Here is a 61,501-nt window from a genome sequence, read left to right on the forward strand (position 1 = left end):
ACTCTCATATTATCAACTCAAATGGATAAAAGACAATACATATCAGAGAAGAGAATAAATTATTCCAAGCGAATGACCGAAAAAAAAGATAAATTATTCAAATTGCAACAAATTAAAGACATGAATAACAATATAACATGCCCATAACAATCTCTAACGAAAATTTATATTCTACTTTCGTAAACGCAGAAATATCATTCAAAAGTGTGAACCAAGTCTTTCAAGATATTGACATGTTCTCTGTTCTCTATAATTATGCTTTTGAGGCAAAGTGAGCTTGACAATGGGCGATTGGTTTTCCATTTTTAAAAATTGTTTTTTTAAATAAAAAAAATTAAAAACTTGATTAAACAAGTGTTGTGGAAGTTATTTTCATTTTATTTTTTTCAAAATAAACTACATTTGATTATTGAAAATAACAATTAATTTGACTAATTTTTATCATAAATTATCATGATTAACTGCCTGCAATAATCACTGCCAGCCCATTTTTTAATTCTACAACTCTTTTTAAATTAAAAAAATCAAATAATTTTTTATTTTATTTTGTTTTAAAAAACAATTTTAAAAAAATATTACAAACCAGTTTTTTAAAAATATAAAATAAAAACACGCCTTGTATCTTTCAAAATACCTAAAATTCAGCAGTTTCAAAATTTACCACTTCAGCCACTTAGGCACTTAGCCCACACAAATAAAAATCAGTGACTGCTCAATAATGAAATAGCTGCATGATGATTTGCAGCCACTGAAGGTTGAGAGACCTGGTCAAAAAGGGGTATTAGTGTTAGCCTTGTGAAATCTTGAGATTTTTTTTTTTGTTAATGAAAAGGAAAATTGTATTGAGATTAGATATGAAGGTAATTACAAAGGAAAATAATAATAATAATCACCCAGGACATTTTTCATCATTCACCACCTGACAATGATAGGATGATCAAAAGTCCAAAAAAACTAGTTCGGAAATCGGAATCATCAGAACCACTGGCTAATAAATTGGCTCATTCATTTGCCTCCCTATAAAAAATACTTAAAAAGATCATGAGAATTTGATCATCACAAAATGATCAGCTTTAATTATTTCTTAAAATACACTTTAATTTGATGATAGCAAAATATATAAGGAACTTGAAATTTTAATCTCAAAATATGCTTTAACTATTACATATGACAGAATTTGATAATAAACTTCAGAAGATAGGGGTTTAATTTGACCGTTGCGTTGACTCAGAAACAAAGGAGTGGTAAGGGTTCATATTAACAATCCATAATTAATCTCAAGTAATTATGATCCGTCTCAGAAACTCTTTCGAGTTAGTATTAATGCATTTTCCAGCATTTATTAAAAAAAAAAAAGGATATTAAACACATATGAACCTAACTTCTTACAAGCTTGCATTGCTGTGTTGGGGGCAAAATATAGCAGAAGCAAAATCAAATAGATAGTGATGATGGTTGCTAAACGAGATTTAGAAAGCGTCACTGAAATTAGTGCAATACAAGGCATACTTCCCGAGGCCACAGTCCACAGCTATATGAGAAGAGAGCTTGAAATATCATTTGACATCATATGATTGAGTTTTCATGCACACAACATTTATTCTAATACAAGCCAGTTTTATGTTTATAACAGAAAATACAGCACAGTAATCTAATCCCACATTATAATCATGAACAAGTCATATAACAAACACAACATCGTAACTTGCACACGTAGAGAGTAGTCTAAACTTGTACTCGGGCTGTCGGGTGATCGTTACTTCCAGTTCCTTTCCAGATATTGTTTACATATGAACCAATCTTCTTGCAAGTTTGTGTCAGTGGTTTGCGGTAAAAATACATGAGGAGCAACATCAGACAGATAATGATGATCAGTGGAAGAAGATATTCAGGAACCAACAATGATATTAGTGCAGCACAAGCGAAACTTCCTGAGATCACAGCTGTGTAGGAAGAGAGTTTGAAATAAGGGGCCTCATTGGAGGTGGAGATGTGAGACTCGCAGTATGCGGATGAAAAGCCGAAGAGCAACAAGCACGGTATGGAAATCCCCACGTTTACAGCGTGTTTGTCCATAGGAGATGAGTTGTGAAAATTCATCGCAACAATGGACACTATTGCTCCAATCAGAAACTTAAAGTTATCATACCGGGCATTTGAACTGCCAAAAACCAGAAAACTCATTAGTAGAAAGTTTCTCCGTTACTGTATCATCAAGTTAAAGTAATTGTCCTAATAAAGATTCCAGTATGCATGGATACTGCAAACAAACAATACTTCATCAACTGTTAATGTTTATCCTAATCTCTTTGTTTACTTTTCCTGACTGTTAAAACACCACTGCCCACACCTCTGCTCTGAGTGAAAAACAGAGTGATCTTGTTGAAGAGCTATATTATGAATTGGGAGAAGCGGAAGAAAGCAAGTGATTCTTCTTATAAGCATTGGAGTATATGAATAAGCAATACATGCAAATAACATTTCGTCAACTATTGATGACGTTGTACATCCTAATGTCTTTGTTTATATCTGCTCAAAACACAACATTCTATTAAACCTCCCTGCCCAGACTTGTGCTTTGTGTCAAACACAGTGTTCTTGGTGAAGAGTTTTATTACCAAATATAGAGACAGAAAGTGGAATCAAGCGAGTCAGCTGGAGAGAGTGGAGATGAAACGGACCAACCAGCAATATATGATATTATTCCAATCTCTCTAGTCACTTTTCCCTCTCAATCACTGTTCTGCCTTGAATCTCGGAAACGGAGAACATGTGGCGATGAGTAAAACGATTGAGTTATTGAAAAAGAATGAGGATGAAGAAATGATCAGTTTGAATTGAAGTGATTGCAGAAGCTTGAGATGCAACCATGGCTAACAAATGAAATTATTTTATGAAAATACTGGTTCAAGGGTGGAGACATTTATTTTATATTTTGAAATTTATTGGGACTTTACTTGAACGCAGTGATTCGTTGCGTCTTAGATGTGATTCCTTCTCGAGGCTTTTGTATTCCAAAGGACTAAATCACGTAAAGAACCTAACATTTATTATATTTTATATTATGATTGATTTATTATATTTATTAATAATATATCATTATACCCCCTTCGTTAAAAAATATAACATATGTTTTAAAGAGTTAAATATTAAAAAATGTAAGGTATTTTGAGTTTTTTAAGATGTAATCATTATCTTTATTTCAAAAGTACCTCTATTGAATAGATTTTTTTTTGGGTAAAACACTTTATTAAATAGAGATAAATATAAAAAGATATGGTTAGTTTAAAAATAAATAACTACTTTATTAGGGGTGAGATTCGGTTAAAAAATGCCTTACATTTTTTAACGGAGGGAGTGTATCAATGATAAATCCCCTATAAATTTTCAAATTTCCAATAATAAATTCCTTATATATTAATGATAAATACCTTATATATCAATGTGAATTAGCCATGCTTTTAAATTTTTAAAAATTTGGCCTATATTTTTTGGGTATAAAATTTGTTTGGCAAGTGAGCCAATTTACCCTTCCTTCTTTAATATTTTTATTAAATGATTATATAACTTTGAAATTAATTACATAATTGACTTTCCCGTTTAATGGAAGTATCTTTTAAACAAAAAATAATGATTACATAATTTTCATACTTTGAAATTAATTTCCACAAAAATAAATATGTTTGAAAATGGATTTTTTATTTTTAAAGTCTGTAATGATATCTTTTTAAAAAAAAATATACTATGATGAAAAACTAAAACAATGAATATTCTTATTTTTTAATTACTCTCTCTATTTTTATTTATAAGAGAAACTATTACTTTTAGTTTGTTTTTTTATATAAGTAAAATCACATTTTTCAATGGGTATTTATTGCAAACTTTCTAAACTACTCATAACTATTTTATCATTCATAATCATAAGAAATAATTAATAAAGGCTTAATTAACACAATTAATAAAGGGTATTGTAATCCAATTCTTTTATTCTCAGGCACAATTAATATAGTTAAATAATTTTTTAAAATTGTGTGATATAATTTTTTTTCCTACAAATAGAAACGGAGGGGGTATGCTGGAGGACACAATAAGATAAAGTATTATTATTTTTTAACAATAGATCTAACATATTAAATCACAAGAACTTCATTGAAAAAAAAAATTGCAGAAACTTAACGACCTGTGAAGTATTATTACTTTTCTGTAAAATTAAACTATACATGATTATGCATTTTTATTGTAAGTATAAGCTTAATTTACGTAAAGGTATAAAGTTATTTTAACTGTATCCATATGGCGGGGACAAACAGTTTGCGTAAGAAACAGTGTTGTTACAGACGAGCTACGTTAGCTAATACAGAGACACAGAGTGGAAGAAAGCAAGTGATCACGTAGAGAGAATGAAGATGAAGATGAAATGGATCAACATATCAATACAGGATATAATCCGAATCTGTTTGATCGACGTACTCAAATGGAGATCATGTGGAGATCTGTTAGATTTACTTCAACGGAAGCAGCCATAATGAAACAGTATATGGAAAATCAAAATGCTTATAGTACGTAATTTAGAGAGGAAGAAAGCATAAGAACCTGTCTGCCGCCGCCTCAGCCATGTTGGTGCAACCGAGTCCCAGTGAAAGAAAGGCAGACTTCACTTGCCTTCCTTTCAAGTTTATAAAGAGAAGCTGCTTTGGGAATTCCAGCGACAGTGTTTAAGGAGTTTGTAGGATAGATGGAATCAGGTGAAATCAAACATGATCTACGTTAGCGACACTTTTAAGATCTAACTTAGGGCCAGGCCTGCGCTAATGAGATAGTTCGGAATCTGGTTGGAAAGTTGAAAGTAAACATTAGATACACTATGTCATTAAAAGTGTTGTTTCACATTTGAAAGTTCAGAAATATCTTTCCTTTTCCTGGGGTGGCAAGGGTTATGCCCTCTTGAGTTTTTTTCGAATGGCTAAATTGCCCTTCCATCATTTGTGGGATTATAATGCAGGACTTTCTTTATGGAGACAAGACAATCTGCTGCTGATGACTCCCACAATCTGACCTCGTGGCATCTTATATTGAAGACATGATTTGGAACTTAGCTAATAGTTTACTTTTGTGTTAGCGTGTTTTGTTCCAGCTTTTTCTTTTCTTTCAAGCTTTGTACGTGCCATTTTATTATTAAAAATAAAAAGACTATTTTCTTATAGTCCATTATCGCATGGATCAGTCATGCTTAAAAAATGGATATCATTGATAACAATTTATAACTATACCTTTGAACTACAAATCAAAAAAATGATATACTAATCAATACTATTATATATAGAATAAAATACAGCGACAACCCTTCCGTTTTGTTAAAATTACGGAGAACTCCTTAACACCGTAAAAAATTCTAAAATACTTAATTTTTTATTTGTAATTATTTTACAAATTTTAAAATTATTAATTTATCCTTCTGATTAAATTATTCAAACATAATTATATGGTTTGACAAGATAGGTTGACATGGCTGCATTCTTCATCGATTGAATTCTGCCAGCCTGCACAACATGCAGCGGGTTGGTGGATTAGCAGGCCAACCTGCAATTAAAAAAAGTATTTTTATAATTTTTTTAAATTTTAAAAACTATAAATTTATCTCTTTTTATTTTTTTTCATGGTGAAAAAATTATGTATTCTCCCTAAAAATTAATTATCCAAATAATAATAAAAATCTTTCTAATTAAGACATGCATATATCATCACTTAAATATAAACTAATTTAATTTTGTGATACTTTCATTTTCTAATTTTTTACATGACTGATCAGTATTATACATATATGAATTAATAAAAATACTCTGTCTATCCCTTTTTTTATCCTGTTTTGGCATTTTGCTTCAAAATTGATGCCCAATTTAAAATACCAAGTTTTTTTAAGAAAATAATGATGATTTAAACTATAACTATTAGAATACTATTCATAATGCATTCAGTTCATACCATCTAAACATTCTAATATCTTTGTATTTGTTTTTTTTTTATGTTCAAATTAAGATGATAATATAATTTTTAAAAATGGAAAACCAATCGCCCATAGTCTAGCTCACTTTGTCTCAAAAGCATAAACATAAAGAACAAAGAACATGTCAATATCTTGAAAGACTTGGTTCACGCTTTTGAATTCTCACTTTGTCTCAAAAGCATAAATATGGAGAACGAAGAACATGTCAACATCTTAAAAGACTTGGTTCACACTTTTGAATCATATTTCTGCGTTTACGAAAGTAAAATATAAATTTTTGTTAGAGATTGTTATGGGCATGTTATATTGTTATTTATGTCTTTAATTTGTTGCAATTTGAATAATTTATCTTTTTTTTTTTGTCCTTCGTTTGGAATAATTTATTCTCTTCTCTTATATGTATTGTGTTTTATCCATTTGAGTTGATAATATGAGAGTGACGGTTAATGAATACACATGTGTGTGTATTAATGAATATTGAAGTTAATTACCTCCAGGCTCCAAGGAAGTTTCTCAAGTCTTAACCATGGTAGTTTCTTTCTTTAATATAAGGTTACGGATAACCTTGTATGGAAAAAAGTTCATGTTATGTAAGAAATTATACAATTTCTACATCTAGAGAATGGCCCGTCAAAAATTGTATTATCAAAATTATTATTAAAACTTTAAAAACTTGATGAGTAAGTTAGTCTATGCATTAATTTGTTTCTCTGTATCCATACATGTTTGAAGGTGACTATCTAATCCTTCATAATAAAATCTTTATTATTATTGACTTTATTGGTGAGAGGATGATTCATAGTAAAATTGCTCTAAATGAGCATGAAAGTTTTAAAAGAGTCCAAGTAAATATTGACTTTGAAAAAAAGCACATCTCCAACATAGATTGATGCTATTAAGAATATCCAAAAGTTCAGCAATGAGAACATTTAATATAGTTAGAGAAACCCTTAAGCTAATTTCCTTAGTTGTCACCAATAAGGCCTTTTAAAATAGCAATTCTATTGAAATTGATTGAGCTATTAATATCAAATCTAATGCATTTAGGTTAGGGTGAATTCATACAAGAGTGCTAATGCTTCTTTCATTTTAGTAAATCTCAAATGGAGAGTTCTATCTTATTATTCCATTATTTTTAATTAATTTGATTCCATTAATCTGAATGGCCCACCATGCCGCATTATTCAACCAATTGAGTATTTCATATCTAAATGCTTTGACACACTCCCACTATCACACATAGGAGTATTCAAGATTCAATCAGTCGATCTCTCGCATTCCCTAGTCACAGCCAAAAATGTAAATATTAAGTATACATTAGTATAAGGCTTTTGAATTCTGTTTTCATCAAGAAATAACAGTCGCAATGATTGGTTGATCTTTTTTTCTGTAATTGTTTTTTTTTAATTGTAAGACTACTTTTTATACTTTTTAGTTAACATATTCATTTGATCTTTTGATATATTCATTTGATCTTCTTTGAAAGGGAAAAAAAGTATGCAGTGGTATAAAATATTAGTATAGTAAAAATATTTGTGTAGAAAAACAAAAAATAGAAAAATTATGCAGACCTGATGTGAGGAGCCAGGACTTAAAGTCAAGTAATGCAAGACAACTCAATTTAAAAAAATATTACATTAAGCAAAAAATGTAATAACATAAATAAAATTATGTATATTTTTATTTGAAAAAAAAATATACTGAGAATTTATTTGGGTAAAAATGTGTTGAGAAATTTGATATAGAGTTTATTTAAAAAAAAAGAAAAAAAAAAGGAAACAATTACCAAAAGGATGACTTAATTTGTTGTGCTTGGATTCTATTACAAAATAAACAACTCTTAATCCAATTTTTTAATGATATGTATAATGAGTAAAAAAAATTTGGTTTAAATTTTTGGATTATGAGTTAAAATATTATTTATTTAAAAAATTTTGAACCCAAGTGTTTTTTTTATCAAATTTAGAGAGTTTAAAATTCTAAAACTAGGGTTGCAAGATTGTAATTATTACATTTATGTGTAATTTTCTTTAGGTGAAGGGGCCTCCCATATACATAGCTCCATCATTGGATGTGATTATTGAAATAAGCTTTTTAATGGAGTAACCATAACTTATTTTACATGTAAAAGAAACCTGTCAGTTGAAGTAGTTAATTAATTAGCCAACTTCCGACTTGACTAAATTAAAAATAATTATTTGGAGTATAAGATAACGTTAGGGTATTTACGTTGCCAGTTTGATTCGTTTATTCCATATGTGTCATCTTCGTCCCCGTTTTGCCAACATAAAGTGCGGCATCAATCACATTTTGACGGAATCGAAAAGTTTGAAGGATCATCATAAAAATTTAATTAATTAGGTGAGGAGATCCCTCGATTTTGCTGTCTTAGTTTCTTTAGAATCATGCATGTCAATTTTGAATGGCCCTCCAAGCGTAGAGATATAACATAACCCCTCCTGTTCAAAATATTACCAACTTTTAATAATAACAACAATAATCCACATAACAGTAAAATATGTATTCTAGTCTCATAAAAAACATATATTGGTTTTTTTATTTATACTTCTAATTTATAACGAGTAAGAAAAAGATTATAAATTTGTGAATGCAATAATTTAGGTTGGGCAAAAATAAAAAAGAAATTAAAAATATTAAATTGTTATATGTTGGACTAATATTAACTAAAAAAAATGTTTATATTTTAAAATGAGAGTGTAATATTACTTGTGGTTATTATTTATTATGAAAAATTAACTGGGTTCTTCGTGGAACCACATGCCATGGATTTTCTCATTTTTCACCATTCGCTTATCTAATCAGGCTTAGCCACAACAGTTTTCTAAAGGCCGATAAAGTCATCATATGACCATCTTGGTTATAATTATTGAATTTCATTAATATTTTAAAATTATCAAGATACATTGTAAAAAAAATAAAAAAATCATAATAATCAAAGCACTCTCACATATGTTATTTACTCCAAATATTTAATATTTGGTATTTTTACAGTATTATATGACAAAATTTTTCAGTTATTTGATTAAATTGAACAAGTAAAGCATTAATTAAGTGAATAAATTTATATCACTCACTGAATCTAAATCTAAATCTTAAAGAGAGACTGCGATATTATCATATATTTATTATTCCAAGTTAAAAACAAGTTGCATTAAAATCCAATATCTATTACATAAATATATCTTGGATCCTACGTCACAATGTAGTAAAATAGTAATAAATATATATATATATATATATATATATATATAAACAAGTAGAAGTGCGTATAAACTCCAACTTCATTTCTTTATAATTTATATCTATTTCTTGATTCTTTTTCTTTACTATATTTATATTACAAGGCCGTAATTATTTATCACCAACAATCCACACTCACATAAATGGCGTGTATAGAGTTCACTTTTCTTCTGTAACTCTATCGTATGTTTCCTCCCTATTTTTTTCCGTTACACTACAAGCAATAACTTATCTAGTACAGAGAACTCTCACTCATATAAAATACCAGGTAGTCTTCAATTAATTCATCGGCTGAAGCTAATGCATTGAGGGGAGGCTCCATGAAGAAGAGGAAGGAGCTCAGAACAATGATGAAGATGGTGAACACAAAAGCTGATCTGCAAGAATCTCCGTACTGTCTCACAAGTTTGAGCCCTTCTTCTTGACCACCTCTTCCTGAAGAAGATGATGACGCATCTTTCAACTCAACGCTTGGGCTTGTGAAAAACCCATAAGCCATTCCTGTTATGGCTGCTCCAAAGTGTGACCTACACAATAAATAAAAGTTATGAGTCTCCAAGTGTGAGAACTTGAAGCTAGGTTTCTTCCATAACTGTTGACTTTCATGTACAGACTAGTTTATGTGAGCAGTGTTAGAGACATACCAGTCATCAATTGGACAAAAGTGGCTTAATATGAAACTAGCGGCTGTAAATACGATTGCTTTATGGAACATGGCCTCTGTAGTTTCCTTATCATCAACATCCCTGTTCTGGATTTGATATGTGAGCCAAGCTCCAATTATGGCAAATACAGGTCCCTGCGTGTAAGTTCCAAATATAAAAATGAGGTTAATGCCATGTGAGATATCAGTATCAGTTCATTGTGATAACAAATTCACCTCTTAAAAGGTAACATGTTGGTGTTGCACATAGGTTGGTGGTATGCTGGTTGAATTTAACACAAGTTTTTGTTGTATGAAGTGCTACTTATTTTTTAGTATTTCATGTTTCACAGAGCAGTCTTTTGAAAAGAAAAAAAAAATTACATATCACATCTGCTTTATTACTTTGACTTAACAGAGTTCATCACTTGGATAATTTTTTCAAGATTTGAGAACACGCAAAGCCTTTCTAATCATGTAGTAAGCCGATATTTGAAAGAAAATTAGGGATAACACAGTTTTGTTAGGGTTTGGGAGAGCATTGGACACAAAGAACAGCCACTGAATCTGAATTTGAGAATATGTATACATACAAGTGAACATTACTTAATCCAAAATTTTAGGACACGTTCAAGGGTCTTTTCAACTTGTATATCTCTTCTTTAATTTAATCATATCCATTGTGAATTTTTTCCCCACATTCTTTACTTTCACTTGATCCGAACAAGCTTCACCCAGGCGAAGAAGTCCACATTGATATCTGATTTACTGTGATTTAAGAATTGAAGATGAAACTCTTGAACTTGAAGCATCAACAAGAAACAAAAGTATAGAAGTCAAGAGCTTACCGTCCCACCAACAGTAGGATCTGGTGTATGCAGAAAGCTTGTCAAGTTGCCAGAAACTCCTCCCAGTATGTAGATCAAGAGAAAGGTGAATGAACCATAGCCTCTGCAGACATGAGGGCCAAATGATACGAGTGCCCAACAACTGAGCGCCATGTGAAAAATGCCAGAGTGCTGCACACGTCAAAGATATCGAGGACATATTATAAGTTCAGTTTCAATGAGATTGTTTAGCAATCAGTATAGCATGTCTCTTAAGCTACTCTAAAATACAGTACTTCTCATAATAGATTTACCATCAGGTTTTTTCACATAATGGACTACATCATCTTTTACTCTCCTTGATTTTTCATGAGAATTTAGAGTGATCACTTGATTCTTTCCATATATTAACTTCAGAAACCTTCACTGTATATGTGGCCGAGTTTATAAGTTGCATGCCGCTGTGGACTAAAAATTGAAATGACATAAATCACCAAAGCTAAATGCAGTATAGAATGAGAACAAGTAAGGTACATGAAAAAAAAATTGAAAGCAGACCAATTAGTTGATTATGTTCTAGGCCAGCTTGGTACATGTTTGTTGGACCTCAAAGGTTAATAATCCAATTATTTGAGCTTAAATTAATCCCGTTGCTCATTAGGCACTAATATTAGGTCTAAGATCAGGTTATTTGTACAGTTCTCACAGATAATAATGAGCTCTATAACTGTAGAATGGAAACACGAACCCAATTGTCAATCTTGTACCAGAAACATTGGTGTCACCAGCCTCCACCATTCTCCAACGATGATCAAATGATTTATCTTTGCGCCATATAGCAGTGGAATAGAAAACAGCTCCAAGTCAGCGTTCCTTATTGGACTGGCTATTTCAAAGAGGAACACAGCAATGTCGATCGAAGCCAATGTACCACTGCACCAAATATGACACCACAAAAAAACATGAGAGGCTATTAATGCAAATACTAGTCTTTGAACAAGTGGAAACACCGATTAGCACTGAAGACTTACATTAAGTACAGATTGGAGGCTTCATCTTGCAGTATTGTATTTCTAGATAACTTTCCATCACGTTTGCCTTTTGTTCTTTGTATATTCACAAAAGTCGTCTGCTTTCTATAGTAGTCTATTTCAGTCTCTTTCCTGACGTTTTCTTCATTTCGAAGCTCAGTGTAAATAGATGGAACAGAAGACTCTTGGCTTGCACCTGCACAACAGAAAAACATTAACTAATAAACACACGAGGACAGAATTCTAGCCAAATCATCCTGCTTGGATGATAAGTTCACAACTTGACATGTTGACTCATTATATACTGGCCCAAATTGTAAAAAATACTTAAATAGCATAATTTATACTTCTTGCGTAGGTATCTGTTTAGTTCAGTATAATGGACTGCTCGTGATTCTTCAAACCCTTTACACAATTTTCTTGGTGCTGTATCACAGAATTATAGTGTTTGATGGTTAGAACAGAAGGGTAACAAATGATAAACTGAATATTTTACCATTATTTAGTTTGCCGAGATAAGCATTTAGAGACACTAAGCCATCGGTTGCTTTGGACTGGCCTTTCTCATTATACTCCTCAATAACCTGATCAGGTGAATCCAAAGGAGATAACAGTGTTGCATTATCTTGGAGTTTTCCAAAATAAGAACCAAGGGATTTCAGTTGCTTTTCATTATTGCCTGACTCCACTGAACACCTCACCAAGGAAAATTGATCCTTCTTTGAATAACATCCCTGAATGAAATTTATATGTCTATGTGGACCACAAAGTCTTTGTAAGCAAGTTACACGTGTCTTCATTTTATGCAGAGAACCTCCTCTGGCTTGACCTACACATTGAGGTACAATCCCTTCCTGCAAATTTGATTTGGGAAAGTGATCACTGACTGCATATGAGGCATGGGTTCTCCTGCAAATATGATCATGATTTGAAGAGAAGGACTTTTGCATATTGATAGGGTCATCTATGAGTCTCTTGTCATTTTGTCTTGAAGTGCTTTGAATCGGTATGTTTAGGTCCCTGTGGACTGCTTTGTAACTTAACAGAAATGCAGCCATATACCTGAGGGAAAACATAAGGCAAAAGACCTTGAAACAGTTAGCTGTAAGTAGTCATGTCTATGCAAAGCAACAAAAGCTTGTGCTCTTAAGATCTTTATACCATTAATAGAATAGAACTCAGGTTTACTATATCGGGCAATCTTTTCAGCTTAAGCTCAGTGGCTTTTACTTCCAATTTTGGATCGTTGGAACTAGACAGGAACAGAGTGAAATGAAGTATTGCGCATGAATAAAACAACTTTTAAGGGTGTACACTGGAGAGTGGAGACATATATTCTAGTTCAACCCCTAACTGTTTTAAATTAGATCATCTCCATTGATACCAGGGCGTGTGAAGATATTTTAAGGCCTCAGGCAAAATTATTTATAAAGCTTGGCATGTGTAATTGTCCCTTAAAAAAAAAATCCACTCATCATTTTTTATAAAATTATATATTAAAATTTTATAATATAGTGATTGTAATAAAATACTAAATTAATTCAATAGCTAAATGAAAATTAGTATTAACAAAGTGCTCCTACCCCATCTTATGTATTGAGATAGAATATTAACACTAATATGGAATGGCAATACATTTTAACAAAAAAAGATATAATTAAGAACTAATATGAGATGGCAATACATTTTAACAAAAAAAGATATAATTAAGACTAATAATATCAATTATTAGTGTGAAAAACTAATAATAATTACATAAATTATAAACAAGATTTTAATAAGGCTTAAAAGTTTCGTGTTGATGGTCTAAAACTATACAAGATCTTAATAATAATATTTGCCAATGTTTTAGGCTTTGGAAGAAGAAAAGGAGAAAATGAAAAGTGAGACTATAAGAGAAATTTAAAGCAAGCTAATGTGGCGCAAATTAGTGTATTATGAATCTCACTATTCTTTTGTTAAGTAGATAATGAACTCAACTCAATGATTAATGTTATATTGAGAATGGTTGGAACTTTTTAACAAAAAAAAACAATTAATACTTTCTATTCTTTTTCACCTATAATTAAATATATAATGATACAAATATCAATTACACACATATATATAATAGATGTATTAATATATTTTTTTGGAGGCCTAAGCCAATTGCCTCACTTGCCTTGTGGCTTCCACGGCCCTGATTGATACATTAATATCATCAAAGAAAGCAACAAAATAGAAAATGATTGTGTATGGAACCCACATATCATTTATTACACTCATTCATCACTCCCCCCCCCCAATCATTTATTACACTCATTCATCACTCCCCCCCCCCCCTCTTCAAATGCACCCTCTATGTTCGCAAAACACTAATTTCATGATTTTCACTCTCGCTCTGTTATTCTCTGACCTGATCCTGAACTAGAAAATCTGTTCGACCTGATAGATTTGGGTTGGAAAAAAAAAAAAAGGAAGCACATGAAAAAGAGTATGATATAAAATAGGTGTATTTGAAAAACCTGAATTTTACCTTTTTGGAATCAAAAGAACAATCAACGCCCCAAAAGACAGATTACATAGTCATCCTAGAGGTTAGTTTTCTGAAGTTTGGTTTGAGTCCAACCTCAACCTATTTGAATTTGTTGTTATATAAATATATTTTTTTAGAAAAAATATACATCAAATTGATCCAAGAGTCTCATATCTCCTATTTCAAACTTCCATAAACAAACTTTCTAAGAGCCTGAGCAGTATTTTTCATCAAGCACTTCCCCTAATCAGATCTCTTATGGGACCTTTTCTTCTAGTTTGAATTAATTAACTTCATTTCGCCATACAAGAACTAAATTTTCTATTCTTCAAACAAAGATAATTGCTTTTTTCCTTTAGTATCATAGAATGATATGTAGTTTTACAATTCAGGACAAATGAAGAACAGAAAACACAAGTAGGTGTGTTCATTACAGATTCCTCGATATCTCATTTTCTCTATAGTATTGAAAAACTGGGTTAACCTGGCCAGTTCAACCAGTAAAACATTAAACAGTGCCTCTTAACTTGTTCAATGAGATATTTTATTTATTGACTACAATTCTGACCATTAACCATTTCTCAGTACCTTGATTTTCTCAAGACCTTGTTTTTGTTGACAGTAACAGGAGGAAAAAACAGAGCAAATTGAACCAGAAGCAATCATAACAAGTGTTTTTCTCCACTTAAAGAAAAATCATTTTCCGAGACACCAGACATGGAAACGGTAATTCTGAGAAAATGCAGAACTTGAAGGAGCGAAACAAAAGCTAGAAACTGTAATAATAAGAGGGGGAATGAATAGGCACCTGACTGCGAGGTCCGGCAGGTTCTGCAAATGTGGCAGTGGGTTTTGAGGAAGATAATTTCTGGAACCTTAAAGAGATTGTTTTATGAAGAAAGAGATACTCATCACGCATGTTGTTTCTTTCTTAGTACTTGCCTTAATGAGCTGTGTTGGTGGTGGAATTGATAGAACAGAAGACGACAAGTAATGTCTTAGTCTGCGTATTTGAACCTTATCCCTGTTGAACCAGTCATGTCTTGCCACAATTGATTTGCGAAATCTAAGCCTTTAACCAACCAATCAATGTGCAGATTAGGATTCGGATGTGCCCACTTCATATACTTAAACAGCATCTCCGCATAATGAAGTATGTGGCCTCAAACAAGCATGTTATTTATTTCTGGCCCCACTTGTTGTTTGAAAAAGAAAAACAATAAGGGAATCCAGGATAAACCAGATGAATTTGTGGGGGAAAAAAATTTATTCACATATACACGGGGTTGGTTACCAGGTTTAAACAAATTCCTATATTAATTATAGGGCATAGGGCTAATTTAACAAATTTTTACTGTTACTAAAGAATGATAATTAATATTATTAAACTTATAAAAAATATTTGATTCTTTAATTTTTCCCTTCAGTAAAATTAATCACCACAATAAAATGTGTTCAAAAATTACAATTTTGTGCAAAAAAAAAAATTTAGAAGTTAACTACTATATCTTTATCTTTTATTTAAAATCATAAATCACACACATACATATAGCACATACGTACTCCTTCAGCACTTGATATAATTTCAATTAAGACAAGGAGTATACTTTCTAACGGCCAAAACTAACACACAAACACACCCACACCACACTTATATATATATATATATATATATATATATATATATATAGTAAATACGTACTCGTCCAGTACATGATATAATTTCATTTTATCTATCTACTTAAAAATTAAGAAAGATAATTAAACAGAAGTTGGCTTACTAGAGATGTAAAAACTAATATCTTTCTAAACTAGCCTCATTAAAAAATCAAATATCAAAGACTACATTAATTGCGCATGATATGTAATTCTACAAAAGTACACAAGTGCAATACAGAAAGGCAAAAAATTAAATGATCTTGATAATAAAAAAAAAAAACTGGCTTATATTTTTAACCCAGAAAATTAAAAAATACATACCCGAATTATAAGCGGGAGAAGTATACTTCCAAATTTCAATAGGGTTAACCACTCCTAGTTTCGAAGAAGGAAACTTGCAAATAATAATAATAATAATGACAGCGGATTTTTCACTCGATTACATTCTTGGGTACCCAAAAACAAAAAATAAAATAATTACATTTTTAATATTCTAAAAACAATAATAAATTAACATTATTAAATATCTAAATTATAGGAAACATAAACAAAATACCAATATATTCTGTATAAAAATTATCAAAATATTCATTAAAAACTTCCAGCAACAAATTCAAGCTAATTAATTTTTTTAAAAAAAACAACAGGTGTCTGGCTAGACATCAAGCTGCAAAACATGATCACCTTAGATGGATAAAAAGTTGACTGACGTGAGAACTCGGGAATCTTTTAAAACAATATCGTTGGGTTAATAGTGTTAAGGAATTACTAATTAATGAAAAAAATTTATATACTTAATTTTATATTCTTAAAATGCTTGTTTTCAGTTAAATTAAGATATGTATATATATATTATAAATTACTTATTCTATAATAAATTTTTATTATTAATATTATTAACTATTATTCATATGAGATTCAATAAAATTTTATGTTGACGATTGAAAGCCTAACACAACCCTCTTCCTTCATCCAAACCTAAGACCAACTGCATAACATAAACTGACCTCACTTAACAAAATAAAACTTGTTATTGTTATTTATTAATATTATTAACATATTAAAAGTCATGTCTTAATTTAATTGAATAAAAATATATTAAGCACATAAAAGTAAGTTTATAAGTCCATTGTCTTTGTTAAAAAGAATCATATTAACGACAATCAAAAATACATGAAAATCTAGCACCTTTCATTAAAAAGTCAACCCTCTTGGTATATTATCTAGCTTATTTTTATTAAAACAAGCTAAAAAGTACTAAATTTCGCCCAGCTGAAAAAATAATTCTGCACTTGGTCCATGCAGAGCAGTACTTGACAAAAATTGCATCAGCTTAAACGAAAATCCGGTATCATTCAACAAAGCTCAATGTTACATAGAACCCTACCAAGGAAAACGTACACCTCAAAATGGTCCAAGACCACATCAAGACTTTCTATAATGATGTCCACATCAGCGCAAAATTGAGAATATCAAACAATACAAGTTCTGTAAGAGGGAAAAAAAAATGGGCTTCATACTATTCTACTGATCGCCAGGCATTGTCTTAATAATGTCAGAATCGCCTGAAAATAGAAAAATACCAAACAATTAGGAAAATAAAAACATAAAACTTCATTTCTAACAAACCAAGTTAATAACAATAGATACCGGGATCAATGATGCTGAGACAGCACACTCTGAAATATTTGCCGCAAGCAGTGCCCAAATCAACATTGTCTGCATCAAGAACCCCTTCGTCAAATGATGATGCATGGGGGAAAATGAAGGGAAAAAAAAAATCACTCAATCACGTCCATTGAATTTTATATAACACACCATTTGATATCAAGGGAAGTATATAATGAAATGGCGAGTCAAAGTACAAAACAATAAAACATGCAGATGCAGGTATAAATCAAAGTCAAACAACTAATACCGTGCAAAATCACCCATATCAACAAAAATATAAAGACCATCATAAGCCACACTGTTGACAAGCCATGAACAATACAAAATCATCCTGGGTTTCATGCAATGGCACAAATCCCATTATTGTTTACAATATAAATAACACTACCAATAAGACAACTGAACCCAAAGGAAAGAAGAAAAGAAGATTAAAATTCATGCATCACCGAAAGTGCCTGCTTAGAAGTGAAACTTCACAGTACTACCATCATGAAACATCCCATTATTGTTTCAATTGATATAAACTTCTATGGGCCCGGAATTTAACAAGAGCGCATATTAAATGATACCAATTACAGAGCCTGCAATCAATTCAAACTCAACAAGAGGATAAAAGGATTTGGGCTTCCAAAATAAAAGGACGAAGTAAATCGAGAACTATTGACCAGGAAAAACAAAATCCAGGGCAGCTAGTCCTGGTTTCTATAGAACCCAATATTAACTAAATAATATTACTTAAACAACATAAACAACTATTGAATTGAAATCATTGTTGATTTGCTATTTTCATTAGAAAAACCCATCCAGACCCCTCAGAAAAAAAACATATGAGCTTGTTTAATTCAAATCAATTTCTTTAAAACTATTATGCAAGTGAGAAAGCTCAATCATGGCCTCTTGAAACGGAAGATTTCTTTCAACTTCATGTCTAACACATCAGTAGACAACATAAGGAAGATATTACAAATTATACTTATGCAAGATGCAAATTCAATCAAGAAAGACCTCACCATCATAACCATACCATAGTCTTACCTATGAATGTTCACGTTGAAATCTTCTAATTTTAATAGAAAACGAATCAGCAAGCTGAAACGCATAAATGAACCATTCATCGACTAACAGTCATGCGAATATTGAGATAGTGATTCCGCAGGCCCAAAAACACTCAACAAAGTGAAAACAAGATGAAATGCTAAATGACAGATGAAGCAAACGAAAACTACAATCCCTATCATTCTAGAAAGATAAGGCAGCATAAGAAACTCACTCCCATTGTAATGATGAACTCCAACCTTCGCCAACATAGCATAGTATTCTATTTCTGATTTCCTCAAAGGCGGGCAGTTGTTGGCAATAATAATCAGTTTCCCTGTAGGGAAGTAAATAGTATTTGAAACAATTTCTAAATCATTTGTAAATTACTTATTACTCAATAAAGTAACGCTCTTTCGCAAAGAATTGATGCAATTTATATGCCCTACCTACATTAAAAAAGTGAATATACAATCTATAATTAGTTTAAGTGTAATCCGTATTCTTCTATTTATCCCAGGTATCAAGAGAAAAGAACTGCCACAGCTACATTGAACAAATTAGTTCAAAAAAAGCTCATAAAACTAGGAGAATGCAATCCAAGAGAGCAACTCGGCATAAACCAGTACCTTTAGAGTTCCTAAGGGACTTCAGAACCGTTTTATAACCCAGGGTATATTTTCCGCTCTTCATCACAAGAGCGAGCCTGTTATTGATACTCTCATGGGTCTTCTTCTGAAAGAGTCAGAGCAAAGAAACCATTAACTTGCCGTTTGAATGAAAAGAAAATCGAAGAAATCTGATCAGAAAGCATAACATTAAAGCTCCAAAGGATCAAATCAAAAGCTTTCAGTGTGATCGCGAATAAGATATGTAGGGCTTACAGTTTTCTTGGCGGCAACCATGGTGGAGGGAGTCTTTGGTGTTGATCCTTGTCGTTTCAGTTCGCCAAAAGAAACCCTAGCCACCTGCGGGCGAGGGTTCAATATATAGGTCAAATGATCTTTTTAGTGGGCCGTTTAGATTTTTAGAAGGCTGACAAAGTGGCTCGAAAACCCTGTAAACCCGGTACTCGGCCCAGCATGAATATGATGTTACGTGAAAATAATTGATAATTGTGAAGTGTATGTAAGGCTCGTTCATTTAAAAGTAAAAAATAAATTATGTTTGAATAATTTAAAAATTTTATTAAAAAAATTATTTGTAGAGATTTTATAAAAACTATTACATGCTGATTTGTTTAAAATTAAAAATAAATAAATTTTAAATAATTTAGATATTTTATAAAAAAATTATCTTGTAGAAATTTTAAAAATTTATTATTATTTATTTATTTTTAGTTTTTATGATATGGATATCTATAATTATTATTTAGTTATTTTAAAATTTTATAATTTATTTGTGTATGTTTGCATTTTGGAAAAATAAAATATTTGGTCCTTACAGTTTTATAAGGTTTTGCTTTTAATTCCTGTAATTGTTTTCAGTGTTTTCAATCCTTATAATTTTAAAAAGATTGGATGACTTTTGTTTTTTAAATCTTTATACTTTTAATTTTTTAGTTTTTTGAGTTCCTATAAAAACTAAAAACACTAAAAAAAATTATAGAGATTAAAAGTAAAATTCAATAAAACTATAGAGATCAAATATTATATTTTTCCTTACATTTTTATGATACTATCTCTTTGCATCATATCATATTTAGAAGCCACTCAAAATAAATTATCATAATAATTAAAAATTTGATATTTTTAAAAATTATTATTATATTCAAAATTTAGACAAACATTATAAAATTTCTCAAAATAGATTTTTTAAAAAATAAGTAAGTTTTTTCATAAAAAACTTTAAAAAATTATCCCATAATTTTAAAAATAACTGCTTTTAATGTTAATATTATTTTTCATAAAGAATGTATTTTAAATGAAAGTAGTTATATTTTTCAAAAAAATGAAAGTAGTTATATTTTTAGAAAATATTTCAAGTCGGGCAAAAATATAAGGCTTTGGAAATATGGATTTTATGATTTTCTTGAAAGGACTAAACCCAAGAAAATAGTAAATAAAGCCCTAGTCTCGCTGTCAAATTAGAAAAGATAAGATGAAAAAATAATTATATATAAAGTGGCCATTGTTGTTTCACTTGAAAGATGCTTAAACGATCTATGACACTGTTAAATAATAAAGATAATGAAAAGATTATAAATAATATCCATTTTATTTTTTGGTTTTAATTTTTAAACATCAACCAGAAAGCTTGTTTGCCGTTAAACATTTGGCAGTGTTCTTTTTCATATATGATTGGAGTAGATTTAGACATTATCAGATCTACTTAAAAATAATTTTTTCAAATGTGTCATCTGCATTCACACTGTGTAATTAGACCTAGAATTAGTCTTGTTGTGCAAGCATTAAGTCAGTTCATGAATGCACCAAGAGAGTCCCATATGGAGGCAACAATAAGAGTACGTTATATATGGTAAACAAGTAGGTGACATTAGTTTTGGAAATCATTGATGCAATTCATTTTATGCATGAGCATTTTACATATTTTTTAACAATATTTATGCTATAGTTTATTGTTGTGTGTGTGTGTGTGTGTGAATAATGCGTATATGTATATATAATAGAAGAGTAACAAGTTTATATCTCTCAATGACACGTATCTTTTTTTTAATACTGTAATTTCATGAAGGCGTGAAGGATTTGATTTACAAAATTAATTCAAATCCATAAATATAAATATAAATTAATCTTAATTCATAGAGTTAGCATTATATTAAAGGATGCTTAAGTTTTATTTAACCCAAGGATTACACTAAGTTGATAATTGTCCAATAAAAAGTTTGTAGGGCTGAATATTACAATTTTTGGTATCAAATTCCAATTTCGATCAATGAGAATATTTTAAAGAAGACATGTTTTTTTTTCAAAATTATTTTTTTTAATATAAGCCAAGGGAAACCCGTGTAAAAATTGAACAAAATTAGATCTTGACAGATTTTATAAGAGATTTGCATCCTGAGAGCAAATAATTGTAAATAATAAGATAAAGATTATTTTGAGAGGCTTGGTGAGCGAGCATATCCGCACATCTATTTGCTTCATTAAACATGTGTTTAAAAGTAAAGATTCAATCTTTCATGACCAATGTTTTGACTTTGTTGATAATTTCAGAAAGAGGATAGTTATCAGGAAAATTATGTTGGATAAACGAGAGTGCTTTCATAAAATCAAAGTACATATTGATTTTGTCAAAATGGGCATTCCAACAAAGCTGTAGTCTTTCTAAAATGCCTAATAATTCTACTGTTGTACTTGGATGATAACCGAGATATTTGAAAAATTTCTTAATTCAATTGCCTTTATCATCTCGTATGATTCCACCACAAGTAGTAGCTCTAATAGAGTTGACAGCCCCATCAATGTCAAGGCAAATCCAACCTGTTTCTGGAGGTATCCAACATGCTTCTAATCTATTGCAATCGCGACTATTTCCAAAATTTTTTCAAGGCATGCAAAACCTTTAACATAAAGCCTGCATATATTTTTAATGATTTTATTCTTAGAACAAGTGCATTTTTATCTCTTCTCCTTCTACTGTACAAGCGATAAATATTTATAATGCCTGTTTGGATTTGCCCTTTTAATCAATTATTGCAAAGAAAACTATGGTGGGGGGTAAAAAATACCCAAACACTCTATTTTGCCCATAATTGATTATTTGGGTATTAACCACATTTTGAAATAAGCTCATTTCTCTTGCTTCTACAAATCGATTATGTATGCTAGATAATTAATTGTGAGCCGAAATTTGAACCTTCCAAATTCATCCTTACATTGTGCAACTCAATGATTTCTCAACACATTCTCAATTTAATCTCGAGCTACTGTAACTAAACACCAATGAAATTATTAACATGAGAGTTAAATTGTATGAGAGAGAGGAGGACAATCATTAATGGCGCATGCGTTAAAAAATTGATGGTTTCAACGTTAGTTTAAGTTTTTGTTCTCTTAATTTAATCTAACTTTCTTAAATAATGTGAGTTGACTAAAATTTACTTACATCTAAAAAAGAGAGAATATCTTTTATTTTTTTAATAAAATTTAACATATTTAATAATATTATATAAAGCTTTATCAATATTTCATTAAGAGATAATGCCTTTTTTGATAATTTATGCATTTAAAATTAATTCTAACTAAATTATTTAAATATCTTTAATTTTATCAAAATTAATTTCAGAAAAATAATATCCAAACATGATCACATTATAACATAATCAATTATAATTAAAATTAATTATATTAATTAATTTTTTATAATTAATTATACCCAATTAAAATCAAAAAAAAAAAAAAGCAAACGTCCTACATACCATGTTTTTACTGTAGATTCATGGTTTTATATAAGAATTTCTCCGTTGACCTCCAAATTTTACATCACTGAAAAAAAAAATTGTCTCGGCTGCGATTAATTTTACATTCTTGCCAAAAAAAAAAAAGTGCTCCTTGACGCAGAATTCCAGCGAGTTCGTGCGTTTTCTACTTTGCACAGCTTTAACAATGGGGTTCTGCTACAGCTTCAGCATCCATGGCGGACACATGACGTTACCTCAGGGCTTTCAATGTCCCCAAATCCTGATTAAACGCATCTTGGAGCTTCTCCTGCTACATTTGGATTGCCTCCTCAAAGTGCTGAATCGCCCACAACTGTAGCGGAGGTGTACATACCGATGGAGTATTCTGACAGTGAAGAATTGGAGTAATCACCATACCTTCAAAGTTCAAATTCATTTTAATCACGGAATTTCAATTGCCTCCATTGATCAGTTTAGTCAAAGGTTAAGGCGGACGAAAACAGAGTGGTGAAGGATAAGTGAGAGAAAGAGACAGAGCTGGAGAGAGAAGTGGGACAGAGCAAAGAGTATGAATGGAAGGTGCTCAGATTACCATCATTTATAGGTTCCGGTGAATGAATCTTGGTCGTCACGTATATCAATGGTACTTTCGGCGAATAAAGTGCCTTTGTTTATGTTCATGAACGCGTCTGTTGGTGAGGCCATTTTGAATTATCGAATAGAAGGGGTAGACAAATCATGGGTCGAGTGGTTTATCAACTCTGGTGCCGTTCTCAATCTCACAAGGTCATCTTTTGTCTGCATGTTCTTTCTTGATTCTGTTGGCAGTACTGGCAGTATAGACGTAAACCACAGGCTGTTTGAGTTGTGCCCAGAAGAATACTGTTATTAAAAATTATTCCAACATACCAGGATGACAAACTGACAGTTTTTTAAAATTAAACAAGCACTTACTGCTGAAGTAAGGAACCAGAATAACAATACTAATAAGAAAACTTAAACATATGTAAACGCAAAAGAGGAGGAGAAGAATGCCCCAAAATCTCAAGACCTGGCACTGATCCTGTTTGCACCTGTAGCGATATATAGGCCGAAGGTAAGCGTTGGGCTCATAATTCCTAATTAAACCTATTAAGCTTCAGTTACATAATTGTAAAACACACTTAAACGTTTGTCTGAAAATGTTGGGGCATTTAAGTGTCTATCTAAAAACATTGGGGGACAAAATGTTTAGGAATTTTAATTATTTATTTAAAGAATTCGATTAAAGGCCAAAATGCTTAATGGTTTGAATTCAAACTGCAAATAGTCAAAAAAAGAGGTTTTCCAATGAGCCCATAATTATTTATTTTTATAAAAATAATTCAGTAAAAAAAACTCAATATCTCTTCAAATTCAATTTCATCAACCACATGCAGTACGTTGTTGCTGTATGGACTGTTGATACACGATTGGTGTTATTGTGGGAAGGTGATGAAGGGTAAAGCTTGAATTGGGTTAATCTTTTATCTTGTACGCGTTGCTTATGTTAGTGAACATGTGTTTTTTCTCCCTCCTTATTTTCATGAGTAACCAACAGAAATTGAATTTTTTTTCCCCAGTTTTGTTGGCTTCTTGCCGCTAACTATCATGTGCTAAACACATGCTACGCTTTCACATGGGACTGAAAAACAGGAAGTTGGGTTTGTTTTATCAGAGTGAAACTTACGGTTTTTGGAAAGTTGAAGTTAATCCATTATCAGGGTGCTAAGCAATCATTTATGGTCGCAATCTATCATGTGCCATGTTTGGTTGCAGGAATCTTTCCGATTGAAGAAGGAATGGAAATGGGAATGGGAATCATGAAGATGGTGCGCTTGGCTGGGTCTTTGGTAATTACCACTCCTGAAGCTCATTCCAAGATCTACAAGAACGCCCATTCCAACAAAGAGAGAAACGAATGGGGCCCATTCCTGAAACAAGCTACGCAATTACTGAATTGCCCTTGTATTTTTATCTAGGCTATATTTAGATACAAGAGGAATTAAATTTGAATTTACTTCAAATCTCTCGTTTAAATACATAAAAATTTAAGAATTTGATTTAAATCAATATTTTATTATAACTTTTTTATAATTTTAAATTTTCTTTAAATTTTAATTATTTAAAATTTCAACTTCCTTAATCCTTTTATTTTCTTTACATTTTCACTGTTAATACCTGTTACTCATATCTTTTCTCTCATCTTTCATCCGGCTTCACTCATTGAAAAATTAAAGTAAACTTATCTCTCACAACCTTTCAATTTTGCTTTGAATATTATCTCTTTTAATTTTTATGCTTTTAAAAATTTTTACACTTTTAAATCTAAAATTTAAATTCAATTTCATCAATCTAAGCACTACTTTAATAAAATATTATTTTATCAACTATTTAAAAATGGTTTACAACTTAAATAATATGTTTATATATTTTAATAGGCCAACATTTCAATAATTTTTTATGAAAAATATTATATTCATTCAATTAAAGCATTACTCCAATCTTATATATAAATCAATTCCAATACTTTTACTAAAATTAAGAAAAATTTTAAACTTATTAGCACAATCTAAATATTAAAAAAGTTTCTCATTTTGTCCAAATTAGATACATCTTTTAAAAAAAGTTCTTTACTTTCCTACATCAATACTGAAAAGGGATAAATGTATTTTTATACAAGGGTATTACTGTCCAGCCAAACTCAAAAGGTATTCACCTACATGACATTCCAAACACACTTATCTCATTCCATCAAATCCCATGTCCATCTTCATTCTTATTTTTGTTCCTATTCCAATTTCATTTCCCATAAAAATATTTCAATAATCAAACGAGGCCTTAAACTCCGAAGGAAGAGTAAGCCTAAATCAAATGTTCATTTCATTTCGTCCCCTTCACCTACGTTTTCCTCAATCCAGAAGCATACCAAGAAAAGAACATTATTCCACGAAGAAGCAATGCTTTGCAATCAAGACCAACCCCGAGCAAAAAAGGATCTCACAAACAAATACTATGCACTCATTCGAAGTTCTAACTACAATATTAAGATAGTAAATCATTCAATCACCAAGCCATAATCATCAAAGCAATAATAAATACAATCATGAACAACTAAAACCTTGTAAATCCCAAATGCAGTCCGCATTGGAAAGTCATGAAATTCATAAATGAAATCCTACTAGCAACTCACATGGCATCTATATATATATATATAAGGGTCCAGAGTTTAAAGTACAGAGTACACATCCTAAAGATTCCCACGCTACTACTGCCCCTCGCCCGACGGTTGCTTTGATGCTTCCTTGATCTCATCTCCAGCATCATCCTGAAATCACAACTAAGCTACCTAAGGAGCAATTCAAAATAAAAGCTTCAAAGAAAAAGGGGGAATTTTTGTATATTAAAAAAAAATCCCTGACAGGGGCATTGTTTAACTTTAACCACCAATACTATCCAAAGTAAACAAAGATTGCACCAAGCAGTCCTTGAAAACATATCTATTAAAGCCATCAGTAGTATTAGACAGCATATGACTTCATGCTGTCAGAGGAGTAAGAATGTCCAAAAATCATTCGTTTCATAGTTTCAGATTTAAGTAGAATTACGGGCAAATTTCAGTTATCCCTAAGAAGAAAGCCCAAAGTCAAAATCCATGACTACTACAAGGCAGCGACCAAACCTCTGAGTATAAGGATACTCAAACCACAAGAGTGGTGAGAGCACTACATAAATGACCACACAAGCAAATTTACATTGTTTTAATTTAGCGAGCAAGTTTAAATCGTGGATGGATTAAACCTTTCTAACTTATATTTAGTTCCATAGAAACTGTTTATGACTTATTCCTCAAGAATTTAATTTTGCTAGCAATCATAGGTTGCAATTTATTGCATGATTGCTCAATATTTAAGGATCACACAACAACAGAGAAAAAGAGAGAGGGAGAGACCGTGATGTCAGATGTCCACAAAGTCAAATTATCTCGGAGAAGTTGCATGATCAATGTACTGTCTTTGTATGACTCTTCACCCAAAGTGTCAAGTTCAGAAATTGCCTCATCAAAGGCCTGCCAGACGAGAGAAATGATCACAAACAGTAAAAATCAAGAGGAAGGAATAACGAGTTTCAAAAATTTAATCAACAATAAATTCTCTACAACATGGATTGAAAGATAAACTACATGATAAATCAACCTTCTCACATTATGAAGAGAAGAAACTTGTAGCAAGGAATAAAATCTTTGAAATCAGGAGTCAGTTGATAAGAAATTACTTCATTTCTTTCAACACAAATTACTACAATTATATGATTACAAAATAAATCTTATTTGTGGACTTGGTCAATAGTCATCACGTTGTTCTGTTCAGACATGAACTAATCAATGTAATATACAATCATTTATATTACATAATGAAGGTGATATTAGCCCTGCAATTTGTCATTCGATACAAAATAAATTATACCAACAGTGAAGTGGAGGTCTAACAAATAAATATAATTCCATTCGTCAATGACATACTGAGAAAGGGAAGGTATACAACAACCCATTTATCAAATAATTTCAGAATGTCAACTTCAACCACGTTTGACTTAAATTAACCAAATTCAATTCCATGTGAACCCGCTAAAATAGTCCTGCAAGCAGTACAATTTGACCACAAATTGAATGTTTTTTAACCTTATTAACTAAACACACGACTTAAGTGAGCAATGGTCCAATACCACAGGAAATAATAATTTTACAGTAGAAAACACTGTTAAGATATAGTGCAAGTAATATCTAGGACCCATCAACATTAGTAATAGTACCTGCTTAGCAAGATTACAAGCACGATCTGGTGAGTTGAGGATTTCATAGTAGAAAACAGAAAAGTTAAGAGCAAGTCCAAGCCTTATTGGGTGTGTGGGGGCCAATTCAGCAAGAGCAATATCCTAGATCAAACAAAAAAAATGGGGTTCAGTAACTACTATAATATGAAGACCATCAAAATTACAAATAATTCCACAGAAATGTAGAAACTTGTATACAGTTGCGGAGTATGCTTATTAAGTGAAAGCGAATGCCTACCTGAGCAGACTTGTAGGCCAGCAAAGTATTCTCGGCAGCCTCCTTTCTCTCCGCTCCTGTCTTGAACTCAGCCAGGTATCTATGATAATCACCCTTCATCTTAAGATAAAACACTTTAGACTCAGCGGATGAGGCAGATGGAATAAGATGAGACTCAAGAAGGCTCAAAATCCCATCACATATCTTGCTGAGCTCAGACTCAATCTTGCCTCTGTACTCCTTTATGATGGCAACATGTTCCTCATTGCCTCTGCTTTCTTCCTTCTGCTCAATGGACGAAATAATCCTCCATGAAGCCCTCCTAGCTCCAATCACATTCTTGTAAGCCACTGAAAGGAGATTTCTCTCCTCTACAGTCAACTCCTCAACATCCACCGTCTTAGCAACTTTCTCCATAAACTCAACCATCTCCTCGTACCTCTCTGCTTGCTCGGCTAACTTGGCCATGTAAACATTTTCTTCACGCGACTCGGTCGGAGACATTTTCGCCACTCAAATCTACTTCTTAATACTGAAAACTGATCTCAAAGGAAAGAAAACAAACCTGTCAGATTTGTACACCAGCAGACGCACGACTGCAGGAAAACAACAAAGGAAATCAATCTAGTTCCATCTAACAAAGTCAGCATCAGTGGCGACCAAACGAAAGGGTCACTTCACGTCAGCCATTCATTAGCCAAATTTCCTCTTCCACTTATCGTAACTCAGTCTCAAATATCAGACTAATTACCTAAATGCTAGACATTCAACAATCCACAAATACCGGATCCTTTAATACAACTTCAAAACAACCAATAAGTAAGGAATTCGACAGCCAAATCAAGATGCACACCGCAAATAAAAAAATTAAGGGGAAATGAAAAATCTAAAAGAAAATTAAGATCTACGTCCAGTAAACTAACATAAAGAACTGAAGGATCGAAGAGAAACTCAGGCCAAAATACACAGAGAAGAAGAGAATCAAAACCCTAAAAAAAAAAAAAATCAGGATTAGATGAAAGACGTTTACCTACGTACGTGTAAACGAGGAGAGACTGGGATGGGAGAGGGCGAAGGAGTGGGCTTGGGCATAAAAAATGGGCGCCGCTAGGATAGAGAGAGAGAAGGTAGGAAAGAGCAGAAACAGGTGGAGGTCCAATGGTGACGTGACACGTGGAAGATGGCGGAGATTCCGTGGGAATTTGTCTTTTTTGGGCCACGCTGGCGAGCGTTGACCGTCAATAAAAAGATCCGACGGGAGTTAAATTGATGTGATGTGATATATACTGAACTGTACTGCAATTGTAAATGAGAGGGGTCATAAATTTTAGCTTTACACCCCGAAACGAAGCACAATAGACAATCAGGTCGGGGCATGAATAGCCAGGGCCGGGTGTTTCCAATTCTCTTGTGGCCTGCCTATTTGAATGGGACAAAAAAAGTATTTTTTTTGGTTAAAATCATATTTTGAAAGAAAATTATCTAAACAGCACAAAATTTGCATAATCAACCAATGAGCCAAAATCATGTTTAGAAATAAACTTGGAGAAGCAACTTCTGAATTCAATTTTACTATAACCAATATTAATTGTTTGTTAGAGAGTCCCTTACTTACCAATATCACTCTCGTTATTGTTATTATAAGTATTCTGATTTTATACATCATGAAAAGGAAGATCAAATAAAGTATGATGATGGGGAAGATCATCATATTCATGAATATTCATCCTTTCCATCATCCATAACATCTTTATCAGATATGATTTATATTTATGATATCATTAGACATCAACTTGTATATTATCATTTTTATTAGTTACTGTAGAATTGATGTTTAGTATTTAAGAATTATATCCTTCTCTTTTATTAAATTTATTTGAACTTAGACTTATTGAGTCATTTATTTATGAAAATTAAAATATTAATATTGATATAATTTAAATTTCTATAATTAATCAGATACATAAATTAAATAATATATTTTACTTCTTAAATAAAGTATAACAAATTTACTAATATTAGATACAACTTTATCAATAATTTAATTTTAAAAACTAATATCCTCTATGGTAATTTGTACAGCTAAAATTAATTCTAATTAAATTATCTAAATATCATCAATTCTATTAAAATTAATTTTAGGAAAACAGTATTCAAACAGATTATATTATAATATAATCAATTTTAATCAAAATCATTCATATTAATCATTTATTTTCATAACTAATTATATTCAAATGAAATCCAAACGAGCTCTTAGTATGTTAGAAATGATTTTGGTAAAAGTGAAAATAGATATAAAAGTGAAGATGGATGTGAGAATGAAAATAGATATAAACTTTAAAAATATGTTCGGCATCTTTATGGAATTAAAAAATTATTTTTATTCAATATTAACATATAAAATCTAAAAATACTAAAATGTCCTCATCTCAAAAAAAATTGCTCCAACCATGAAATCAATGAACAAAGGTAAACAACATCAGTGACCGAATTTCAATCAAACATGTCATTCCCAATAATCCAAAATAATCAACAAATTAGAAAAGAATAAAAAAATTGATAACCATAAAATAATAAACAAATAAACATCGCTATTGCAAAAAAATCATGAGCCCTATGGAATTTGATGGCTATAATGGATTGGAGATTTGTGAAGGTCTGTGACTTGGTTGATCAAACATAAAAATATAGAAGAAGATGGCATGCCGTCATCGAGTTTAGAAGAAGTAGGAGAAGATGAAGTGAGAGAGGGATATGGCTTCTATGAAATTCTGGCCATTCCATAGGTCTACTCATAGAAGCCAATTCTATCCTTTTTAGTGGAATTGGGCTTTACATGAAAACAAAATATGGCATACTAAACAGGTTAACTTTGAATTCCATCTTTAATTTCATTTTCATGTCTCTAAATTCCGTCAAACCTAACAAGCTCTTGGATCCATTTATTCAAAATGGCACCATTTTCATTATTCAGAAAATACAAGAACAAAAAGACCCTCGTTCAATCATCTCTCTCCCTCTCAGCATTACTGCTATTCTTTTCTTCTTTGAAGATGCAACAGTATCATTGGAACTTGTTGCCGTAGCAAAACTCAAAATTTGCACCTACCATAACTTGTTACCTCTTATTCCCTTGAACAATTTAAATGAGGATGATGAAAGTGAAGTCCATGATGATCGGCTCTTATTCCACTTAACTTGTTGCAAAGTTGTGTGAATAAGGAATTGGCATAGATTAAGTCTATTGTTAAATGAATTTGAACTGAGATTGAAAGTTGAAATCATAAACCAAAGAAAAAAGGAGGTCATCGTCATGAACTTAAAAGAATATGCAACTTGCAAGCAGCATTCTCGTCTGAAACACCCACTTCTTCAATATAATTATCATTGTTCTAAAATTTCAAACGAGAAAGGGGATAGCACTTGGGAGTAGGGAGAGGATAGCCAAGAACTTCTTTGTATGGTGTGGTCCCAAGGGCCATAAAAGGTAAATAGAATAATGAAGGAGAAATCAAAAGAATGAGGAGCAAATCATTATATCAGCATCTTTGAAGAAGAAGAAAAAGAAGAAGAGCGGTGTTGCTGAAGGGGAGCTAAAGAGGGAAAACTGGGGAAGGGTCTATGTTATGTATTTTTCTAATAATGAAAAGGGTGCTGTTTTAAAGAAACGGACCAAAGAGATGTCACAATCACCAACTCTCAATCAACAAAGGACAACCAGGGAAAAAAAGCCAATGAAAATTCTGGTACCAATTCAATATATATTTACTAGAATCATATACTGAAGTATCACAAATACAATCCATAACAAAAATGAAATAGCAAACAATGACAGAATTTAGTAGAAAAATAACAGGGAGAATGATAGACTAGTGATCAAAGGGACAAGAAGAGATCGCATAGAAAGAGAAGACAAGACAAATTTCTCAACTCCTTTGCTCAACCCTAATCTTTTCTTCTTTATATTAGCTCTGGCCATTGATGAATCCTCTAGCCAATTCCATAATTTTGTTGCAATTTCAACCCAAACTTGAAATAAGGCCCATTCGTGGCATACCTTCACCATCAAAATGGACCTTGAGGACAAGGTTCAAGTATGAAAAGACCACCAAAAGATCATTGGAAGTTGTACATTTTGGTGGATCAAAGCTATGCCAATAAACTAAAAGGTGATAGCCCCAATAAAAACATATTGGAAAATATGGAATAACAACACAATATACCATGCCAAAAGGCACTGCAGCAATACCACGCCCAAAGCTTTGAATTACATAGTAAACTTGATAAACTCTAATATTTTTCTGTGCAATTGCATCTAATTTAGCAAAAGTACCCATGCCAAAGTCATTATGATAATTATCCCAAAAGCTAACATTCACGATAACATGATCTAGAGAAATATGCTTAGGTTGAAATCTTTCCCTTGCTTTTGCCATATACTTTGATTTCTTAAACATGATTTCCATACCACTTGCTGCAGTAACATCGTTGGTTAGTAGTTGAGTTCTTTGGTCCATAAGCATTGTAACTTCCATCTTTGAAGCATAAACAAGATTCACATTGGTGCAGATTATGGAATATGATATTCCTCCCCTTAAAGTAACTTGGATGGCAAGAACTTCCTCTAAATTAATGCTAAGAACATGTCCAAAACATATTTCAAGAAACTCACCCATTAGTATACAAGAGAATCTATTACTAATTGCTCTCCCAATAAAACAGACCTTGTCCTCAAGATCCAAATGGTGAAAGAAAATCACAGCATGCTTCTCAGAGTCTAGCCACTATTCTATTAAATTAAGCATTGGAGCAATAACTCTTTTAGCTAAACAAAATAAACCTTGGTGCTATAAATTGGGTTAATGAAAATATTAGAGAACAAGCAACTAATTATGGCTTTATATAGCACTAACTCAATCACAAATGTCAATTGGACATGTAAGCTGTCATATAGCATAAGGTAGTACTCAATGTCATCAAAAACCATAAAGGTTAGGGATACCACTGATTTATCATGGAAGACTTCATGCTTGGCAAAAGATTGGAAAGGTAACTCAAGGTAGTTTATTATGAAAAAGACATGAATAAGAAAGGAAGTACCGAGATTAAAGACCATCCTTAAATTCAAGCTAGTCATAATTTATTGCTTGATTGACATCTTAGCAAAAACCAATAGCCAACTACTTGAAAAATAAGGAAAATTAATGGCATTACATTGATGGTATTGCTTAAAGCCATGCATATAGATATGAGTAGTAATATAAGACATATGGTGATATCCCGCCTCAAAAATGACATCAGCGTAGTAATTAAGTAGTTCCCATTTGATAAGATTTTCAAACTTAGGCATAGTTTAGACATGCATATGAAATTCATCATGATTAACAAGACCAAAACACTTGAAGTGATCAGCTATGCCTCTCCTTATTACAAAAGCATGGGTACTATTTGTCTCAAAAATGTTGGTTAAAGATTCAGCTAATATAGGTTCTAATAAGTATTTCACAGGTATAGAGTAAAATTTTGTCATATGATGAATATATTCACTAACTTGATGCATCAAGAAAATCTATATAGAGGTGTGTATAATCATATCTTAGTATGCTAGTTATGTCATTGGTGCCTATCCCAGCCAATGCATTCAAGCTATAATCTAATTCAACTAGTAAGTTAAAGTAACAAGCAAGTTGAGTTGGTGAAAAATTGACCAAGCCCTCATCGTCCAGTAAAACTAGGGAAGACAATACCTAAAAATAACCCCTACCTATCAGTCTTTGAAGGTGGAAAATTGAGGCAGAGTGGGGAGAAGCTTACCCATAAAAGTTGGCTTGATTGTTGGTGGTGGAAAAATGAAGGAATCATTCCACGATGCTTCTTTCATGAGACTTGGGGTGCGGGGAGGTAAATCATCAATATTCCTAAATGCATGATTAGTAGATCGATGTAATTTAACCTAATTTGAAAACAAAGCTAACATCAAAAAAAACTCAAACAAACATTAAAAGGGATTTCGCATGTTAGCCACAGCGGTGCTTCACTAGTATGTGATTATTTAAATTTTTTAGTTAAAGTTAAGGCAATTCCAGATCCAATAGGCACCAAAGTTGTATAAACATTAGCGTCACCTTCGTCAATGACTAATGCTTTAAAAGAATGACCTTGCAACAACTAGATATCTTTAATGTTTGGTGATAGTAAGTGCTCATCTTCAAATGCTGAGCGATGCGTAATTGTCTTAACCATAACCTCAATTCGGTCAAGGTGATGCTCACGTTGCGTCAAGGAATCTTTTAAGGAAGCTAAGAAGCTCTTAGTCTCTTTAACCACTTGTTTAATTCCTTGGCATAGTTCCTTGAGTTCAATCTCATTTGAGTTGTCAACCTCAACCGTTGACATGAGATTTACTCTTTCAATGAAAGTACATTTGTCACGATCACCAACTCTCAATCAATAAAGAACAACAAACAAAAAAGCTAACAAAAATTTTGGTATTGATTCAATATATATTTGCTAGAATCATATGCTCAAGTATCACATATGCCATCCATAATAGAAATGAAATAGCGAGCAATGACAGAATTTAGTAGAAAAATAATAGGGAGAATGATAGACTAGTGAGCAGAGGGACGAAAAGAGATTGCATAAAAAGAGAAGACAAGACAAATTTCTTAACTCTATTGCTCAACCCCAATCTTTTCTTCTTTATACAAGCTCTAGCCCATTAATGAATCCTTTAGCCCATTCCATATTTTACTGCAATTTCAGCCCAAACTCAAAATAAAGCTCATTCGTGACAAAGGAATTGGAGACACCACACACCTTAAAGAGCCAAGTCTTCAAATGGCCAATAGCAAGATTGGAAAACTCATAATTATTCGAGGGATAATATAATAAAAATGGTTGAAATAATTTAATATTTGATAAAAATACTAGCTAAATTATCTACTTATTAAAGTAATAATTTATTTATTAATTTGTTAATGTTTGCTTCTTAAAAATCTTTATCAAATATTAAATTGTTTAGAGAATATTTTATTAGTATTTTGTTATTATCATATCAAAGTCGTGACTTTTTAGACCCATTCTAGCAACTATTGCTATAGGGCTAATCTTGTGGTCGATAGGAATTATGGTAAGTAGAGGCACTTAAAAAAAGGGTAAATGGGCAAAAATATTCACAAAGTGGTCAACCACAGGCACCCAATATCCTAAAATGAGGAAAAGGGCAAAAATATGTATAACGTTACATAGATGGGTGCAAAAGTAACCAGATTGTTAACTTTGACCTAATGTCATTAACTTTAACCATTAAATGTTGACTGTGTATGCCATATGTCAGCTTTTGTTGACGTGGACTAATAAAAGGGTAAAAATACCTACAAAGTCGTTGGCTATGAGCAAAAATATCTATAACGTTATTAGAGTTGGTGTAAAAATGATCAATCCATCCAATTCCTTAAATGTTAATTGTTTAGCTGATATTTAAATAGAATGTGACCATTTTTTTCATTGATGTAGACAAAAAAATATTCTCAAATGAATTTTTACGGATGTTGATTGATCATTGTATGAGTACCTATAATATTACTTCAATAAATGCAATAGTAACCAATCTGTCAAACTCAATGCCATATGATTTTTTTCCACCACCACATATCTCACCTTCTTTCTTTCTCCCTCTTCACTCATTTTTTTCTATAAAACTTGAGATTTAATATAGTAAGATAGGTTATACAAAATCAAAGATCAAGACTGAGTTCATCTAGCTTAAAAATATTATCACAACATTAAGCAATTGTGTAACATTTGAAAAATTTTAACTCTGATTTGTTAACTTAATTAGGGTAGTTAGTGAGTTAATGAGGTGTGTGGCCAGAGGGGTTTAACTTGGCATAATTGATGTGATTTCAGCCCTAGAAGTGGGTCCAAATCGATGGTGGGCTACCCGGGCAAGGAAATAGGATAAAAAAGTAAAGAGTTGTGTTCTGTGCCACATGTCGCGGCGCGTGGTTGGTTCGCCGTGGTGCACAGACACAATTCAAATGTAATGGGCTCCTTTGTACCATGCGCCGTGGTGGAGGGCAGTGTGTGCCACGGCACATGGCTAAAAATTAGATAAATCAGCTCGTGAGCTGCGTGAAAATAGAAGAGAGAAAGAGGAGGAAAATGAAAAGTTTGGTTTTGGCTCTGCTAGGGCACAACATTTGATCCCATTATTGATAGATTGGAGCTCCTAAACACCCAAGGTAAGATCATGGTGTCTTCTTCTTCCTTTCTCTTTCTCATTTATGATTATTTATGGTAGGGTTTGAGTTGGGAGATGGATTTTTGATCTATAAGAGTATGGGTTAGATTTCACTAGTTAAAATGAGATTAATGAGAGTTATTTAATGTATTAAAACACCATATTGATGATTTTGCAAGTGGTTGGCCCATGAGAGCATTAAATATATGAAAATTAGTATTTATGAGGTAGTTGGGAGAGGTTAATGTGCATTAATGAATGGTTTGAGGTGTTATTAATGATAATATGTATTAATAGAATTTAATGAGCCCATTGGGTATGAATGGATAGTGATTATGAGTTTAAATTGATGATGATATCCTTGTGATATGGTTATAAAGAGGTTTGTTTTGGCAATATTCAAGCTTGTTGAAGCTTAGGAAAGTTACTATAGAGAGGAGTAAATCTTTGACCTCTTAAAGGTTTGAGGTAATTGGGAGAAACTTAATTTTTATAATTGTATGTTAATTATGTTTATGAAATGTAATTTATGTTTAATTTGATGATGCATGTTGGCAAGTGCATGACTGTGAAATGGTTTCTTTTAAAAGAAAACCTGATTTTTACCACCCTTGATGTTTTATGAAATTAATTGTGATTTATGAATAGGGGTAGAGAATTGTGATGAAATATGTGTTAAAGTGTAGAGCATTTGTTTTATGTGAGTTCATGTCCTTAGAAAAGATTGTTAAAATGCATATTATATGTGAAATGTGCATAGCATGATCATTGACGGGAGTTCGCCTATGGAGAGGAGTAAATTGGTTGAAATTCACGTGGTATTGACAATGACCGTTGGAATCGAAAAATAGCCTTCGCACCAACCGTTGAAATCAAAAGGTAGCCCTTGTCTCATAGTTAATTTGAGACTGTCTCACTTGTTTTATGAGGGACTCAAACCTAACTAATCTTCACAGGTTCATGAGGAGGCTAGATTAGGGGTACGGCATCCCATAGTTGTTAGTATTAGGGAAAACCAGATTACATAAGTAAGTGAGTTAACCCTAGCCTAGTAGCTTCTCAAAAGTGGAAGGCTGGGTTAGTCAGTGAAGGACGTAGCCATGTGATAGCCACCAGTTTCGTGTTGGAGGTAACAGGAGAATATAAGGTTGGCATATGATTATGCACATAAGTCCAGTCACATAGTTGTTAGTTTTATGGTCTGATATGTGTTAGGGGTGCATGGTTATTATTTTTACGACCCTGTGTTATGTTTTTGAAAATAACATGATATAGTGTTTTGTAACAAGCCCGGTCACATGGTTGTTAGTTTTGTGAACCATAGCCTAATACTATGTGATATATGTGTTTATGCGCCTAATTGTATCTATTTACAATTAATCTGTAACTATAAGGGTTAAGTGAAACTTGGTTACTGAATTGTTTTACTTACCCCTCAATTCTCAATATTTTCAGGATCTAGCTTATCAGATTCAAGTTGGGAAAAACATACTGAGGCTTAGGATTGGTGGAGTAAATCCTTTATTTGCCTCTCTTTTGCTATTTACATGTATATTTGTTAATGTAATTGTCAACTAGGATTAATTGTCATGATTGGTACACTACTTGCATGATTTTGTGTTTAACTAGTGTATTTTGTGTCCTGAGTTAGTAGTTTTTGTTGTGAACTTGTGGATAGGGCCAAAATACTTGTGCAAGTAGGAACATATGTATTTTTGAGAAATATGAATGAAATGGTTAAATTTGTGTAACTTTTCCTCCCCCCTATGTTTTGTAAAAATTGGGGTTGAGTGATGATTTTATGAAATAAGTGTGCTTGATTGCATGTGGTGTGTTGCACGAGTCCACAAGAGTTCATTGAGTGTCGTCAGAGGGTTGGTGTAGGCTATTGGCATGTGTGGTTGAGTTAGGACACCCCTTTTGGAAAATTTTGTGAAAATGTGTCAAAATGGGTTTTGGTGTCCAAATTTTGATAAAAAGTGAATTTGAGTGTGAAACTGATGCCATTAGCTAGAGTTAGGAGAAAGCTCCATGTAGACACTGAAATCACCTCAATCGGATATCGGACGGAGATTTGGAACGTGTCGAAAGTTCGCTCCCTATGCTGTCAAATGACAGCACTGATCTGTCAAATTTCGTGCAATATGTCGTGGCGCATGGCGCTTCACATCATGGCATATGGCACAGAGAAGACACGTTACGGCGCACGAGCCATAAGCCACGGCGCACGTGTCATTTTCTGCACAGAAATGGTTTTTAAGTTCTAAAACTCATTATTTAGGTCCCAATTGATTTTCAAACTTCTGCTTTATTTTTAAAACTCTAATTTGGGGTCCTTAAATTTATGTATGGGATTTGAAATGGCAAATTGGGATTCATGTGAAATAATTTTTGTGAAATTCTCTTTAACACCTCGAATAATTATGAGATTGGAGTTAATTTGTGGTTTAACCTTAGGGAGGTTACAAATTGCATTCATGATAGGTTCAAAATTTTCAAATGATTCGCCACTATTGCAAAGAAAGAAATGATTTAATTTGATATTTAGTCAAAATGATATTTTTTTCATATGATATTCATGAAATTACAGATTCACCTTAAAAGAATTTCATCTAGGAATTTTTTTTTCTACATCAGTGAAAAAAATGGTCAACTTTTATTTAGATGTTAGTTAAACAGTAAACATTTAAGGGATTGGATGGATTGATCACTTTTACACTAACTCTGATAACGTTATGGGTATTTTTTATTTCTGGCCTATGATTTCATGAGTATTTTTGCTCCTGGCCTACAACTTTATAGGTATTTTTACTCCTGGCCGACAACTTCATGAGTATTTTTACCTTTTTATTAGTCTAAATTAGCAAAGATTGACACGTGGTATGTACAGTTAGTATTTAATAGTCAAAGTTAACAGCATTAGGTCAAAGTTAACGATTTGATTACTTTTGCACCCATCTATGTAACACTATGGGTATTTTTATCATTTTTCTCACCTTAGGATATTGGGTACCTATGGCTAATCACTTTATGAATAATTTTGCCCCTTTATCCTTAAAAAACAACAAAGTTTGAAAATTTATTATTTAAATTCAATATGTTTAACATTAAGATTAAGTTGTGAAATTGATTAATTAATAATATTTGCATTCTCACTATTTGAAGTATAGAAATATATTAAATTTTAGTACTACATTGAAATGTTATTTTTTTAAGTAAGGGAGATTGATATTTTAGTGGATTTAAAATCCTAAATTTTGTAGGGCAAGTGTAAAATTTTTTTATACTAAACATGCATTTTTTCAAGTAAGTGGGGACTTTTGCCCACTCTCAATCACTTACATAAATATAGGTTTGTCATTACTTGTGGGTGGAGCTTGTAATTCAAATCACCCCAAATAAACTTAGAAAAATCTATAAACTAACTTTGCAAAATATTATATATTTAATGTTCAGGTCTATTTGGATTGTTTAGACTTCACTCGAATACCCAAACAAAAATTACTTTTTGAAAAAATATATGTTATACATTAAATATTAATTAATTCTTTTAAGTTTTAATCTATTTTAATTAAGAAACCATATATTTGAATACATTGTCATAGATATTTTTTTAAAAAAATTAAAATTTTCCTATTATTATATTTTTTAATATTTTTAGTTAAAAAAATATCTCAAAATAATGTTTAAAATAAATTTTACTTGATTTTTGAAATATAAGACCCATACTATTTTTTATAAAATTTTTTTTGAGTCTTCTAGATTTTTAAGTATCCTAAATGTCAATTGAATGTTTTTTGATAAAATAAAAATAATCAATTTTAAAGTAAAAAAATATAATTTTTTTTTATGAATCAGGTATTTAGGTTGGTATGAATATGTCAAGAAATATTAGCATCAAGCTTGACTATTTGAACTTTTCTATAAGTTTGAGTTTATTCAAATGGGCCTATTTGAACTACTAGCTCTACTTGTAGGTTGTTGGCCATAATATGTTTTTTTAAAACTTAAACACTTAATACATATAAAATTTATGTATGGAAAAAATAATAGACAACTATATAACAAAAGTAATATAAATTGCCCTTCAACTCCAAAACCATGCAATGAAATATAAAACACAAATAATAGATTGAACATTATCTAAAAGAAGAAAACTTCTATACTTAGTCAAAACATGTGAATCCATATTAAAAGCCTGTTAAAGATGAGAAATAGAGCCAAATTATAAGAACATCCCTACTTAATTTTAGGCTTAAATGAGCTTGATTTATGGGTCTATCTCGTTTCTCAACTCTAGATTTTAAAGTCAATGTAGTTATTATAATATCATGAATATCAACAATTATATATCCTTCATGCTATGTTTGGATGCATGAGAATTTGGATTTGAGTCAAATTAACTATTTGGGTTATTAAAAATGTGTAGATTTGAATTTGACCCAAATTCAATCCAAATCTAAATCTTACCTCAATTCAAATTCAAATGCTACCTCAATCTTTTTGTAATTTCAAATTTTTTCTAAATCTCTATTATTTTAAATTTTAATGGAAGCTTCTCTCTTCCTTCACGTCCTTTTGTTAACTTCACTACCTTCTCAAGTTTGACATTGTTGCCTCTGGTCAACATCCATGAGGATTGTATTGTCAGCATTGACTGGGATTTAATGGTTGACACTAACAGGGACCAAACTACTAACTTTGATTGAGATCACACGGATGGTATCAACCAAGACTAGATCGCCGTCTTTGACTAGACCGCTAGTTGTGACTAGCATCGGACTAAAGGCTATGATCAAGATCAAACGACTAGCACTGACCAAGACCAAATGGTCGACTTTAACCAAGATTGAACCACCATCACAATTTAGGTTCCAAATATGATCACCATCTTTGATCTGTTTGCCTTCATTTTTTGCCACCAAACACGCATTGTTAATTGGGAATGGTTTGGTGTCATCATCTAGGTTCAATTTGCAGCCCTCAAATTACTATAGTTTGTGTCATGCTAATTCGTAAGCATTGTTTTGGATTGAACCACTGATGTTTATTGGGACTGAGTTGTCGCTTCGATCGAAATTGTACCATTGACATTATTGGAGTTTGGATAGGCAGAGTTGATTGAGATCAAGCTACCACCCTTGATTAGGACCAGACCACCAATTTTGATTAGGATCGAACCACTAACATTGTCTGAGTTTTCTTTAAATCCAAACATAGAATTTAAATTTTGGAATTTTATCTAAGATCCAAACAAAAAATTTAAAATTTATGACAAATGTGAGATTTTAATTGTGAGATTTCAATTTTAAATTTCCAACCAAAATTCATTTATCCAAACACAATCTAAAGGAATAGAAAATGGACATTGATTTTAGGGCAGGGATGAGGCACACCTGTCTCATTATGAATCTGTGCTGGGGCTTGTTTTAGTTTTTGAACTTGTACATTATTTATTTTAAATTTTCAAAAGGAATAAAAATATCAATAAAAGAGTTGAACCTTTTATTTTCAAGCTCATTAAGGTGGCCTCTTTTAAGCCCAATTTTCTTCTGAAAAACCCAAATTACAAGCTTAGCCCTATCTAATTCTTGGCAAGAGGATAGGCCGGATGAGAGATTTTTTTTTTAAATTTCCCTCGTTCATTCATTTCAATCAAAGTCAATATATACAAAATATAACCTATATACAAAATATAGATTACAGATCTATCACTCTGTAATGAAATAAATATACAAAATGTAAGCTTACAAAAAAAAAGTAATTTTTAAGTTAATGGGCATTAAACGCAAGAAAACTCCTAATTATCATTCATTTAAAAGAGTATGGATAATTAAAAATCAAAGGCTATGAAATTTGATTTTTTTTCAACCTTCAATGTGAAGCCATTTCTAGAGAGTTTACACTTTGTAGATGATTTTTGTGATAATATTTTTTGATTGTTTTCCATGTTTGAGAGTATTCAATACAAATATCTCGTCTTACTAGAATTCTAACCTTAATTCACCTAGTCCTGAAGAATTATACCTTATGCTAAATCAATAATATTTTTTAAAAAAATTGTGATAATATTTTTAACAATAAGAACAAGAATTACTTCTTTGAAAAATGTAAAGTTTTTTTTAAAGAGTTAAATATTTAAAAATATAATGTATTTTTAATTTTTTAAGATGTAATTATTATTATTTTTTAAAATATTCTATTGATAATAACTTTATATTTATTATAAGATATTTAATAGAGATAAATATAAAAAAATAATATTAATTTAAAAATAAGTAATTATTTTATTAAAAATAAAATTTAATTAAAAATATCTTTTAAAATGGGTACTGAAGGGAAAAAAGAATAAGAATTACGTCGAAGTTTTGGGCAAAAAAAAAAAAGAAAAAACAAAGAAAGAAAGAAACAAGAAGGAGGTCGCGCGACGCGGAGCCTCACACAGTACCTCCCCATCGGAGACTTTACTCTCAGCTCTCATCCTCGCCTTCCCCTCACCATTCGCCGCCTTTCGCCTCGCCGTCTCACTCGGTGGCACCACTTCTCTGTCCTTGTTTCTCTTGTCGGCTTCATTTTACAGTACGGATCCTTCTATCTTCGTTACTGCGATGCTTGAGTTTAATAAAGTGTTTTTTATCGATACTATTTCTTCTGTAAATATTTCTCTAGGGTGGGCTTTCAGTCGATTAATTTAACTGAACTTTGGAGCTTTGCTCAGCTAGAGAATTGATGGTCCTCTTTTCAGTGCGGTTCTAATTTTGTTGAATTTGATTTCTTACTCTTGGTTATTTGGTCTTGCTTGGTTTAGTTTGACAGATTCTTTATCTGGTTATGTTCTTTGGTATCTTGTTGCTCAACTTTTTCAATTTGACCATTGCATGCACTCTCTGAGCATTTCTTACTTATTTCTCCTGCCAGAGCCCTATAGCAGCCGGACCTCGTAACCTTTATTATGGGTAGCCTAGCCCTATTGTTGTCGCAGTTATAAATTTCTAATTATCTGTTACAAGTATGCTGCTTTTTTGTTCTGAACGAGTTATATTCTTGGACCGACATCTATAAACTATGAAGTCCAAGTGTAGTTACCCGCAATTGGTTTATTGGGTGCAAAATTACATGGGAGCTTGTATCATGGAGTTTATATTCAGCTTGTACTCCTCTCACATTGATCATTGTCCGTTTTGATAAAGAGTTTCTCTTGAATGAAACATCCCGAGGGGAGCAGGAAATTTAAACTTCGGTAGCTTGTTGCTTGAATTTAAACTTGCTTCTTCAGCGAATTGAATTGTAAGCTGGTGATTTTCTTTCTTTTGCTTCTAGGTTCCAACTAGCCTTTCACAAATGACGACACTTCAACCCTTGCTCCGTAAATCTTCTCAGTTCTCTGTATTTCTACGCTCATTTGTCACTTCTGCAAAGCCTTCCCACCATAATGATCACAAAAAGAACCACAAATTCCTCGAACCCAACTCCTTCATCGGAAGTTGGGAGGCTCCCAAGGACCCAAAGGAGGCGGAGGCTAGGCTTGCCCAGCTTAGAAGAGACTATGCCAAGCAGGTCAAGGAGGTTCGCAAGGCATATATCCAGGAGATGGAGTTCATGAGGCTCGAGAAGCAGAGGAAGGATGATGCTCGGAGGGAGGCCATTAGGGTTGCTAATGAAGAGCGTAAGAAGCTTAAGGCTGAGGTTGCTAAGGTCAAAGCTGAAGAACGCAAGATTGCCCTGGAAGAATTTCGACAAACCCTTGTATGTGTCCTCCCATCCATTTTTCTTATCTGTATCTTTTGGGTTTTCTCTATTATTTTCTGGGATTCTGTTAGGTCTAAGGAAGTGCTTTATAGGATAACGAAATAGTTAACAGGAAAGATAATCCAAATAGTGGAAGATGGGAATGGTTTACTAGCCATACTGATGTTTATATAGATATATATATATATATAATAAAGCCTAGTATATTGTTAAGTAATAATGTGATATCTCGACAGAATTTGGTAATATCATATTTAGTGTTGTATTATGTAGGTAATTAAATTTTGTCTGCTTGGCTGTCCGCAATACTGGATGGCCAAATCCTCAACTATTGGACTAGATGTAATCCTGAATGCTGCTCCAAGAAAAATGGGTAAATTTAGGATGGAACAAAGAAACTAATTATTACGAAAGCCAGAAAAACACAATCCAATTTCACTAATTTTCTAATCTGATTGTAGAAGACGCATCATAGTCCTAATATTACCATGAGGAACTCCATTGATTACAGATTAGTGTTTGCTATAAATGGTGCCTCCACCAGCTGACCCAGTAACACCATGCTCCTCCTATGCTGACTTAGCATCTTATTTTCATTCTAAGTAGGCACCAAACATGCACAGAAAGGCGAACACACAATAAATAACACACTCAAGTCAGCAACACAGTGGAAACACACCAAACATATAAAAGCGACACAATTCCCCATATAAACTGTTCTCCCTATTAGAAACTACTTGTCCTCAAGAGGTTGGGCGTTAGGCTGGTGCATGCATGACTATCCAACTCAATGTAATGCCTTTGAATGGGGAGGTCTCGTTCCCAACATAATCATGTAAATATTCATTCTCATCTTCCTCAACAACAATAACCATGAAATTCTGGGAAGTGGTGTGGCACTAATGGCCTGGGACAAGTTTTTTTGGGCACCAGAAAGACACCTCTTTTTCCCTCTTGTATTCTATCTCCTTCTTGCTTACCTCCTGGAGATTTGTCAAATCCATGGCTTTGCTAGATGTCAGGTGAAGTGTGGGAGCTGGTTTGATCAGCTGACCTGACCTGAAGTTGTGCCCACTAAAGCCTGAACCTCAACTTGTGTGATCTTCAGGCTGGATGGGATATTGCTTGATAACGCCTCTACATCCACTGAGAATTTGCTAGAGATAAACTCTCACTGTTTGTTGGGAGCACTGCCATCTCTTGTATCTTTCCTCGGTACATGGCACTAATCAATGAAGTTAGTTTGAACATTTGAAATAGAGCTTCTACCTTAAATTTCAACCCACTCAGGGAACAACTAAGATTGAAAGACTTACGAGTATCAAACTGTGCAGCCAGTTCTTGAAGTTTTTCAGCTTCATGAGCTCTGCCAACTGCCATGGGGTCAGCTTTTGCATAGCACCCTCAATCTTTTACCCATGTCATCCATGTACTTAACCGATGACACCTCAGAAGGAATATTTCTCATATATGCCAGATGCCCACTATAATGCTTTTCCCTCCTGGTGAATGCTTATCATTTTTATTTGTTACTCAGCAGGGGTCTCATCAATAGAAAAAATCTAACAATAGTTGAAGGACCACCCCTGAAGAAACAGAATAATAACTTCCTCTGTTTATTCCTTCTACTGTTACAAGAGTTACAAAGCCATCATGTTCCAATAATCATAGCCAAAATAGGCAAAATTTCAGACAACAGTACCCTTGCAGGGTTAGTATAAATAGGCTTCCTATTGTTGACTTTATCAATGAAGTGAATAATATAATTTTGATGGAAATTCTGTGAAAACAAGGAAATCATATAATTCTCTGTATTGCCAAGCTAGCATTAATCACAATCCTGTACTCCAAATCCAAAGCTTCGTTAAACCTGTCTGTTTAAACGAACAGAAGATAAAAATTGATTTTGAAGGCTGTTTGTATGACTTAGCTGGTCTTCCACATTGATGCCTGAACAACAATGTTGAAATGAATTCATCTCACATGCATAGTCGAATTTTCTTGTCCTTGTTGTTTTAAATAGTGTAATTTAAAGTTAGATCATGTATAATGGATGGCATTCTGTTAGGGCATCCAAGAAGAAGTTTTAGCTAAATAGATAGTTCTCTAATCCTCAACAACCTATAAATTAAAAATAATAATTAAAAAAAGTTTATTGGAAGTATATCAATTGTCCATAAATAATTATTAAATATTAGTAGAAGGAAAACCTATAGCGCATTGAAGCATTTTGTGTTTGCAATGTAAAAAATAAAAAGGGGAGGGGGGTTGGGGGAGTAGCAATATGAAAAGAGTAGATGACAAGTAAACTATGGATTTGGATCTCTCGTGTGAGAGGATAGCATAACTTTGTTATATGAGGAAAGAGAGCTGCATATTCGCTTGAATAGAGGCTTCTGCTTAAGCGGTGGACCCCACAAAGTGTAAGGATCTTTCATGTTTTGTATCTATCTCCGTCGACACATGATAATGTCATGCTATGCTCTCACAGGAGGACAAGTGACGTGGAAGTGAAGAACAATTGAGATTGAGTACAATAAATGTTTCTGCTTGCTAAAGATGGAACAAAGAAAAGTAGCATTGGACGAGACTAAACTGAAGTAAAGTTCCTTATGTATTTGGTATTGATTTCTCTAATAAAAAATTTCCATTAGAAAAAAAATTAAAAAGACCCATCATATGGTGTTAAGTTGCGAAATAATTCTTCCATCATATTTTGATTGGGAAATCTGCCAACGATGATACCAACTCTTCTTTGATTATATGGTATTGGAAACACTTTTCAATTTTTGGATTCAAAGAGTGATGCCTTTTTTTTTTTTTTTTGCTTAGAAATTATTATAGTAGGCAGGACGCGATAATTTGTTTGATCTTCATGCCACAATTATTGGTGAACTGTTGCATTTTTAGTTTGTTACAAATGTCCATTTATTGTCGTTATACGTGTAGTCACAATTTCAGTAAAGCGATATGTTTTGAGTGAGGAACTTTTATCAATAATCAATTATATTGGCTGCCCACATGTTTTCATATTCTGCATCCACATTTTTACTTTAAAAGTTTGGCCAAATTTTTCTGTCACTGATTTCTCATTTGAATGTGTATAGTTAAAGGAAAGAGCAGATAAACTTGAAACATGGAGGAGGATGATGAGAAAGCATGAAGAGAAGAAAAAAGAGAAGAGAGAGTTGTTGCACAAGCAAAGTTCATTGTGGGTTGAGGAACCTGAACTGGAACAAAGGATACTGGAAGCTATGGTCGATACAAAGCCACTTTGAGTCCCTTGCAGTTCCTTAGTTTGAAATGCATGGAACCTTTGTTTTGCAGTTTGTGGAATCTTGGTCGTTTGTCCCAAGCAACCTCTTAAAGCGGTTTGTGCATCAGAGTACAGATTTGCATTAAGTGGTTCGGCTATAAGGTGCATGATGTATGCAAATAAAGTTCATGTCTATGCTTATTGGAAATTTTGGATGTTATGGTACCATTTTTGAAGTGATTTATTCAAAGAGGTTCCAGTAAATGGTCTTTATTCAATTATATTTACATCCATTGATTACGTCTGGTAGGCTAGCAAGACAATTCAGATACTTTAAAATGGATTCTAAATGAGCTTGATAGTCGGCAATCAGTTCTCTGGTTTAAAAATCTTTTAGCAGTGCAGCTTTCAGATCATACTTGGTTTGTGAAAATTTACAAGATTATGCATTTTGACTTATTAATTTTGGCTTACTTAATATGAGACCCATATTTTGTTATAATCTAAGTATCTAATTAATAATATTAATAAAACCAAATTAGATATACATGTTATGGCTAACGTTAAATAGTTAAGATTTTATAAATATAAATGTTTTAAAGATTTTTGGGAATAAAAGTTGTGTGTGTGAGGCATATCATAGATGAAATATCGTGATAAAAATAAAAATATATTAAATTATAAAATTATATGTTAACAATTTTCAATTGTATTTCCAATTTAACTGTAGGTCCGGTGTAATTCATTGAAAGTATTTTGTAAGAATTAGGCCTTATTTGGTTGTTGGAATTCAGGCCTGAGAAAAGGCCTGAGAAAAGAAAAGGGAGAGGAAAGAAAAAAATTCTTTCATTTGGTTGGGAGAAATTTGTCTCAACAGGAATTAAAATTCAAGAGAGTGGAATTAGAATTCCTGGACTATGGCTACGCTACTGACCAAAACACCCTTGGTCATTTTTCAATTTTCGACGATTACCCATTAGATTCTTGGACCTTCCAGCTACCCAGCGTCGTTGTCCATCGCTACTCCTTGTCCTGGCCATCGTCACTGAAAGTCTTCACCGTCGATTCCTCAGCCGTTAGAGCTTCTCAGGTCTAGTTGCACCAAGTTCTAGTTTGAAGCCATTCGTTGTTCAAAGCTTGTCACTCGCTCACTTGCGTTCAGAGCTCGTCAAATCTGTTTGTAGCAAGCTCTCGTTCGAAGCATTCCGCTGTTTGAAGCTCGTCACCTTCTTACCGTCCGCCGAAGCTCATCATCTCTGGTTCGAAGGCGTGACATCTTCGATTTCAGCCATGGAAGCCGCCGTCAATAATGATTTGGCAATGGAAGCCACCGTCATCTTCAATAACCAACGGCTCTGATTCCTCTTCTAGAATCTACTACCCAAATCCCCTTCACCCCTCTCGACCAACATGCCTCTTTAATTGTTGTTTCGAATTTTGTTTTGACTTAAAATTTGTTGATTTTTGTTGGATGATTCTGGATTGTGGGGTTGATTTTTATATTTGGTATGTCGGGTGGTGGTGCTTGGTGATGACGTGATGATCGATGAGGGAGGAAGAGATGGATGGAGTGGAGGAGTTGCTTGGAGGGGTAATAGTGTATTTTCACATTTAAAATTTAATTTATCAGCTTAAAATTTATCTAACATATTTTTGAATTTATTTTCATTTTCTTTTCCAATTTTAATTTTATTTTTGGTTTTATTTTTATCAAAATGCTTCAAAAGTAAGTATTAAAAGTACATTTTGTATTTTTATTTAAAAAACTACATTTAACATTTTGAATGATGAAAGTTTAAATAAAATCATTATAAAAATATATTTAATATGAAATATTTATTTTTTTAATACAATTTGATAGGAAAGAGGCCTATAAAAAATAAAATTTATATACTTAATCTTATATATTTAATATATTTTTGTTCAATCAAATTAAAATAAGTAAATTATAATGTGTTGTTAATATTAATAACAAAATTTTTTATAGAAAACATAATTGACAAAAGATTCACATGTTTTAATTTAATTAAAAGCAAGCTCAAGGCTAAATATATAAGTTTTTTTATAAAAAAAATTACAAAGCTACTCAAAAAACATATTAAAAATACACTTAGAAAGTTACTCCCAATTAAAGTTATTATTAGTAGAAGTATTGTATTGAAGCTTTTGACAAGACATTCAAGTATATAATGAATTGTGATAAGTCCTTTGGTAGTAAATGCATTCTCATAGGTGGTGATTTTAGACCAATCTTACCTATAATACTAAAGGGTGTAAGAGCATCAATTGTTAATGCATGTATTAGCTCTTTATAATTATGTGATTGTTGCAAAATCTTCCATTTGACAAAGAATTGACGTTTGCAGTCAACAAATAGGGTTGCAGATCCATGTTTAAAAGAATTCTCACTATGGCTCTTGAAAGTTGGAGATGGGAAATGGGTGAATCAATTGATGGCATTGCTGAAATTAAAATTCCCTTGAAGTTATTGATCACTAGCTCTATCGATCCATTATCAATTGTTAAAGAAATATACCTAAATTTGTTATCCAATATTACTAATAATGACTATTTTAATGATAGAGCCAAACTTGCACCAATAATAAAAGTTGTGAATTCCATCAATGATTACATGTGTTTTTTACTAATAGGGGATTTAATTTAATACTATATTTGTGATTCTATATGTAAATTCTTTGAAGATATTGATTCATTCAAAAATTTATATATTATTGAATTTTGGAATACAATTAATAGCTCTAATTTACCTCCACATAGACTTGTTTTGAAGATTGGTACACTAATAATGCTTATGAGGAATGTTGACCGAGCTACAGGTTTATGTGATGGAACTAGACTCAAGATCACAAAACTTGGTAAGTTAGTCATCGAGGCTATAACATTGACTGGTCCAAGATATGAGGAAAACGTCATAATTCATAGAATGGACATGAATTTTTCAAAAAATAAATTTCCATTTCGAATGAGAAGAAGACAATTTTCCATTACTTTATCCTTTTCCATGACAATAAATAAGAGCCGAGGTCAATTATTGAATTTTGTGGGATTGTATTTGATAAAGCCAGTTTTTACATATAGTCAACTTTATGTTGCTCTTTCTTGAGTGAAAAGAGTTGATGGTTTAAGAATACTATTGAATGATGATAGTTGCAATAAATGAAGTGCAACAATGAATGTGGCATATCATGAGATATTTCATAATTTGACATGAAGAAGGTGAATTTACATGTAGTTTTATAGAGTGTAATGATTAGTAATTGTCATTCGACATATCTTTGTTACTTGGACAGGATAAATAATAATTGCACTCTCTTAAAACTTCGTATTTTAATTATAATACATTCATGCATTGTAACTAGTATTTCACTGAACTCAATTTCTCATATTTTAACTCTTCTTGTGCATTGCACGGAGAAATAAATGTTAGTTATCTTTATTAGAATGATACTTATAGGTAAAAGAAAAAAAATTATATTCTATTGTACTTAAATTTAAATATGATGTAAATAGACAATATAAGAAAATTCAAAAATATTTTTAAGATAATAATACTTTAGGAAAATTAGTCAAAAAGACTAGGTTAGAAAGGAAATTGATTCTAGGGATCAAATGTGCTTGAAAGACCAAACTTATGATTTTATTCATTTAATAATTCTATTGTTTGACCAAAATACCCCTAAAACATAGGGGAAAAAGCAATAAATGAAGGAAGAGGCTGTCGAGATTTTTGAATATTGGAGCACCGTGTGCGAGTGCTTGAGCATAGTGGTCTGATGACTGTCTTCCATCGAGCACGGTGGATGAAGTTGTCACAAGTTAGGTATTACTTTTTTAATCTATGAATGCTGAAGATTATTCTGTTTGTGAAGTTGTTGCTTAATTTGACCTTATTTAGACGCCATTAATGGATGCTTTGTTCGTGTGTTTGAAAGTAGGGGAACTCTTGTTCAATGTAAATGTGGTTCAACTGACTTTTTGTCCTTCCTCCAACATCCATCTAGCCTAAGAAATTGTCAAGGTACTATCTCTGACTTGTAAATAGAGTTTCCTCTAAAGTTTGGGACCTTGAAAATTAGAAGCAATACTTACAACATACAGTATAAAAGTATCAATGGAGAGTGATTTTGGAATAGTACAATAATATTATGATGCAATTTTTGGTTGCAATTTTCACTACCAAACATGACCCACAACACTTGCATCACACTTAAAAAGCACATGACATTAGTTCCTTACTTCCTTGTTTTCAATGTATTTTCCTCATTTGTAAAGCTTTTTTTTTTTCATTATCTTACATAGTAAAATGATTAGTATGTAAGAGAATGAAATATATTACTTATTTCATATGGGTGGAAAGATTGTGACAGCTTTAGAGGAATTTTTATATGATAGTAGGATAGTATGTAGACAACTAATAAGAAAAGGAATCATAATTTTCAAACCAAAGGCATCATATCTTCATGCCAATATATTGAATTAGAAGGATTTATCATTAAATTCGCACTTATGGACTTGGACAAATCAACTATGGTAGATGTAGAGGATGAGGAAGTTGAGAGGCAATTAGTAAAGGATAATGAGAAATGTGCACACCTATGCATACTACAAGAAGCATGTGCCTTTGGATATGAAGAACAACCACAATTGACAACAATTTCACGAGGTTAAGCTATAATAATTATTAGAAGATTTTTTTTAAACAAATGACACTTACATGACTATTGATTTTGGTGCAAGTTAAAACTAGGAAGATCACAACTATTGTCACGCATTTCACTAAAGTTTAGACAACATGAAGAAGAGAAGAAGCAACTCACAATAAGAAAAAACCAAAATCATGCTCGGACAAAATGGAAGTTTTGACACATAATATGTACCCGATCATCACTCAGGCCATTAGCACTTTAAAATCACTCAAGACTCGTCAACCACAACTCATCTAATTAGGGCACCTTGAAAATGGGGTTGTCTATTTTAAAACATATTGCTTATAATTTGTTCATAGCTTAGACCATAGTTGATACTTTATCAAAAACATCCCTTGCTAACTTCTTTCATTCAAATCATGTGAAGTAAGGAAGAAGCAAGGGTCATTTTTCTTTTCAAATTTTTTTGTTTAAGACAAGAACATTTTAATTAGATCATGAAATTTTTAAATAAATAAAATAATACAATTGATCTTTCAAGAATACTTGGTCCCTGAGACTAATTGCCTTTCTAACCTCATCATTTTGACCAATTTTTCCTTAAATTTAACAGCTAAGGTACACCTATTGGCAAAAGAAAAAAAAAATAACAATAATAATTATTATAATAATAACCGATAGACCAAGGAACTCATCCCTTCCTCCTCTATCAATCTGGTGAGAAATTGAGCTGATCCGGCGTCTGTTAGAGGTTGAAGAAAGTTAGAACAGAGGGAGGGTGACTGCAAGGTCGAAGAAGAAGCATAGGCCGAAGAGCTTCTCTGGTCTGGCAGTGTGAGCAAGACAGATCAACCACAACAGCAACCTCGGCGGAACCTACGACCCCAACGGACGACACGGCGGCGAGCAGAGAAGGAGGCAACGATAGGCGACGATGGCGAGGAGAGAAGGATGCAATGGCTTCCTGAAGAACGAAGACAGAGGCGAGTCGCAGTAGGAAGCTCATTACCGCGCGTTTCACCCAACGGTCTATTTTCTGGCTTCAGTTGGAACGAGCTTTTCTCTTCAACGCTCTTCTCAAAAAGTTTTTATCCAAACACAATTTTTACTATCCTAATGGACCTTTGGCACCCCAACTGAGGTTATCCAAACACACACTTGGTCGATTCGCCGTCGGACGCTGTCCACCGTTGTCAGGCTCGCGTAGTTCTTCTCGGGAAAGGATTCAAAAAGGGCTTTGTCTACTCCCAAAATCCGGTGAGATTGTCTTGTTGTGCAATGTTGGATTTGTTGTGTATTGGCATTTTGTGTATTAATCTCTTCATGTGATCATCAATTTAGAAAATTTTCAAGTTATTTGTGTTGCATGATCTGGTAAATGACTTGGATCGACTTGTCTCTAAAAATTTCGAAGCTTGAGTTTAAGTTATCATGCCTCAGTGGCTTGAAGGAGTTGCCCGAATCAATTGCTTACTAAGGCATCGTCGTCAAGTATCTGGAACAGAAATTAAAAAGGTATTATATCAATTATGCATATCTTAAAGGTTTATAGGTCCGCCTATGATATTGCGTGAACTACTGGAACAAGGTTTTGGGGGCATCCCTGAACAAATTAAAAAGCTTCATGGCTAGACCCCCCCTTTTTTGGTCACTGGATCTGCAATTGAGATATTTCTCGGTGCAATTGCTTGTGATTTGTGAATTAGTTGTTATGAATCTCTGCAATTGACCGCTATCTAATGGACAGTTCTTTTCTTTCTTTTCTGATTTTTGGTTCTCTCCATTTTTAGTTTTAGATATTATTCTATCACATATCCTGGCGGAACTGAGTTGATAGTTAAGCATGACAAAGGGAAAGAGGAAAACAGTAAATGTGGATGATGGTGTGGACGATTGTTGGCGATGGTTAATTCAGAGAGAACCCGCGGCTATATTTGCTACTGTGGCAGTGTTTGCACTTTTGGTTCGCGCAGCTGTGTCACTCCATCCTTATTCTGGCGCTGGACACCCTCCAAAGTATGGGGACTATGAGGCACAGAGACATTGGATGGAGATTACCCTTAACCTTCCAGTTAGGGAGTGGTACCGCAATAGCACCACCAATGATTTGAGCTACTGGGGACTTGACTACCCGCCGCTTACTGCCTACCAAAGTTTCATCCACGGCCTCTTTCTCAGATTTTTCCACCCTGATTCAGTTTCTCTATTTAGTTCCAGAGGTCATGAGTCCTATCTTGGGTGGGTACTTAATTCATTTCATTATTTAGGGTCCTTTTAATGGATGCCTTATGAATAAGAGTAAACTAACAGTTTGGTCTGTAAATTATCACACCGTTTAGCTTCATTCCCTGAAACTAGGGGATGTGCAAGTTAGTGACTGAAATTAATACTCTTCACAAGTTTGTTCTTTCAATGTCCCCGAAGCACTTGATAAAGGACTTAAATTTGATGGCCTTATTATTTTTAGGAACTAACTTTTACACCTGATTTTTGGGGACTAAAGCTAAGTGAGTCTAATAATTTAGCGACTGATTGTTAGTTTACTCGTTTTCTTGACTTAACTTTTGCTGATGAGTTTATTTTATTTTTATTTTTTTAATCTTTTTCTCCATTTTGGTAATGCATCTCTGTTGTGCAGAAAACTACTCATGAGGTGGACAGTTTTATCTTCCGATGCCCTTATATTCTTCCCATCTATCATATACTTCATTATTGTTTATTACAATCAACCTTCAAGATGCCATAAACGTGACATTTGGTGGCACACAGCCTTGCTTTTACTAAATCCATGTTTGATCTTAATTGATCACGGTCATTTTCAGGTTCCCAATTTAAATTCTGACATTGTTCCATTTCATTCCTCGGCCCCCACCCCCTTTTCTCCTATTTTCAGTTTCAGGTTTAGTACCCCTTTTTTTCCCCACCAACGGTGGTGCCTCAGTTTAAAAATATTGCTTTTACTGTGTTTCAGTTCAACTGCATTAGCTTGGGGCTCAGTACTGGAGCTGTTGCTGCTATCCTCTCTGGACAATATCTTTTTGCCTGTGTTCTGTATTGTCTAGCCATAAATCATAAACAGGTTGATTTTCTTCATCTTTGAATTGATCTATTATTCTTTAGTTTGACTGCTTTCGATTTCCATGTAACCTATCCCACCTAGTGGGATAAGGTTGGTGGTTGTTGTTGACTGCTTTCCATTATTATACTGTTTCTATATGGTCATTCATGATTGTATGCTGCTGAGGTGGAAAGTTATTTAAATTTAGTATATGCTGTTTTTTTGGTACAATTGTTTCTCATAATGGCATTTCATTGCCTGTCTGCTTCATTCCATATTCATATACTTGTTCTTTGGGAGGTCAATAAAATTGGAAGTTAATTGTCTGGATTGTGCAACTGGTTCTCTTTTGAGATCTATAATTGGATTTTATCAGTTAATTTGTATTCTTGAATTTCACTCTGATATACTTCTTAGCCTAGCCTGTAAATTTTTGTGAATCAATGAAGTTTGTGATCCAAGATAAATCTTGATTACTACTCTGTGAATTGACTTGACTGTTTCTTGAGGGGATTGCATTTCTCCTAGGTGTTTATTTGAACATTTTTATGAGGTTGTTAGGTAAATAGCAAGCAGCAGTAATGGCATAGACAACAATATGTATTAGTAATAAGTAGTTTATTTTCACTCTGATGATATTTCGGGAATGGGAGGATAACTGTTTCTGCCTGCCCCTGCAGATGAGTATATACTTCGCTCCTGCTTTTTTCAGCCATCTCCTGGGTAAATGCCTAAGGCGTAAATATCCACTCTTAGAGGTGGCAAAACTGGGGCTGGTTGTTTTAGGAACCTTTGCAGCTGTGTGGTGGCCATATCTGTATTCAATGGAATCCATTTTGGAGGTAAGTGCGATATTATTTGCCACTAGAAGGTGTGTTTTTGTGCTTTACTTTCCTTAATCCGTGGTGCCTTTTATGGCATTGTATCTATGTTTGAGTGTATACTCTTTTTATTGTACTTGGAACAGGTTCTTTCTCGTCTTGCTCCTTTTGAGAGGGGGATATATGAGGATTATGTTGCCAATTTTTGGTGCACCTCTTCAATTCTGATCAAGTGGAAGAAATTGTTTACAACACAATCGCTGAAACTTCTCAGCTTCACGGCTACAGTGTTAGCTTGTCTTCCTTCAATGACTCAACAAATAAAATCTCCTAGCAACCAAGGCTTCCTTTACGGGCTACTAACTAGTTCAATCTCATTTTACCTATTCTCTTTCCAAGGTCGGTATAACTTTTCTTTATTTCGCATGAAATTTAGATTATTCTTACAGGAAAATTACATTTTACTTTCTTGAGCTAAGGCTTTGTTACAAGATTGGTGTGTACACTTTAAAATGTGACAAAACACCTGCCTAAACTTCGGATTTTAACATGAAACATTAAATACCAATCTTAAATCAGCTGCAAGAGTCTGCTTGCTTCAATTTTCACTGCTTGGCATTGTGTTGTGTTAAAATTGCGGATATATCTGACGCATGAGGATCACGAGGTGTTTGTTGCCTTGTCAATTTATGTACTCCTCCCGATCCTATTTATAATACTTCCAACCTGTTTTACTGAAGCCAAGAAAAATTTTAAACCTTGTTAACTCTGTCTAAAAATTCAATAAGTTTTTAATTTTATCTTTATTAAATATACATACTTAAAAATAAAATACCCCAATATTTAATAGGAGCAAAAGAGTAAAGATGGACATGGGAATCACAGAGATAACTTATAAATAAGATCAAAACAAATACTCCTTGTCTTGTAAATAAGACAAGAGAAGTACTTATTTTACAATCACAACTTAATTTAGGGGAGGAAGACATAATTTTCTGTTTTATTATTTATGGTCATATACATTATGAAGATCTAATAGCTCTTCTGTGTCTTATACAGTGCACGAGAAGTCCATTTTGCTGCCCCTTCTGCCTGCAAGCCTTCTTGCTGTGGAAGAGCCTTTTCTGTTCAGATGGTTCATGCAATTTGCCATGTTCTCCATGTTCCCTCTGATATGCCGCGACGGACTTGTTCTCGCATATTTGGCTTCATTTGCATTATTTATCCTCATATTCTTTGCACCAGGTCAGAACAGAAATGAAGAGAGTAGTTACTATTTCAGCACAAGGATCATGCGTCTGATCTTAAATGTTCTGTGTTTTATTCTTCATGTTGTTTACTTGGTCATGCGCCCTCCAGAGAAGTATCCTTTCCTCTTTGAAGCGCTAACTATGAATCTCTGCTTCTCTCAGTTTGTGCTTGTAGCACTTTGTACAAATTTAAAGCAATGGATGTGGGATAATCATGTCAAATTGGAATGAATAGAATAGAAAAAGAAGCTCATTTGATACTTCCCTGTTGGATATTTGGACCCAGAGATGACGCCATTTTATGCGTATTAGCTATGGCTCATAACCCTGTCATGTAATTTTCACTTCATCTCTATTCATACGTGCTTTTGTATTCAGATGTTTGAATGTTTAACTAATTTCCTCTCCATTTATGGGATATATATTCAGGTTTTATTTGGACTCTGGAAAACACAGTAAAAGTTGATGTTATGGTTCAGATGCTGAAGATGTTAATCATAAGCACGAGTCGCAATTACCTTACTTATATACCCATATATAACATAACTTGTGAATAATCCGACTCGCCGTATAGACTTTGTGCAAGGCACAGCACACAATCTGGAATATTGTTTACCTTAATTTTTAGTGATGTAATATTTTGAACTTAGGGTTTCTGATTTGACAATCAAGGATTTACTATTCCTAAACGGAGAATTCAGGGCTAAAAGTGGAAATATGGTTACAGAAAATGCTAAGCCCGTTTTTATATAAGTTTAGGCTTAAAAACTGGGGAATTTTAGTGTAACTGGCTTCTTAGGCTTAATCTGTTTAAGCTATGTAAAAACGGGGCTGTTTGTTTTTGTTTTACTTTTAAAAAATGGAATATATTCAATTTTTGATTTGAAATTGGACTTTACAATATAATTTATACTTTAAAATTAAATTTATATTATTTATTTTTAATTTTTAAAAATTATAATTTGTATTTTAAAAAAAGAATATGAAATATTATATTGTAAATATTAATTTTTTCAAAAATAATAAATAACCAAAAACAAGCTTGTTGGCTTGGTTTTAAACTTTTTAAATAAGGATCAAATTTTTAAAAATGATCCACTTTAACTTGTACCTTAAGTTCATATGAGCTGAGCTCGCCTGTTTCCAACTCTGTACATATACAACACATGACAATACCATCACTTCAGCCTCAGACAATTTCCGTTCCCCTTCGCTTCTGTCCACTGCGTCCCCACTTTTAGAATGACACGGTTGCATTTGTTTCTATCATGCACAAAGAACCTTTTTTTTTTTTTTTTTTTGGAAGAGGTGAAGATGATAACTCTTGATTTATGTAAACAAATTGATTGAAGGTAAAAGGAAGATTTTTATTTTCTTTTAATTTTTCTCAATTGGAACATTGTTTTTTATTAAATTGAATGTTAAAAGATTATTTATATTTTGCATTATACTCTTACAAAAATGAAACTATAAAATAGAAAAAGACAACAGTTGGAGTAATTTAATATTAATGTCTTTTGGTAAAAAAATTTAGGTGAGTTATATTTCAGGATTCATCATATGTCAAAATTCAGAGAATAATTACAGGGGTATTCATGAATTTTTTTCTAATAAAATTCTCAAATCAGTAGCAGGAACTCATGATCTCATGAGTTATAAGCTAAGACTTCATCATCCAAAGTAACATTTGTTGGTTAATTTATATCTATCTCTATATATATGTAAAGCATATTATTGTTTCTGTTCATCTATGGTTAAAAATATTTTGCATATTTTGTTGTTGTTGTTGTTATAAAAAAATATTTTGTATGTTAAAATATCATGTTTTGTTTTTGTTAAAACAACGCATGGGTCTCGGTAGAAAAAATAATGTGAGGTTGATGGTAAAAAAATTAATAGCAGATATAACATTCATAGTAAAAATGATATGTATAAGATACTCTATTATTTATTGCTTGTATTTTGTATATTAAAAAAATAAATTGCATAATAAAATACAGATTTAAATAACAGATTATAAGACAGAATGCTTTATTTTTTAAGTTTTCATTAATATGAGAATAATACGTATAGAAATAATAAATTATTTTTTATTCTTAATATATACAGGTAACAAATTTTAATATATAATTGTTTAGGATTTAAATTATTTGAAATTGATATCTTTAAATTCTTGTGAAATTTTTCTTTTTAAGAAAGAGAGAGAAAAATTTTATGTTTCACAAAAATAATAAAATAAAAAAATATTGAGAAAAGAAAACTTCAATCAAAATCTATAGATATCAATTTTGGAGAATTTAAATTCAATTTTTTTAATATATAGGGGATGTCATTTTTATTTTCAATATAATCAGTTATTTAAATTTTATATTATATATAATAATACATAAATTTTAAAATTTCACCTATAAATATAATTTTATTTCAAAGTAACAAAATACAAAGTAGAATATATTTTCATTTAAATTTTAATTTATGTGAGGATAACACATCATGAGACAACAAATTATTTATCATACTTTTCATATACATAGGAGTGACGAATTATAAAATAGTATATGTGAAAATAAAATAAGTTATTGTGGATATTTTTAATATGCATGAGGTAACAAATATATTATTAATATATACAAGTATACCTCAACTTGAAAACCTATAAAACATTGCAATCAGGTACTTCAAATTTAATCCTATGATGTCGATGAATTTATTTTTCATTGCACCTCCTAATCTTAAACTTCTCTTAGTCATTGTTTTTATCATTATATGCAAATATATTATTAATAAATAGTAGTACAACATTGGTTATTTTACTTGCTTAATTTGAAATCATTATTCAAATTTTTTTACTTTTAACTATACTTATGATTTATAAATATTATTATGACATAAATTATAGTGTGTGATTCATGATAATACATGTTTTATTTTTCTCACCATGCATTGACCAACAAATTCCTAAAGAAAATAAGCTAATTTTATTTTGCATGATATGCTAAATTTAAAAAAATTTATAATTTTTAGTATTATGAGGGCAATACATTATAAAATATCGCAAGCATACTAAAGTTTTTACAGTAATTATATAAAAGTTAAAAAAATATGGGAGGATTATTTTAGGGTCTCAAACAATTAATTACTCCCATATTCAATGATAACTGAGTTTTGGATGATGACAACATATTCTATGTTATCATTTTTTTAAATTCAGTTATTAATCACTATGAGAATAATTAATTATTTTAAGTAGAACATGTAAGTAATTCTTTTAAAATAAAAATTCTCAACCTTGCACCGGTCAAAAAATCTAGTTTAATACTCTCTTTATTTAAAAATATAAAACATTTTTGGAGGATTTAGATATTTAAAAATATAAAATATTTTTATTTTTTTTAGGTATTATTATTATCTTTTTTAAGTGTTACTATTAATAATGACTTTATATTTATTATAGGTGTTTAATAAAAATTAATATGAATAATAAAATTAATTTAAAAATAAATAATTATTTTATTAAAAATAAAATTTAATTTAAAAATATTAAACGAAGAGAATATTAAATTTGATGGTTTAATTTTATAATAGGATATGGACACAAGATGCTAGCCCGTGGAATGTGTTTTGGAAACGAACGGTCCAAGTTTCAGGCAGCCTACTTGACGACTGTCAATCTGTCATGATCACTCGCAGTGAAGATCAGATTTCCAACTCAGCAGCGTCATCTAAATTTTAACTCTAGTTGTTTTGCTGCCTACATTCTCGAACCCTTCACACTTTTCTGGAATTTTTTAGCCTTACTTATCTTTTACGGTTTCTCGTGCGCTCACTGCTGACATGTCCAGCTTTAAGAATACTCCTTCCCATCTTTATTTGCAAATTTACAATTAGTGTGACATATGGATTTATAAGTCTCAGCACAAGAATTTAATATTCAGTCAAATTTTATTGAAAAATTGGGGACAATTCAATCATCACAATTTATTAATTTTTGCAAAACTTCATAAATTCATTATCATTTAGCATAAATAACTTTTAATTTTTGATCCTTCATAAAAAATTCATTAAAACTTGCTAGAATTTTCAAGCATTAGGTTGAGCTCCACACATGATAAAAATATGAAAAGCAAGTTCTTCAAAAAAATCCTAACTTGTGAATGACTCCGTTGTTATAAATTTTATATTCTATATTAACATACAAACAGTCTTACATTGAAAAATAAATTCTCATAAAATTGGTTAGCTCAATATTATATAGAATTCAAAGGAAAAAAAAAATCTTAGAGTTATGAATGAAATAAAATGTTCAGATCAAAAAATAAATGATCTAATTCTAATCTCCCTCCCCCAATCTGACAGTTCCAAATTTTTATTTGAC

At 32.1% G+C, this 61,501-nt stretch overlaps 5 protein-coding genes across 13 annotated transcripts; 2 read left to right on the forward strand and 3 right to left on the reverse strand.

The window, feature by feature from the left end:
* Window positions 1-9,288: 9,288 nt before the first annotated feature.
* On the reverse strand, window positions 9,289-15,248 carry LOC129292192 (RHOMBOID-like protein 9, chloroplastic). Its single transcript, XM_054929750.1, has 7 exons — window positions 15,090-15,248; window positions 12,263-12,828; window positions 11,767-11,962; window positions 11,503-11,668; window positions 10,757-10,927; window positions 9,910-10,064; window positions 9,289-9,792 (listed from the first exon to the last, which is right to left on the reverse strand). Exons 2-7 carry the CDS (start codon window positions 12,822-12,824, stop codon window positions 9,498-9,500), a joined length of 1,545 nt encoding a protein of 514 aa, XP_054785725.1. The 5' UTR covers window positions 12,825-12,828; window positions 15,090-15,248; the 3' UTR covers window positions 9,289-9,497.
* Window positions 15,249-17,273: 2,025 nt separating this feature from the next.
* On the reverse strand, window positions 17,274-19,686 carry LOC129293223 (60S ribosomal protein L30-like). Of its 2 annotated transcripts, none has more exons than XM_054931057.1 (5): window positions 19,531-19,686; window positions 19,276-19,381; window positions 18,882-18,983; window positions 17,591-17,674; window positions 17,274-17,505 (listed from the first exon to the last, which is right to left on the reverse strand). In XM_054931057.1, the coding sequence occupies exons 1-5, from the start codon at window positions 19,549-19,551 to the stop codon at window positions 17,465-17,467; spliced, it is 354 nt and encodes a 117-aa protein (XP_054787032.1). In that variant the 5' UTR covers window positions 19,552-19,686; the 3' UTR covers window positions 17,274-17,464. The 2 variants fall into 2 exon arrangements, with proteins under 2 accessions (XP_054787032.1, XP_054787033.1); XM_054931058.1 differs by having other exon boundaries at window positions 17,591-17,659; window positions 19,531-19,685.
* A 6,341-nt stretch (window positions 19,687-26,027) lies between these two features.
* LOC129293274 (14-3-3-like protein A) lies at window positions 26,028-29,252 on the reverse strand. Of its 3 annotated transcripts, none has more exons than XM_054931147.1 (5): window positions 29,108-29,252; window positions 28,099-28,616; window positions 27,840-27,962; window positions 26,980-27,096; window positions 26,028-26,355 (listed from the first exon to the last, which is right to left on the reverse strand). In XM_054931147.1, the coding sequence occupies exons 2-5, from the start codon at window positions 28,579-28,581 to the stop codon at window positions 26,296-26,298; spliced, it is 783 nt and encodes a 260-aa protein (XP_054787122.1). In that variant the 5' UTR covers window positions 28,582-28,616; window positions 29,108-29,252; the 3' UTR covers window positions 26,028-26,295. The 3 variants fall into 3 exon arrangements, with proteins under 3 accessions (XP_054787122.1, XP_054787124.1, XP_054787123.1); XM_054931149.1 differs by having other exon boundaries at window positions 29,116-29,193; XM_054931148.1 differs by having other exon boundaries at window positions 28,099-28,673; window positions 29,108-29,189.
* A 13,457-nt stretch (window positions 29,253-42,709) lies between these two features.
* LOC129293936 (protein PXR1) lies at window positions 42,710-47,594 on the forward strand. Its single transcript, XM_054932077.1, has 3 exons — window positions 42,710-42,904; window positions 43,646-44,071; window positions 47,182-47,594. The coding sequence occupies exons 2-3, from the start codon at window positions 43,667-43,669 to the stop codon at window positions 47,350-47,352; spliced, it is 576 nt and encodes a 191-aa protein (XP_054788052.1). The 5' UTR covers window positions 42,710-42,904; window positions 43,646-43,666; the 3' UTR covers window positions 47,353-47,594.
* Window positions 47,595-52,687: 5,093 nt separating this feature from the next.
* On the forward strand, window positions 52,688-57,835 carry LOC129293556 (probable dolichyl pyrophosphate Man9GlcNAc2 alpha-1,3-glucosyltransferase). 6 transcript variants are annotated; one of them, XR_008589171.1, is made up of 8 exons: window positions 52,688-53,512; window positions 53,788-54,235; window positions 54,636-54,819; window positions 54,969-55,076; window positions 55,736-55,897; window positions 56,023-56,275; window positions 56,936-57,460; window positions 57,556-57,835. XR_008589171.1 is itself a non-coding variant. In XM_054931578.1 (8 exons), exons 3-8 carry the CDS (start codon window positions 53,841-53,843, stop codon window positions 57,355-57,357), a joined length of 1,524 nt encoding a protein of 507 aa, XP_054787553.1. In that variant the 5' UTR covers window positions 52,688-53,254; window positions 53,351-53,512; window positions 53,788-53,840; the 3' UTR covers window positions 57,358-57,503. The 6 variants fall into 6 exon arrangements, 5 of the variants coding, with proteins under 5 accessions (XP_054787553.1, XP_054787554.1, XP_054787552.1 ...); XM_054931578.1 differs by lacking the exon at window positions 57,556-57,835 and having other exon boundaries at window positions 52,688-53,254; window positions 53,351-53,512; window positions 56,936-57,503; XM_054931579.1 differs by lacking the exon at window positions 57,556-57,835 and having other exon boundaries at window positions 52,688-53,254; window positions 53,412-53,512; window positions 56,936-57,503.
* The last annotated feature ends 3,666 nt before the right edge of the window (window positions 57,836-61,501 follow it).

Source organism: Prosopis cineraria, unplaced genomic scaffold (genome assembly GCF_029017545.1).
Source record: "Prosopis cineraria cultivar Desert tree isolate PC_DT_omini unplaced genomic scaffold, ASM2901754v1 PC14, whole genome shotgun sequence".
Lineage (NCBI taxonomy): Eukaryota > Viridiplantae > Streptophyta > Magnoliopsida > Fabales > Fabaceae > Prosopis > Prosopis cineraria.

Bases quoted from the DNA above. Each gene is read 5' to 3' on its own strand.
- LOC129293223 (XM_054931057.1), bottom strand. From the start codon at position 19,551: ATGGTTGCCGCCAAGAAAACT. The intron at 18,984-19,275 runs GTACTGGTTTAT...ACTTCCCTACAG, and splicing joins GTCCCTTAGGAACTCTAAAG to GGAAACTGATTATTATTGCC. The intron at 17,506-17,590 runs GTATCTATTGTT...TTCTATTTTCAG, and splicing joins TCTCAGCATCATTGATCCCG to GCGATTCTGACATTATTAAG.
- LOC129293274 (XM_054931147.1), bottom strand. From the start codon at position 28,581: ATGTCTCCGACCGAGTCGCGTGAAGAAAATGTTTACATGGCCAAGTTA. The intron at 27,963-28,098 runs GTAGGCATTCGC...TGTTTGATCTAG, and splicing joins TGGCCTACAAGTCTGCTCAG to GATATTGCTCTTGCTGAATT. The intron at 27,097-27,839 runs GTACTATTACTA...CTCGTCTGGCAG, and splicing joins CTTGTAATCTTGCTAAGCAG to GCCTTTGATGAGGCAATTTC.
- LOC129293936 (XM_054932077.1), top strand. From the start codon at position 43,667: ATGACGACACTTCAACCCTTGCTCCGTAAATCTTCTCAGTTCTCTGTA. The intron at 44,072-47,181 runs GTATGTGTCCTC...GAATGTGTATAG, and splicing joins AAGAATTTCGACAAACCCTT to TTAAAGGAAAGAGCAGATAA.
- LOC129293556 (XM_054931576.1), top strand. From the start codon at position 53,841: ATGACAAAGGGAAAGAGGAAAACAGTAAATGTGGATGATGGTGTGGAC. The intron at 54,820-54,968 runs GTTCCCAATTTA...ACTGTGTTTCAG, and splicing joins TTGATCACGGTCATTTTCAG to TTCAACTGCATTAGCTTGGG. The intron at 56,276-56,935 runs GTCGGTATAACT...TGTCTTATACAG, and splicing joins TTACCTATTCTCTTTCCAAG to TGCACGAGAAGTCCATTTTG.
- LOC129292192 (XM_054929750.1), bottom strand. From the start codon at position 12,824: ATGGCTGCATTTCTGTTAAGTTACAAAGCAGTCCACAGGGACCTAAAC. The intron at 11,669-11,766 runs GTAAGTCTTCAG...TATTTGGTGCAG, and splicing joins GCCTCCAATCTGTACTTAAT to TGGTACATTGGCTTCGATCG. The intron at 9,793-9,909 runs GTATGTCTCTAA...TTTATTGTGTAG, and splicing joins TTTTGTCCAATTGATGACTG to GTCACACTTTGGAGCAGCCA.